At 43.8% G+C, this 60948-nt stretch overlaps 1 protein-coding gene across 1 annotated transcript; it reads right to left on the reverse strand.

The window, feature by feature from the left end:
- Positions 1-31194: 31194 nt before the first annotated feature.
- zgc:77752 (uncharacterized protein LOC393862 homolog) lies at positions 31195-60475 on the reverse strand. The gene is made up of 7 exons (XM_063072215.1): positions 60320-60475; positions 45045-45260; positions 42357-42437; positions 41874-41992; positions 37120-37257; positions 31279-31693; positions 31195-31237 (listed from the first exon to the last, which is right to left on the reverse strand). The coding sequence occupies exons 2-7, from the start codon at positions 45221-45223 to the stop codon at positions 31195-31197; spliced, it is 975 nt and encodes a 324-aa protein (XP_062928285.1). The 5' UTR covers positions 45224-45260; positions 60320-60475.
- Between the last annotated feature and the right edge of the window lie 473 nt (positions 60476-60948).

Genomic DNA, 60948 nt, shown 5'->3' on the forward strand with positions numbered 1-60948 from the left:
TCCTCTGTCCAGAGACATACCAGGCAGGTGAATTGGTCATTGTAAATTGACCCATAATAAGGTTAGGGTTAAATCTGGATTGTGGGGGCTTGCTGGGTGGTGTGGCTCTAGGGGGCAGGAGGGCCTACTCCGCACTGTATCCCCTAAATAAACAAAATAAATAAAAGCTGGCAAACTAAAATAACACACAAAATAAACAGGGATCCATCCTAACTCACACAAAATGCTGGAGGAACTCAGCAGGTCAGGCAGTGAACTGCTGCTGCTAAGTTAACAAATTTCATGACACATGCAGGTGATAATAAACCTGATTCTGATTCAGACTCAGACTGAGACCCTTCTTTAGGGCGGGAAAGGAAGGGCAAAGACACCAGATTAAAAGCGGGGGCCACAACAGCAGCAGGCCACAAACATACATTCAGTGGCTTCTTTATTAGGTACAGGAGCTACCTCATTATGTGGCCACTCAGGGTAGTTTGGGTGCCAGCACTTTGTACTCAGAGGCTATCGGAACAGACAAGTATTGAATATTGAAAGATGTTCTGCCACTGTAACCATGTAATTCTCCAAATTTATCTGACTACAGGTGAGTATTGTAACTGAAGCTGTAGTTATTTGTTTATTGTTGAAAAAGTATAACACATCATGTTAGGAGAGTGAGATTCTCCTAGACACCCTCTACCCCCGGAGGCTGACTGTGTGAATAAAGACTTCCGATTTACAGTGTTCATGTGTCTCCGTTTTAACCACTCACAAATATCCTACTTTTATGACTGCTTATTTTGGTTTTCTCACAAGAGTGAATTTCTCTGTTACTCAATCAAACATTAGAGTGGGGTTCCCACCCTTCTTTATGCCGTGGACCAATACCATGAAGCAAGGGGTCTGTGGACCCGAGGTTAGGAACCCCTGCCTTAGCATAATCTTAAACTTATCCATAATCATAAACCCTTCCTTTCCTACTTTCTAACAATTAATTCTAACATCGTGGAATAATATAATTTAAAATCAATTGCAAAGGATTAAAGTCAGATTTATTAGCCTACACCCATAACAGCTAAAATCAGTTCATTTAGTATCAACTCAGAATAAATAAAAGCAATCTTCTATCATACCCGCTGATTAGAAATGGAGCATACAACAATTAAACTACATTAAACAAGATGAATCCAATTAAATTTATTTCTACTTAAATACTTTACATAAGCAAAGGGATTAGACAATACAAAGCAGTTTTGATTTTTAAAAAACACACAATAACAAGGTTCATGTGTGCATTATTTGTAATTCTTGATTATTTCTTACTGTCCAATGATATTAAAAAGTAACTTTTTAAGAAGTGAGCTTCCCATAAAAGCAAGGCTCACTAGGTGATCTGGACTTTAGAAATTTAGTAAGAATTACAGAAATATTCTGTTCTTGTCCTATTTAGTTTGTTAAGTCAAACACTTTCATTTAATGTCCAGTGCATGACGTTCGATGAAATGAGCCAATAGTATGGAAGTAGGAGGTCACTATTTTTGTAGAATCGGACCCAGCATTCAAAGGTTTTGTCATTTTAACAAAAGGAATAAATCAAGATGATCATCTCACCACCAGAACAATTGCTGAACTTTCTACTCAATGTAATCCCACACCACACCATGCTTTCGGTGAAACTGAATAGTGGAACTGAAAGGTTTCACCAATCAATGTTTAATGCAACACTTAAAAATGACCCACATGACTGTTGGAACAAAGCCAAGTGACGATGAACAATATTTTGTGGCACTTGCAATATTTACACCAACAATAAAGCAGCAGCTTTGACAATTCATCAGTGTTGTCTTCATCACCTCCCCTCTATTAACAACTGTACATTTTTAAAATGGGCATCGTGCTCTATTTTGTTGTAAATTGTGCATTTAGAATGTTCTATCCATTCCCTCTTTCAGCCCTCATCATTCTGCCCCTGTCCTTTCATTGGAAAAGACTTCAATTGTGTTTCAGAACAAAAGTGAACTTCCCTTTACAAAAATGCTGAGCATGTAAATTACAAGGGAGTTGCTCATTAAGCTGGAGAGCACAAATTCCCCCATTTGGCCCATCTCAGTCATGCTGACCCCAAAGCTGATTGATGCTAATGCCATTTGCCTGCATTAGGTCTATGGTTCCTCAACTCCTTTCTTATCCAAGTCAGATTGTTTGCAGAGCAGCAGAGTATTTTGTTTTTTTTAATTATTGTACACAAAGATGAGGTTTATTGATTGAACATAAATCTGAACATAATCCGAACAATTCTTAGCAGTCTGATTCCACAGAGCGGTAACTCAGCCAATCACTGGAAGGAGTGAAGAGATATTTTTATTTATTTATTTTATTTAGCAATACAGTGTGGCACCAGCCCTTCCAGCCCTTCGAGCTGCACCGCCCAGCAGCTCAGTTGTTAACTCCAGCCTCATCACTGGATAATTCACAAGATTCACCTCGACGGTACATCTTTAGACTGTGGGAGGGAACTCACCCCTTCCACAGGGAGAATGTACGAACTCCTCACAGAGGATGCAGGGAACTGAACCGCAGACTCCGAAGCCCTGAGCTGTAATAGCATTGGGATAACTTCTCGGCCACCGCGACAAGTTTCTGATGCAGATGGTGAATAGATACTTCTGTTAAAAGTTGGGTTATGTCATTGTAGAAATGGATACTGGTCTTAAACACAAGAAGGGCAGGCATCTTATGGGATTAACTGATATGATTAATGTCACACAGGCGGTGATGAAGTCCTGAATTCTTAAACAGAGTTTTAATTTATTCAGGAAGGCCAGGATTGCTCACAGTGTAATTTTACAGCTTCATTGTTTATTCAATATAATGATTGACTTTGCAAATACGAGGCTGTGAGGGATTTGGTTGTCAGTGCAGCTTTAGCATAATTTAGAAAACGAATGCAAAGGAATAATGTAAAATATGTAAAATGATATTGAATTCTTTCTTTCAAAAATGCACAAAATAAGCAGTGTAAGCTTGTTTCTGTTACACATATGATGACTTTGCGAACTGCAGGAAAATGAACTGGAGTCTACAATGCTACCTTTGTGTGGCATGGTAGCGTAGCAGCTGGCTCGAGTGACTCTATTTCGGCTCAGAGAGTCCGGGTTCGGAATTCAGTCCCGACGTCCTCTGTAAGGAGTCATTGCACGTCCTCCCCACAGAATGTGTGCGTTTCCCTGGGTGCTCCGGTTTCCTCCCACAGACCAAAGAGGAACCCAGTAGGCTAATTGGACATTGGGAATTGTCCTGTGATTAGTTTCGGGTTGCCAGGAGTTGCTGGGTAGTGTGGCTCAAAGGGCCTGAAGTCCCTATTCCACACAATATCTCCAAATAAATATAAAAAATAAATTCTCACTAATGAGCTCCTTGCAGTATGAGGAGAATAAAAACTGAGGTTAATGTAGGATTCAGTGGCTGGTGCATACTTGATAGCTGGAGGGCCTGTTTCTCTGCGATATCTCCAGCTGGAGCAAAGGTTAAACACAGAACAACTGCTTCAACACTATCCCAATAACTATTGCCAGGATGAGTACAGCACGATTGAAATAGTGTAAATTCCCTCAACACTACCCCAACAACTAACCCCAGGAGTACAACATGATTGTAAATTCCCTCAACACCACCCCAACAAATAATCCAAGGAGTACAATATGATTGTAAATTCCCTCAACACCACCCCAACAACTAACCCCAGGAGTACAACATGATTGTAAATTCCCTTAACACCACCCCAACAACTATCCCCAGGAGTGCAGTATGATTCAAATAGTGTAATTCCCCCAACAACTATCCCCAGGAGTACGGGAGGGAGGGAACATCAACTCAGACGATGAGAGGCCTGTGTCGGACATTTTCATGCCTTACAAGACGCAGATTGGAAGTCTGTGTGGGGCGCCACTCCTCGCACAGACACTAGAGCAATGTGTGGTTAAGTGCCTTGCTCAAGGACACAAACACGCTGCCACAGCTGAGGCTCGAACTAGTGACCTTCAGATTACTAGACGAACGCCTTAACTACTTGGCCACGTGCCCAACACAACTAATCCCAGGAGTACAGTACAATTCAAATGGTGTAAATCCCCTCAACACCACTCCAAGAACTATTCCCAGGATGAGTACAGCACAACTGAAATACAGTGTAAAGCACAAAGTGACAGACGTAATGCATTCCTATGTAATGGTACTCCTTTTTCAAAGCAACCTCAGTCTATGCTATCCTGCTTCATCTCTGGCTGTAACTATCCTTATTCAGTCACCACACCAAGGTGGTGAGGAGTGGACATACTGCAAGATATTGGGGTGAGATATGGCATCATCAATCACCTGACTCTCAGCTTGTAATCCCAGAATTCAGAGCTGGAGAGGTAATCCCAACTCACTTGAGCTACTTGGAAAGGCCTTAAACCCTATACATTCTGATACGGAGGTCCTGCTGCTCCCACTAATCCAAAGGCTCCACACATTGACAAGGATGTTAGCTTAAAGAAATTTAAAACAAAAATGCCAATGTCATTCCTTATCTGTTTCCTTTTGTGAATGGCTTCTACTTGAAGGTGGTACCTGTCCCATTTCGCTGCATTACCGTTACTCAGAACCACCCAGTGCCTTTTCCTCCACCTTGTAGTCTAACGAAGCGCCCAATATTCCTGTTCTATATGGCATCAATTGGAAAGGTTTGTAGAATTTCAGACTCAGATTTTGTTTTCATTTTCTCTTTGCATGTGAAGATATCTTCACCAAAGTTGTTGTTCTCACTACGCCTTTGTTAAAGAGATAATGTGAATGTTTTTCCCTGATGATCATTTTCAGCTTTTGCGACAACGCCGTAAATTCCACCGTGTTCTCTTCTCCACTCTGAAACGATGAAGCAAAGTTAAGAAAGTTTGCCATTTTATTTAATAAACCGTGGTTCACATTGATGGACACCTCATAATGGAGCATATTTTCTCACTATGATGCACCAAGCGAAAGGCCAAAGCGCAAAAATTAAGTATCTCAGGTGAAAGATCAAGGACCACTTGTGAAGGACAGCAGGTACGAATTCAAATGGATTTAGAACAGTGGAGGAAATAGAGCACCAAGAGGAAACCCACATGGTCATGAGGAAAACATACGGACTCCTTACAGATGGTGGTGAGAACCGAACTTGGATCACTGGCGCTGTAAAGCGTTACACTAACCAAATGCATAGAAAGGCAAGAGATAAACCAAATATGCTTCTAATTCACTGGTGCAACCCTAGTTCTCTTCTTGGTTATAGGACATAACTTGGTTAATAGCACCTCTGATTATAGGAAGACAAAGAAATTGCTTTCATCCCCACAACCATCCCACATACAATGACAGAATAACTCATCAGATTGGTCCTTTAGGGAGAGGGCAAAATGTTTTTCTGGAGATTTTACACTCACAGAATACTACAACACAGAAACAGGCTCTTCAGCCCATCTAATCCATGCCAAACCATTAATCTGCCTCGTCCCATCAACCCGCACCTGGACCATAGCCTTCCATACCCCTCCAATCCATGTACCTACCCAAATTTCTCTTTAACGTTGGAATCATACCCAGCACCCGTCAATTCCACAAATTAAACTCTCTGGCTAAAGAAATTCGTAATCTCCATTCTAAAAGGACACCCCTCTATTCTGAGGCTGTGTCCTCTGATCTTGTACTCTCCCACCATAGGAAACACCCTCTCAGCATCCACACCATCAAGGCCTTTCACCATTTGATAGGTTTCAATGAGGTCACCCTCTTCTTCTGAATTCTAGTGAATACAGGCCAGAGCCATCAAAAGCTCTTCTATGACAAGCCATTCAATCCTAGAATCACTTTCGTGAAACTCCTTTGAACTCTCTCCCATCTCATCACATACTTTCTAAGATAAAGGGCCCAAACCTGCTCACACTACTCCAAGTGAGGCCTCACCAGTTCTTCATAAAATCTCAACATTACAGGCTTGCTTTTATATCTTAGACCTCTTGAAATGAATGCTAACATTGCATTGGCCTTCCTCACTGCAGACTCAACCTGAAAACTAATCTATAGGGAGTCCTACATAAGGACTCCCAAGGCCCTTTCAGCCTCAGTTTTTTGTATTTTCTCTTCATTTAGAAAATAGTCAAACTTCTCATTTCTTCTACCAAAGTGCATGACCACACACGTCCCAACACTGTATTCCATCTGCCATTTCTTTCCCCATTCTCCTAATCCAAGTCCTTCTGCAGCCTCTCTACATGGTCAAAACTACCCGCCCCTCCACCGATCTCCATATCGTCTGTTAGCTTGGCAACAAAGGCATCAATTCCATTATCCAAATCATTAACATTTAATGTAGAGGAATCTGTCACAACACTGACCCCCTGTGGGACACTACTAGGCATCAGAAAACAGCAAGAAAAGGCTCCCTTTATTCCCACTCTTTGCCCCCTGCCAATCAGCCACTGCTTTATCCATGCAAGAGTCTTTCCCTTAATATCATGGGCTCGTAGCTCGTTAAGCAACCTCAAGTATGGCACCTTGTCAAAAGCCTTCTGAAAATCAAAGTACACAACATCACCCTATCCCCCTTTGTCCATCCTGCTTGTTATTTCTTCATAGAATTCCAACAGATTTGTCAGGCAAGATTTTCCTTGAGGAAAGTATGCTGACTGCGGCCTATTTATCATGTGCCTCCAAGCACCTTGAGATCTTGTCCTGAACAATCCAACATCTTCCCAACTACTGAGGTCTGACTAACTGGCCTATAGTTTCCTTTCTTCTGCCTCTCCACATACTTCAAGAGTGGAGTGACATTTGCAATTTTCCAGTCTTCTGGAACCATTCCAGAATCTAGTGATTCTTGAAAGATCATTACTAATGCCTCCACGATCTCTTCAGCCCCCTCTTTTAGAACCCTGGGGTGTAGGTGTGGTCCAGGTGACTTATCTACCTTCAGACTTTTCAGTTTCCCAAGAGCCTTCTCTCTAGTTATGGTAACTTCACACACTTAATGCCTCCTGATACCAGGAAATTCCACCATACCGTTAGTGTCTTCCACAGTGAAGATTGATACAAAATACATATTCAGTTTGTCTGCCATGTTATTGTCCCCCATTACTAGCTTTCCAGCATCATTTATCAGCTGTCTGATATCCACTCTCACCTCTCTTTTACACTTCATATATCTGAAGAAACTTTTGGTGTCCTCTTTAATATTATTGGCTAGCTTACTTTCATATTCCATCTTTACCATCTTATTGACCAATTTAGTTGTGCTCTTTTGATATTTAAAAGCTTCCCAATCTTCTAATTTCCCACTAATTTTTGCTCTATTATCTCCCCTCGCCTTGGCTTTTATGCAGGCCTTGACTTCTCTTGTTAGCCACAAATTGTGCCATCTTTCCTTTAGAATACACCTTCCTCTTTGGGATGTACATATCCTGTGCCTTTGTAATTGCTTCCAGAAATTCCAGCCATTGCTGCTTTGCTGTCGTCCCTGCCAGTGTTCTTTTCCAATAAATTCTGGTCATCTCCTCTCTCATGCCTCTGTAATTCCCTTTACTCCACTGTAATACTGATACATCTGACATCAGCTTCTTTTTCTCAAATTTCAGGGTGAATTTAATCATGCTATTATCTTTTTCCTCTGCGGGTTGTTTTAGCTTAAGCTCTCAAATTAATTCTGGTTCATTAAACAACACCAATCCAGAATAGCTGACCCTCCAGTGGCTTCAACCACAGCTGCTCTATATAAAAAAAAAATCTCATAGGCACTCTAGAAATTGTCTGTCCTGTAATCCAGCACCAACCTGACTTTCCCAATCTACCTGCATATTGAAGTACCTGATCACTATTGTAACGTTGTCCTTTTGGCATGAATTTTCTATCTCTGATTGTAATTTGTAGTCCATAACCTTACTATTGTTTGGGAGTCTGTACACAACTCCCTTCAGGGTCTTTTCACCTTGGCAGTTTCTTAGCTCTATCCACAATGATTCAACACTTTCTGACCCTATGTCACGCTCTGTGGACATGAACGGGACACCCGGATGGCATGTTGCCTCCCAGGTGCCAAGGTCAGGGACATCTTGGATCATGTCCACAACATTTTGAAGAGGGAGGGAGAGCAGCCAGATGTCTTGGTACATGTTGTTACTCATGACATAGGAAGGAAAAGCAAAGAGGCCTTGAAAAGAGATTTAGAGAGCTAGGTAGAAAGCTAAGAAGCAGGACCTCCCGGGTAATAATTTCAGGACTGCTGCCTGCACCACGTGCCGGTGAGGATAGAAGCAGGATGATTCAGCAAGTTATTGCGTGGCTGAGAAGCTGGTACAGGGGGCAGAGCTTCAGGTTCTTGGATCACTGGGATCTCTTCTGGGGGAGGTATGTCCTGTACAAGAGTGACGGGTTGCACTTGAACCTGAAGGGGACCAATATTCTCATGGGCAGACACGAGGAAATCTGCAGGTGCTAGAAATTCAAGCAACACACACAAAAAATGCTGGTGGAACGCGGCAGAGCAGGCAGCATCTATAGGAAGAGGTACAGTCGACGTTTCGGGCCGGGACCCTTCAACAGGACTAACTGAAAGAACAGATAGAAAGAGATTTGAAAGTGGGAGGGGGAGATGTGAAATGATAGGAGAAGACAGGAGGGGAGGGGTGGATCTAAGAGCTGGAAAGTTGACTGGCAAAAGGGATACCAGACTAGAGAAGGGAGAGGATCATGGACGGGAAGCCTGGGGAGAGAGAGAAGGGGGGAGGGGAGCCTGGAGGGTGGAGAGCAGGCAGGTTTGTTAGAGCTTTAGGGGAGGGTTTAAACTAATTTTGCAGGGGGGTGGGAACTGGAGTGAAGGAACTCAGGATAGGACAGGAAGCAAAAAAGTAAAGATAGTGTGCAGTCAGACTGTCAGGAAGGGCAGGCGGATGATAGAACATGATTGCAGCCAGCAAGGTGAGTATCAGTGCTTTAAGGATGCAGAATCAAAAAGGGTAGCAAATACAGTACTCAAGGTGTTATATCTAAGCACACGGAGTATAAGATTTAAGGTGGATGATCTTGTTACACTTTTACACATTGTCGGCTATGATGTTGTAGCCATCACCGAATTGTGGCTGAAGGATGGTTGTAGTTGGGAGCTGAATGTCCAAGGTTACACGTTATATTGGAGGGATAGAAAGGTCGGCAGAGGGGGTGGTGTGGCTCTACTGGTAAAGAATGGCATCAGATCAGTAGAAAGATGTGACATAGGATCGGAAGATGTTGAATCCTTGTGGGTTGAGTTAAGAAACTGCCAGGGTAAAATGACATTTATGGCAGTTATATACAGGCCTCTAAACAGTAGCTGGGATGTGGACTGTACATTACAATGGGAAATAGAAAAGGTGTGTCAAAAGGGCAATGTTATGATAGTCATGGGAGATTTCAATATGCTGGTTGATTGGGAAAATCAGGTTGGAAACTGATCAAGAGAGTGAGTTTGTTGAATGCCTGTGATATGGCTTTTTAGAGCAGTTTGTCGTTTAGCCTACTAGGAGATCAGCTATATGGATTGGGTGTTATTTAATGAACCAGGGGTGATTACGGAGCTTAAGGTAGAAGAACCCCTAGGAGGCAGTGATCACAATATGATTGAGTTCAACTTGAAATTTGATAGGGAAAAAGTAAAGTTTGACATAGCAGTATTTCAGTAGAGTAAAGAAAATTACAATGGTATGAGAGAGGAGTTGGGCAAAGTAAGTGGGAAGGAGATGCTGGCAGGGATGTCAGCAGAGCAGCAATGGTGTGAGTTTCTGGGAAAAATGAGGAAGGTGCAGGATCGATGTATTCAAAAAATGAAGAAATACACAGATGGCAAAGTGGTACAACCGTGGCTGACAAGGGAAGCAACACTAATGTAAAAGCTTAAGAGAGGGCATACATCAAAGCAAAACTTCGTGGGAAGACAGAATTGCAAAGCTTTTAAACCCCTATAAAGAGCAACTAAAGGAATCATTAGAAGGGAAGAGATGAAATATGGAAGGATGCTAGCAAACAATATCAATGTGGATAGTAAAAGCTTCATCAAGTATGTAAAAAAAAATAAGAGAGATGAGAGAGGATATAGGGCTGCTAGAAAATGAGGTCAGAGAAATAATAACGGGGGACAAGGAGATGGCAGATGAACTACCTGAGTATTTTGTATCAGTCTTCACTGTGGAAGACACTAGCAGTGTGCCAGATGTCGAAGGGTATGAGGGAAGAGAAGTGAGTGGAGTTACTAAAACAAGGGAGAAGGTGCTTAAAAAGCTGAAAGACCTAAGGGTACATAAGTCACCCGGACCGGATGAACTACACTCTAGGTTTCTCAAAGAGGTAGTGATAGAGATTGTGGAGGCATTAGTAATGATCTTTCAAAAATCATTGGACTCTGGCATGGTGGCCATAGTACAGGAAAATTGCAAATGTCACTCCACTCTTTAAGAAAGGAGGAAACCAGCAGAAAGGAAATTATAGACCAGTTAGCCTGATGTCTGTGATCAGAACATGTTGGAGCCAATTGTTAAGGATGAGATTATGGAGTACTTGGTGACACAGGACAAGATAGTACAAAATCAACATGGCTTCCTTGAGGGAAAATCTTCCCTGATGAAACTTTTGGAATTCTTTGAGGAGATTACAAGTAGGATAGATAAAGGGGATGCAGTCGATGGTGTATATTTGGACTTTCAGGAGGCCTTTGACAAGGTGCCAGACATGAGGCTACTTACCAAGTTAAGAGCCCATGGTATTACAAGAAAGTTACTAACATGGTTAGAGCATTGGCTGATTGGTAGGAGGCAGCATGTGGGAATTAAAGGATCCTCTGCTAGTTGGCTGCCATTGACTGGTGGTATTCCGTAGGGGTCGGTGTTGGGACTACTTCTTTAATGCTGTATATCAATGATGGAGAAATTGATGGCTTTGTTGCCAAATTTGCGGATGATACGAAGATCGGTGAAGGGGCAGATAGCATTGAGGAAACAGGTAGGATGCAGAAGGACTTGGACAGATTAGGAGAATGGGCAAGAAAGTGGCAAATGAAATACAATGTTGGAAAATGCATAGTCATGCACTTTGGTAGAAGCAATAAACGTGCAGGATGTTTTCTAAGTGGGGAGAAAATCCAAAAATCTGAGATGCAAAAGACTTGGGAGTCCTTGTGCAGAATACCCTAAAGGTTAACTTGCAGGTAGAGCCAGTGGTGAGGAAGGCAAATGCAATGTTAGCATTCATTTCAAGAGGTCTAGAATACAAGAGCTGGGATGTGATGCTGAGGCTTTATAGGGCACTGGTAAGGCCTCACCTTGACTATTGTGAACAGTTTTGGGCCCCTATCTTAGAAGAGATGCACTGGCATTGGAGCCGGTTCAGAGGAGGTAAACAAAGATGATTCCAGGAATGAAAGGGTTATCATACGAGGAATGTTAGATGGCTCTGAGTCTGTACTCGTTGTATTTTAGAATGATGAGGGGGATCTCATTGAAATCTTTCGAATGTTGAAGGGCCTAGGCCTAGACAGAATAGATGTGGAAACGATGTTTCCCATAGTGGGGGAGTCTAGGACAAGAGAGTACAGCCTCAGGAGAGAGGGGTATCCATTTAAAACAGTGATGCAAGAAACTTCTTTAGCCAGAGCATTGTGAAGTTGTAGAATTTGTTACCACAGGCAACGGTGGAGGTCAGGTCATTGAGGGTATTTTTGGCAGAACTTGATAGGTTCTTGATTAGATATGGTATCAAAGGTTACAGGGAAAAGGGCAGGGAGTGCGGCTGAAGAGGGGAAAAAGGGATCAGCCATGATTGAATGGCGGAGCAGACTCGATGGGCCATTGGTCTAATTCTGCTCCTTTTTCTGATGGTCTTAACTGCCGACTGCCCCGTTTGCTTCTTTTAACCTCTCCCTTCCTCTTATGCAATCCAATGTCTCCTCAGAACTGCAGTGTGCAAAATATCAGGTAAGATTCTGCAGCTCTTGTGTGAAATATAATTACTGGCTATTTAACACAGACATGAGTGGGCAGGTTAAATCCTCTTCTGAAAGACTGCCCAGCCACGCAGAACAACACGGAAGTGAGTCGATCTAATTTGTGGGCTGAAGCTTTTGAATTTGCATTTGAAACTGTGATGCACTGAGTAAAAGATTGCACCAACAGTGAATTAAATTTCAGACCTTTGACAGTCGTCATTGTAAGAGCAAGCAGGCTCTCAATGCATGGAAACTTGTGTAATTTCCTGTTACCTAAATGGAAATGAAAGACTGCAGAATTGAAACAGGAAGCCCTTATCCCACTGAGCTCTTGCTCCTTATCTGGCTTGGGATGGGGGTTGAAAGTTCCTACCTGAGTCAGTGCTTGGATCAACCTGCGGACTATGGGATCTTCCAATGCAGAGGGCAATCCAGTGAACTTACTGATGCAATCCAAGATGCAATTTATTGTCTCTTCCTGGCACTGAGAGACAAAGGAGTTGGGAAAAAGCATGAATCAGTCTGTGATACAGAACCAATAAGCACCATATTTCCAGATCTAGGCACAAAAAATGGACCAAAAAGAAGCACGGCAGCCAATTCCAACGTGTTATCCAAGCACCTCCCCACAGCCTCCCCACTTTGTCTCCAAGCACCTCCCCACAGCCTCCCCACTTTGTCTCCAAGCACCTCCCCACAGCCTCCCCACTTTGTCTCCAAACACCTCCCCACGGCCTCACAATGGATGCAACTTCACCTTCCCCCTGACCTGCCAATGGGGAGGAGGTCCAATTGGGGGCAAAGACTCCAAGCAGAGACCTAACGTCACTTGGATCATAAAGCAGAGTAAGACTAGAAGGTACCAAACAAGAAGTATACTGGACTTTATTTTTAAGTGTTTCATTAACTCAATCATACAACTTGAGCACGTGAAAAGGAATATCCAAATTCATTCACCATCTCTGACTGCTCTGAGAGAAGTATCAGTGGTGAGCAGCCTTCTTGAACCTCTGCAGAACAGTCATTTATCAGGCGAGGGAGGGTGATGTTTCCACAATGCATCGGAGATTATAAAGCTTCATGGTTTATGCTGAGGGCTTGCAGGGCCACGCACTTTACGGTATTTATGATGTCTCACTATCTCTGTTGGAAAAGACATTGCTAAGGATACCAGACACTGGATGAAGTTTACAAGTAACCCAATGTTTGTCTGATTTATTCAATGTGCTAAATTCAGATTGATTAGTTGCCATCGTAAAATTTTAACCTCTTTGTCTAATCTTAGTGCAGGTCTTTGTCTTACATAGTATAGAAACATAGATGCTTCACAACCATAATTTTCTTCATAGATTCTGCTATTGGAGGAAATCAATTCACATGTACACAGGTAAACCACACACACACACACACACACACACACACACACACACACACACTCACTCTCCAACAGTGAGATCAATCCTGAGGTTTAAATAATCTCAGACAAGTGCACAAAATCAGGGTCACGAGGTGCATCAACCCAACTTTAAGAAGCACCCACCTTTTCCAAACCCCACAGATTATGCTTGTCTGTTGGTTTTGACAACAGTGTCACCACATCGTCTGATCTCAGCACTGGCTCCTGTGAGGGGAATAAAGATTCGTCAGCAGCAAATCAAGAGGCCAGTCCAATCCCATTCATTCTCTCTCTGTCTCCCATCCCTTTCCCCAATTTCCTTTCCTCTTTCCCAGTGAAGCAGGCTCCTCGTGTGGATACAATCCTTGTGCTCTGTACTGGTTCACCCTGTCCATGTGTGTGAATTGACCTGCACAGACTCCCAACCTGAATGGACCAACAAAACAGGCAGATTCCACCAAGCACGGGCAGAAGGGGGATTTATTTGTTGTGTTACTGGGTGGGAAGCACAGAATCATAAACCAGTAAACAGGAGCTCAAATTCCATTAGTACACTTTGACAGCTTGAGTTGAATTAATTTACTGAGATTCTGTGCAGAGTAGCCCCTTCCGGCCCTTTGAACCACACCGCTTAGCAACCCTGGATTTAATGCCAAACTAATCATGGGGCAATTTACAATGACCCATTAACCGTCCAACCGGTCTGTCTTTGGACTGTGAGAGGAAACCAGAGCACCCAGAGGAAACCACGTGGTCACAGGCGGAACATACAAGTTCCTTAAGGCAGCAGTGGTAACTGAACCCAGGTTTCTGGTCCTGGGAAGAGTTGCACTCATCACTACGCTACTGTGCTGCTCCCTGATTTTCAAAACTCAGGAAATAAAAAAGTAGGTAAAGGTTACCAGTAATTTTTTGGATTTTCTTCTGAACCATGAAGGGTAAAATTTGGGGCAAATGCACAAATGTTGCTGTTGGTGTGGCAGACTGTAAGGACCAAAGCAAACCTGGGCTGTCTTTTACTTCAACAGATTACTGACCTTGAGGTGTTCCAGCCAGCACCACATCAGTGCACTGAGAACCCGGGGGTCTTCCTCTGCCCCCAGTCGGCCCCAAGCCCCTTCCTTCTCATTTAGTTGCACCTTGATGAGAAGCAGAAGGAACAGAGAGGCATTACAGTAAATCTGACACCGATGTAGAACAGGATGACTGAGGGGGACAGAGAGGGAGGCAAAGGAGAACTCTGACACTGAGATAATGAAACAAAGAGATGAGGGAAGAAAAGGAGAGTACAAATAGAAAGAGGGACAGGAAAACTGGCAGAATGAGCTTCCCACTCCTGACAAAGGGATTATGACTGGAAATATTAAACCTGTTTCACACTCCCCAGATACAACCTGGCCTGCTCTGTGTTTCAGCTATTTTTATTGTCATTGACAGAATGAGAGGCAGAAAAAAAAAGGATGAAAGGTGGTGGGTGGGGTGGGGGGAGAGAGGGGGGCAGAGGGGTAGGAAGGGGAAGAGGGTGAAGAGAGGGTGGAAAGAGGGTGGAGGGGAGAGGGGGAAAGTGTGTGGTAGAGGTGCAGTAAGAGGGGGAGGTGGAGGGGGAATGCATATTCCCTCAGAAATGCAAATACAAATATCTAGGTGGTGTTACTTAATTCCAGAACATTCTATCAGAGTTTAGAATACTTCAGAGAGCATGCCTCGAAAGGATAACATGCATTATGAAAAGATGTGAGAGGCAGGATTAGCTGCAGATCTTTGCTTCCTGTAGTACAATCTAGGCTATAGAGTGCTGTTTGTTACTAGGGTGGATTGCAGGTTAGAACAAGGTATGAAATCTGGGAGCTATGTTGGCTATGCACAATCTATCTACACCATATATTCTCAACATTATTTTCTTCTGCTTCATTGAGCCCTTAGGAGACATATTAAAATCCCCACATTGCTGTCGGCTGATATTGAACATTTGTAGCTGGCTTATTGCGATCTCTGGTGTGGCCAACAGGGGGAGCTGTGCCCCGGGAGAAGCAATGATTTCAAGTGGAAAGTAGGAAGGGTTCCTGATACAGGTATGGAACACGTTCCTTTCAAACATTAGGCTGTTCAACCGGCTGTCGTTTTGGTCCAACCTCTAATCTGTCCTTACCTATTGTTCCACAGATATACAGGGCATCAGCATCCGTTGCATTGTTGGTTGGATTGCATTAATTAGTATTTAGTGCTGAGATTTCTGGGCCCTCTTCGTCTTCATCCTTAGCTTTAATACCCATGAATACAAGAGCAACCAGGCTTCCTTTTTTGTGCATAATGCTTTACACATCTCTCACTATAAACAATATTGTAGGTGTACTGAATATCGGTCTACAGCAGACCCAGGCAGGCAGAAAAGCTCCAGTGACTGGGAGATTTAGAGTCAAAGTTACTTGATATTGCTGAGCTGCGAAATTTAGAACGCATTATGCTCAAATGACGTTATTTTCCTTTTAAAAATATCAAGTGGAGTGAAAGTAAAGAGGGATTTCAAGCGGATGTGAAAGGAATTCGGCAAGTTGGACCGCAGGCAGACCTGACAGGGTGAAGCCCCAGGAAGGCTGTGCAGTTTACCCTGGTGAATAGAACATCTTCTCAAGAGAGATGGCAACACATGCATTAAAAACCACATCACTACTAGCAATAGGAAGATTTATAATTATACAGGACTATTTACAGCCCAATTCCCACTGCTCTTTCAGGACAGCCCAAAAAAAGACTTTTTAACCAATGAAGTGCACTTGAAGTACAATCATGCTTGAACTGTAGGAAAAGTGCCACCCAGTCTGGGCACAGGAAATGTCCATAATGTTATAATGGCCAGAGAAACTGTTATAGCTACAATACCTGCAAGAATAAAATATCGAATCTGAACTCAAATCAGTGCCCACTAAAAAGGTGAGCTCAAAGAGACACGGAAGGAATGTGGCAAATTGGAGGTGGAAGCATGAGGCAGTATGAAGCCAACGCAGACTGTGTGGGCGAACTAGGAGCCAGAATAGGCAGAGCTAAGAGGTGACTAATGTGCAACTGCAAATGGTCACAGGGTGATGCATGGAGAACAGTGATTCAAAGAAGTTCACCAAATGGGGAGAAGGAAGCCAGCACGGCAAGATTAAGCAGAACAATGGTGAGACATGGGAGCAGACAGTGAAGGGCATCATAGACTTGACGGGTCAAAGAGCCTTTTCTGTGCTGTATGACTCTACAATTCTTTAACAATTCCAGAAAGGTCGCAGCAGCAAAGAGTCTAATAGGAGCTAAAAATAATACAGCAGGTTGTATTTCAACCGAATCTGAAAGGGTATAGAAGGTATATAGATCAACTGGATCTTACAGGATATAGAGGGTATATAGATCAACTGGATCTTACAGGATATAGAGGGTATATAGATCAACTGGATCTGAAAGGGTATAGAGGGTATATAGATCAAGCAGACCTGAAAGGAATATAGCAAGCTGTGATCAAGCGGATCTGAAAATGTGAAGGGAGCAATGACTTCAAGCAGAGATTGATTCTGTACATCATCTGATGGTTCTTTACATTATGACTAGAAATCCTTCATCAGCCTGCCATTTTACCATGGGCATCTTAACATTCTTTTACTAGAAAAGGAAAGACTTGCATTTACATGATGCCTTTAACAGCTCCTTCAGGGCAGCCAAAATGAATTAAATGCTTTTGAAATAGTCATTGTTGAAATGTAGGAAATATGCCAGGCAGTTTGCACATCAGAACCTTCCAAAATGTGGTCAACACACACAAAATGCTGGAGGAACACAGCAGGCCAGGCAGTGCCAATGGAAAATTTTCCATCGATGCTGCTTGGCCTGCTGAATTCCTCCAGCATTTTGTGTGTGTTGCTCGGATTTCCAGCATCTGTAGATTTTCCCTTGTCCACCATGTGGTAATGGCCAGATAAGCCATTTTAGAATTAATAGCCTTAACACGTGGCAGAACTCCTCTGCTGTTCAAAATAGTGCCCGGGAGTCTTTACCTGCATGAGAGAGAGCAAGCAAGCTTTTATTTTGATACATCTGTGTGTGACAAAACTCAGAATGCAACACACCCTTCGAACATTGACTGCATCAGCCAGCATCCTCTCCTCATCCACTCTATCAAGGCCTTCCAGCATTCGATAGGTGTCAATCAGGTCACCCCTCATTCTTCTGAATTCCAGTGAATACAGGTCCAGAGCTATCGAACACTCTTCATATGACGAGCCATTCAATCCTGGAACCATTTCAATGAACCTCCTTTGAATCCTCTCCAGTTTCAACACATTCTTTCTCAGATATGGGGCCCAGAATTGCTCACAATACTCTAAGTGAGGCTTCACCAGTGCTTTATGGAGTCTCAACATTACATCCTTGATTTTATATTCTAGTCTTCTTGAAGCAGTGCTAACATTGCATTTGCCTTCCTCACCACAGACTCAACGTGCAAATTAAACTTTAGGGAACCCTGAACAAGGACTCCCAAGTCCCTTTGCTCCTCAGTTTTTTGTATTTTCTCTCCAATAGTCAACCCTTCCATTTCTTCTACCAAAGTGCATGAAAGTACATTCTCTGTCCATTCTCTAATCTGTGCAAGTCCTTCTGTAGCCTCTTTCCTTCCACAAAACTACCTGCCCTTTTACCTATCTTCATATCATCTGCAAACTTTGCTACAAAGCCATCAATCCCATCATCCAAATCATTGACGTATAATATAAAAAGAATCGGTCCCAACACAGACCCCCGTGGAATACCACTAGTGACTGGCAGCCATCCAGAAAAGCCTCCCTTTATTCCCATTTTTTGCCTCCTGCCAATCAGCCACTGCTTTATCCATGCTAGAAACTTTTCTGTAATACTATGGGCTCATAGCTTGTTAAGCAGCCTCATGTGTGGCACCTTGTCAAAGTCCTTCTGAAAATCCAAGTACACACCATCAACCGATTCTCCTTTTTCTATCCTGCTTGTTATTTCTTCAAAGAATTCCAACAGATTTTCCCTGGAGGAAACCATGCTGACTTTGGCCTATTTTATCATGTGCCTCCAAGTACCCTAAGACCTCATCCTTTATAATCAACTCCAATACTTTCCCAATCACCGAGGTCAGACTAACTGGCCCATAATTTCCTTTCTTCTGCCTCTCTCCCTTCTTGAAGAGTTGATTTTTTTTTTGCAATTTTCCAGTCTTCTGGAACCATTGCAGAATCCAGTGATTCTTGAAAGATCATTTACTAATGCCTCCACAGTCACTTCAGCCACATCTTTCAGAACCGTAGGGTGTACACCATCTGGTCCAGGAGACTTATCTACCCTCAGACCTTTCAGTTTCCCAAGAATCTTCTCTCTAGTTATGGTAACTTCACACACTTCATGCCCCCTGACACCTGGAACATCCACCATACTGCTAGTGTCTTCCACAGTGAAGACTGCTGCAAAATACTTCTTCAGTTTGTCCACCATTTTATTATCCCCCATCACTGCCTCTCCAGCATCATTTTCCAGTGGTCCGACGTCCACTCCACCTCTCTTTTACACTTTATGTATCTGAAGAAACTTTTGGTATCCACTTTAATATTATTGGCTAGCTTACTTTTGTTTTCCATCTTTACCTTCTTAATGCTTTTTTTTAAGTTACTTTCTGTTGGCTCTTAAAAGCTTCCCAAGTCCTCTAACTTCCCATTAATTTTTGCTCTATTATATGCTTTTATGTTGGTTTTGACTTCTCTTGTTAGCCACGAATTAAACTATCAGAATGGGAATGGGAAGTGGAATTAAAATGGGTGGCCACTGGGTGATCCCATCTTTTGCGGCAGACAAAGCGAAGGTTCTCGGTGAAGTGGCCTCCCAATCTGCATCGGGTCTCACCGATATACAGGAGACCACACCAGGAGTACCGGATACAGTAGATGACCCCAATAGACTAGCCCGTGAAGTGTCACTTCACCTGGAAAAATTGTTTGGGGTCCTGAAAAATATCCCGGCAGCCACCCATTTCAATTCTACTTCCCATCCCATGGCTTCCTCTACAGAAAAATGAGGCCACACTCAGGTTGGAGGAGCAACACCTTACATTCCAAATGGGTAGCATCCAACCTGATGGCATGAACATCGATTTATTGAACTTACAGTAATTGTGTCCTCCCTCTCGTTCACCATTCCCCATTCCTCTTTCCCTCCCTCACCTTGTCTCCTTACCTGCCCATCACCTCCCTCTGGAGCTTCTCCCCCTTCCCTTTCTTCCATGGTCCTCTATCCTCTCCTGTCAGATTCCTCCATCTCCAGCCCTGTATCTCTTTCACCAATCAACTTCCCAGCTCTTTACTTCGCCATGCCCCCTGTCCTGGTTTCACCTGCCACCTTCCTTCCCCCTCCCCCTCATCTTCTTAATTTGACTTCTCCCCTTCCTTTCCAGTCCAGATAAAAGGCCTCGGCCCAAAACCTCAACCGTTCCTTCTTTTCCATAGATGCTGCATGGCCTGCTGAGTTCCTCCAGGACTGCGACAGGTGGCTGCTCGAGCGAACTGGAGGGATTTCCAGCAAACCTGGAAGAGTAATGTCCCAGTGGATGGTGTGTGTGGGATTCGGTGCACAAGGTAGAGGGAAGAATGACCAGGCTGTGAGGGCACAGCAAAACAACCACCAAATGCAGGGGCACTGAGGCAGCAGCATTGAAAAGCACAGAGCAAGCAGGGCGATCTGAAATGGGAAGAGCGGGGAGCACAGGGGATGAAGCAGGTACAAGGCTGATAAATAGGATTAGCGTACATAGCACAAAGACAGCACGGGCGAATGACCTGTTTCCATGTCTCAATATGTTGATGAGAAGAGATCATCCAGTGTTCATTACCTGCCAGAGACGGACTTTAGTCGACAAGTCATTGTCTAGTTCTGGTCCCTCTGACATTGCTCTGGCAACCATTTCCAGGACAGAGCCATAGCCATCTGTTTTCCTGACATGTTCTTTCACTGAGAGGCTCCCATAGACTTTACCCTAAAGAGTAAAGATAGAACAATAGGCATTAAGTGTTGTGAGTGGTTTGTGAACAGTCTTGTAGGCCGCACCTCACATCTGTCGCAAAAACTCAGCTAGAGCTCATGGACCGGTACTCTCTTACGCCTTTACCCAGTGAGCTCTCAATGTGACACACTGCCACTACTTCTCACAGATAGCTGGAGCATAGATTGAGACAAATATGTGCTCCATTCAAACCTTGAGCCTCAATGAAAGGAAGTAGCCCAAAAGACCATGGCCAGGAAGTAGTTGAGCTCTTTGGACACATCTTTTGGAAAATACCAGCGAGAGGTTCAGAAATTTATTTGCACATATGGGTAGGAAAACAAGGCATAGCACTGGATTGTCACTCATTGACTGAGCAGATGTGCCTCAGAGCAAGTCTCTCATCTTGAAGTTAGGTGACCGATTCAAATGCCATTGGAGAATTGCATATACACAATCTAGTCTACATTCCTGATCAGGCCTGTCTCCTCTCAGGTGAATATAAGCTATCCCTTGCATTAATTTGAAGAAGAGCAGTATATTCTCCCCAACTTCCTGCCAAAATTTACACTTAACATTCCTAAAAGAGTTAAAATCATTTATTTTATTAATGTTCATGAGATTAGGCTGTGAGCAAATTGATGCTTTGTTTGCAATGTTTCACAGTAAACCATCGGTTGATCGAGGAGAATTCCACATTTTTATTAAAGGGAAGTCTTTTCCTTCCCTTCAGATATTTGTCTCGTGTTCCTGCTGCAAGTAAGTGTTTCACTGCATCTGAACTTGGACATTGACCATAAACTTGACTTTAACATTTAATCAGAGATGAATGAAAAGTTGAACCACACTAGATTTAATATATATGCATCCACTGATTGTCTAGGGAATGGGTTGATCTCTGCTCTGTGCTATGTTAGCTGAAAACGAATGGCGAAGGTTCAAGGCAAACTGGAATTCCTGGTGGGGAGGGGAGATATTATCCACTGACCCCTGCTACAAGGACACACCTTATACAGCCATAATGCAAAGACAGGATTGGGAGTGACTGTGGTTCCACTTGCAGACATTTTGTTTTATCCTAGTATATGCTCAAGCCAATGATGTACTTTCTTACCAGCAGCACCCCAACAATAGCAATTTGAGAAAAGAACAGATAATTTATATGTAATTATATTAGTTGGGGCAACAGTGTTGAAGAGAACATTTTTAAAAATAAGTCCATGGAGCCTTTCCCCATTCACCTGAGAGGGCTTAGCCACCTCTGGCAGAAGGTTAGTCACCCTGAGTGAGTAACTAACCTCGGCTAGGAGACGTTGAATCAACTAGCAAGCATTCAATCTTTCAAAAAGACATTTGAAGTGGATTACAGGATTCAGGAGAAAAGGCGGCAGGGTGGGAGTGATTATACCTTGCTGCCAGTCCGTATCTTCTGAGGCGTGGGCATGAGGCTGCTGGTGCTCAGTTGGGAGTTGGCTCGTCCAGGGAGGATGCGTTGAGATGTTTGGTCAGTTTGTGCCTGGCTCCCATCACCTGCAAATTTGCTCCTCCCCTCACAGCTGAAGGAGTACTTCAGTGGATTGATTGGCCCACCAAAGGCACGTTCCAAAGCTTCGGTTTGACTTTGACCCACTGACAAAGGCCATTGACCAATGATATCCTTAAAGCAGAATTTATACCATATTAGTCTTTCAACATGATGGAGTGGGTGATGCTGGGACCATTAACTAATCTTCACTTTTCACCTCACCACCACTCTGCACCAGTGTCAAACTGATCGCCACTCTTCCATCTGTTGGAGCTGACCATTGCAAACCATGACCAAACTTACTCAGAAAATCTCTGTACAATGCTGGTCACCACACTAGAGGAAGAATATAATAGGTCTAGAGCAGGGTTTCCCAACCTGGGGTCCATGGGCTCTTTGCTTAATGGTATTGGTCCACGCATTAAAAAGGCTGGGAACTCCTGGTCTAGAGAGAGTGCAGAGGAGAATTACAGTTGTGAAGAGTGTCCCTGGTCTAGAGAGAGTGCAAATAGAATTATGGTTGTGAGGAGAGTGCCTAGTCTAGAGAGAGTGCAGATAGAATTATGGTTGCAGAGGAGAATTATGGTTGTGAAGGGAACCCCTGGTCTAGAGAGAGTGCAGAGGAGAATTATGGTTGTGAAGAGAGTCCCTGGTCTAGAGAGAGTGCAGATAGAATTATGGTTGCAGAGGAGAATTGTGGTTGTGAGGGGAACCCCTGGTCTAGAGAGGATGCAGAGGAGAATCTTCTTTCAGCCTTTATTCAGTGATATCTACAACATCATACATGCCAATCTGTAACAGTGCTACAAGTTCATCTACCTTATTCCATATACTGCGCACATTCAAATATAACACCTTCTGTCTCGTATTCACCGTTTCGATTTTGTCTACCTTTTACATTGCAACTCATCTTGTAGACGGCAATTTTGCCCCATCATCAGCCTCTCCTTGTTAGGAGTCTCACTACAGATTGTTTGTGAACCAACACCTCAGCACTATCCCCCTTGCCAAATTAGTTTAAACCCTCCCGAACACTCCAGCAAACCTGCCCACAAGGATATAGGACTCCCTCGGGCTTAGGTGCAATGCGTCCCTTATGTACAAGTTGAGAAGAGATCCCAAGATCCATAAATCTGAACCTCTGCCCCCTGCACCATTTCCTCAGCCACGCATTCACCTGCCAAAACATCCTATTCTTACCCTCACTGGCACATGGCACAGGCAGCAAACCAGAGATTACTACTCTGTAGGTCCTGTTTCTCGGCTTTCTACCTAGTTCCTTAAGATCTCTCTTCAGGACCTCTTCACCTTGTCTACCTATGTCACGAGTGCCAATATGCACCAACTTGCCCTTGAGAATGCATTGGACATGAGCAGAAACATATAACAATTACAGCACGGAAACAGGCCATCTTGGCCCTTCTAGTCCGTGCCGAACGCTTACTCTCACCTAGTCCCACCGACCTGCACTCAGCCCATAACCCTCCATTCCTTTCCTGTCCATATAGCTATCCAATTTTACTTTAAGTGACAATATCGAACCTGCTGGAAGCTTGTTCCACACAGCTACCGCTCTCTGAGTAAAGAAGTTCCCCCTCACGTTACCCCTAACCCTAGTACCAGAGAGGCAACATATCATCTGTATGTCTCTATTGTGCCCACAAATCTTGTCTCTGTTCCACTAACTATGGAGTTCTTATCAACACTGTATTCCTCTTCACCTCTCTGCTCATCTGACAGTTTCAGACTCCGTGTCGGAGACCTGGTCATAAGAGATAGGAGCAGAATTAGGCCATTCAGTCCATCAAGTCTGCTCCACCATTCCATCATGGCTGATCCCGGATTCCACTCAACTCCATACACCTGTCTTCTTGTCATATCCTTTGATACCCCAACCAATCAGGAAACTATCAACTTCTGCCTTTAATATACGCACAGACCTGGCCTCCACCGCAGTCTGTGGCAGAGCATTCCACAGATTCACTACTCTCTGGCTAAAAAAAATTATCCCTACCTCTGTTCGAAACGGTCACCCCTCAATTTTGAGTCTGTGCCTTTTAATTCTGGATACCCCCACCATAGGAAACATCCTCTCCACATCTGCCCTATCAATTTTCTATAGGTTTCAGTGAGGTCTCCCCCGCATTCTTCTAAATCCTAGTGAGTACAGGCTCAAAGCTGCCAAATGCTCCTCATATGTTAACCCCTTCATTCCCGGAATCATCCTCGTGAACCTCCTCTGGACTCTTCCCCAATGACAACACATGCTTTCTGAGATATGTGGCCCAAAACTGTTAACAAAATTCCAAATGCAGCCTGACTAGTTTCTTTAAAGGCTCAGCATTATCTCCTTGCTTTCATATTCTATTCCCCTTGAAATAAATGCCAACATTGCATTTGCCTTCTTTACCACTGGCTTAACCTGTAAATTAACCATCAGGCAGTCTTACACGAGGACTCCCAAGTCCCTCTGCACCTCTTATGTTTGAATCTTCTCCCCATTTCGATAATATTCCACCCTAGATTTCCCAATACTGTGTTCAATCTGCCACTTTTTTGCCCATTCTTCCAATGGAATGGAGGTGCTTGACAAAGCAATCCCCCAATTTACGTCAGGTCTCATCAATGTAGAGAAGGCCACATTGGGAGCACTGGATACTATAGACGAACCCAACAGGTTCACAGGTGAAATGTTACCTTGCATGGAATGGCTATTTGGGGTCCTGAACGGAGATAAGGAAGGTGTGTGAGAGTAGGTGTAGTATTTTTGTCGTTGACGGGGATATGTTCCACGAAGAAGATTAGTGCGGAGAGACAAATGGACAGGGGAATAGTGGATAGAGTGATCGCAGTGGAGAGTGGGGGGGGTGTGGGCAAGTGGGTAGCGATGGTTAGTGGTAAGATCCTGTTGAAGATTGCAGAAATCGTGCAGCATGACATGTTGGATGTGGAGTCTCGTGGAGTAGTAGGTGGGGACAAAAGGAACTATCACTGTTAAGGCAGTGTGAAGATAAGGTGAGCACAGATATCCAGGAAATGGTGATGATGTGGGTGAGGACAGCATCCACCATTGATGAAGGAAAACCCTGTTCTTTGAATGAGGGGCTCACTGATGTGCTGGATAGGAAAGCATTAGTGCTCCCTCAGCACTACCTACCCCTTCACCTATCTTTGTATCATTGGCAAACTTTGCCACAAAGCCATCAATTCCATTATCCAAATCATTGACAATAGACAATAGACAATAGGTGCAGAAGTAGACCATTCGGCCCTTCGAGCCTGCACCGCCATTCTGAGATCATGGCAGATCATCTACTATCAATACACGGTTCCTGCCTTGTCCCCATAACCCTTGATTCCCCTATCCATAAGATATCTATCTAGCTCCTTTTTGAAAGCATCCAGAGAACTGGCCTCCACTGCCTTCTGAGGCAGCGCGTTCCACACCTCCACAACTCTCTGGGAGAAGAAGTTTCTCCTCAACTCTGTCCTAAATGACCTACCACTTATTCTTAAACCATGCCCTCTGGTACTGGACTCTCCCAGCATCTGGAACATATTTCCTGCCTCTATCTTGTCCAATCCCTTAATAATCTTATATGTCTCAATCAGATCCCCCCTCAATCTCCTTAATTCCAGTGTGTACAAGCCCAGTCTCTCTAACCTCTCTGCGTGAGACAGTCCGGACGTCCCAGGAATTAACCTAGTGAACCTACGCTGCACCTCCTCCACAGCCAGGATGTCCTTCCTTAACCTTGGAGACCAAAACTGCACACAATACTCCAGGTGTGGTCTCACCAGGGCCCTGTACGAATGCAAAAGGATTTCCTTGCTCTTGTACTCAATTCCCTTTGTAATAAAGGCCAACATTCCATTAGCCTTCTTCACTGCCTGCTGCACTTGCTCATTCACCTTCAGAGACTGATGAACAAGTACTCCTAGATCTCTTTGTGTTTCACCCTTACCTAACTCCACACCGTTCAGATAATAATCTGCCTTCCTGTTCTTGCTCTCAGTGAATAACCTCACACTTATTCACATTAAATGCCATCTGCCAAGTTTCTGCCCACTCACCCAGCCTATCCAAGTCACTTTGAATTCTCCTAACATCCTCATCACGTCACACTGCCACCCAGTTTAGTATCATCAGCAAACTTGCTGATGTTGTTCACAATGCCTTCCTCTAAATCATTGACGTAAATCGTAAACAGCTGTGGTCCCAATACCGAGCCCTGTGGCACCCCACTAGTCACCACCTGCCATTCCGAGAAACACCCATTCACTGCTACCCTTTGCTTTCTGTCTGCCAACCAGTTTTCTATCCATGTCAATATCCTCCCCCCAATGCCATGAGCTCTGATTTTACCCACCAATCTCCTATGTGGTACCTTATCAAATGCCTTCTGAAAGTCAAGGTACACCACATCCACTGGATCTCCCGCGTCTATCTTCCTGGTTACATCCTTGAAAAACTCCAATAGGTTAGTCAAGCATGATTTGCCCTTGGTAAATCCATGCTGGCTCGGCCCAATCCTATCACTGCTATCAAGATATGCCACTATTTCATCTTTAATAATGGACTCTAGCATCTTCCCCACTACTGATGTTAGGCTAACAGGGCGATAGTTCTCTGATTTCTCCCTCCCCCCTTTCTTAAAAAGTGGGATAACATTAGCCATTTGCCAATCCTCAGGAACTGATCCTGAATCTAAGGAACATTGGAAAATGATCACCAATGCAATTGGTGACAAACAATGTGAAAAGCAGCAGTCCCAATACTGACCCCTGAGGAACAGCACTAATCACTGGCAGCAAACTAGGAAAGGCCCCTTCTATTCCTGCTTGTTGCCTCCTGCCTGTCAGCCATTCTGCTATCCATGCCAGTATCTTTCCTGTAATGCCATGGGATTTTATCTTGTTAAGCAGCCTCATGTGTGGCACCTTCTGAAAATCCAAGTAATTCACATCCACTGCCTCTCCTTTGTCCACCTTTCTTATTACATCCTTGAAGAACTCTAACAGATTTGTCAGGCAAGATTTCCCTTCACAGAAACCATGCTGACTTTGACTTATTTTATCATTAGTCTCCAAGTACCTGAAACCTCATCCTTAATAATAGACTCCAAAACTTTCCCAAACACTGAAGTTAGGCTAATTGGCCTATAATTTCCTTTCTTTTGTTTTCCTCCTTCCTTAAAGAGTGGAGTGACATTTACAATCTTCCAGTCCTCCAGGACCATGCCAGAATCAAGTGAGTCTTGAAAGATCATGACGAATCATTTGTTATCTCTTCAGCAACCTCTCTCAGGACTCTGGGATGTAGTCCATCTGGCCCAGGTGGCTTATCCACCTTAAGACCTTTGAGTGTGCCTAGAACTTTTTCCTTTTTAATAGCAATGGCATTCACTCCTGCTCCCAGACACTCACGGACCTCTGGCACACTGCCAGCATCTTCCACCGTGAAGACAGATGCAAAAGAACCCATTAAATTCATCTGCAATTTCTTTGTCCCCCATTACTACCTCACCAGCATCATTTTCCAGTGGTCCAATATGACTGCGTTCCTGTACATGGTTCTAACTCCATAATCAAGTTCACAGACAACACCACAGTGGTTGGCCTGATCAGAGGGGATGACGAGACGGCCTACAAGGACGAGGTCCAGCACCTGGCTGCATGGTGTGCTGACAACAACCTGGCCCTTAACACTCAGAAGACCAAGGAGATCATTGTGGACTTCAGGCATGCCAGGAGTCACACTCACGTCCCCATCTACATCAACGGAACTGTAGTGGAGCATGTATCAAGCTTCAAATTCCTTGGTGTCTACATTTCCGAGGATCTCACCTGGTCCCAGAACTCCTCCATCCTGATCAAAAAGGCGCAACAGTGCCTTTATTTCCTGCAGAGCATCAAGAAAGCTCACCTCTGTCCCAGGATACTGACGGACTTTTACCACTGTACCATTGAGAGCATACTCACCAACTGCACCTCAGTGTGGTATGGCAATTGTCCCATATCGAACCGCAAAGCACTCCAGCATGGTGAAAACTTCCCAGCGGATTATCGGCACCCAATTGCCCACTATTGAGAACATCTACCATAAACGCTGCCTGGGCAGGGCGAAAAGCATTATCAAGGATGCATCTCACCCTAACCGTGGACGTTTTACTCTCCTCCCATCTGGTAAGCGCTACAGGAGCCTCCGGCCCCGCACCAGCAGGCACAGGAAGAGCTTCTTCCCTGAGGCTGTGACCCTGCTGAATCTCACATCACAGCACTAAGCAATATTGCACCCATATTGTACTGTCTCAGTACTTTTATATTTGTGTGCTGTAGCACTTACTTTTTATTCACTTTTAAATAACTCTATTCTTTGCATTTCTGGCCAGATGCTAATTGCATTTCATTAGCTTTGTATCTGTACTGGGCACAATGACAAAAGTTGAATCTAATCAACTGTCACCTCCCTTTTACTCTTTATATAACTGAAAAAACTTCTGGTATCCTGCTTTATATTATTGGCTAGTCCACCCTCATATTTTGCCTTTTGCTTTCCTATAGCTTTTTTAGTTGCCTTTTGTAGATTTTAAAAGCTTCCTAATCATCCAACTCACCACTCTCTTTGCTACCTTGTATGCCCTCTCCTTGGCTTCTATGCAGTCCTTAACTTCCTTTGTCAGCCATGGTTGGCTACCCCTGCCATTTGAGAACTTCTTCCTCTGTGGCACATATCTAATCTGCACCTTGTGAACTATTATTCTGAGAAAGTGGGAAGTGTTGCACTTTGGAACATCAGATGAAAGGGGAAACTATACAGTTAATGATAGACTCACTAATATGTACAGTTAATGGTAGAGTCACATTGACGTATAGAGACCCAACTCCACAGTTCACTGAAAGTGGCTGCACAAGTGGATGAGTTGGTAAAGGTGAATGGTATGCTTGTTTTCATTACTGAGTATAGAAGTAAGGCAGTCATGCTGCAGGTGTACAAGTCTTCAGTAAAACTGCACTTGGACAATTGTGTGGAGATTGTGCAAAACAGGTTTACCAGGATACCGCCTGGTTTCCAGCATATCAGCTGTAAGGAAAGGTTGGACAAATTCGGTTTCTTCTCCCGAGATCGTTGGAGACTGAAGGGAGACCTGATGCAGGTCTTAAAAATTATAAGAGACATGGGTAGGATAGAGAGTCAAATCAATCTATTTGTTTATTTACAGATACGGTGCAGAGGCCAAGTCATTGGGTGTATTTAAGGCAGAGATTGATGGGTATCTGAGTAGCCAGAACATCAAAGGTTATGGTGAGAAGGCGGGGGAGTGGGACTAAATCGGAGAATGGATCTTTAAGGGATCCGTTTGTCTTGCGAGACCATGGATCTGCGCCTGGAAAGTCTTCACTCTCCAGGGCGCAGGCCTGGGCAAGGTTGTATGGAAGACTGGCAGTTGCCCATGCTGCAAGTCTCCCCTCTCCATGACACCAATGTTGTCCAAGGGAAGGGCATTATGACCCATACAGCTTGGCACCAGTGCCGTCGCAGAGCAATGTGTGATTATGTGCCTTGCTCAAGGACACAACATGTTCTCTTGGCTGGGGCTCGAACTCACAACCTTCAGGTCGCTAGTCCAATGCCTTAACCACTTGGCCACATGCCCAGTGGATCAGCTCATGATAAAATGGTGGAGCAGACTCGATGGGCCAAATGGCCAACTTCTGCTCCTTTGTCTTATGGTCAGAATTGGCCCTTCCAGTCCTTTGAGTCACATCCCCCAGCCACCACAATTTAACCCTGTCCTAATCACAGGACAATTTACAATGACCAATTCACCCACCCTCTATGTCTTTGGACTGTGGGAAGAAACTGGACGATCCGAGGAAAACCCATACATTCCACTGGGAAGATGTACAGACTCCTTAAAGAGGGTGCCGGGACTGAACTCTGACACCGCGAACTATAATGGTGTCACGCTAAGTACACAGCGAAGGAATAGCAAACACCAGAGGACATGCGTTTAATGTCAGAGGGGGAAATTTAAAGGTGACATGAGGAGCAAGTTTACTTATGTAGAGAGTGGTAGGTGCCAGGCATCGGTTAGCCAGGGCAACAGTGAAAGTGGGTTGCTTGTGGGTTAATGAGGATTTCAGGTAGACACTGGAATACGGAGGGATTTGGACAATAACCAGGAGTAGTGTAAATTGGCATCGAGATCGGTACAACATTACAGTTTGAATGGCCTCTCCTGTGTTGCTCTGTGTTTTATGTTTAGGAAAAACAAAATGCAAAAGATGCTGGAAATGTAAATAAAAGCAGAAAATACTGAAAATACTCAGCAGGTCAGACAGCATCTGTTGTGAGAGAAGGTCTCTTGAAAAAGCTGTTAACCCTGGTCCTCTGTCCACAGGCATTGTCCCATCTGTTGAGTAGTTTAACAATTTTGTGACTTTAGCCCAGAACCTCAGTGTCCTTTCAGACTTTATCCAGAACTGTATCTTCCTGTTGATCTGTTTGCACAGACTGCCTGCATACATGTAACCTGATCACACAAGCATTATATTTTCATTCAAAGCTCATATACACACACACAGTTTCAATCCAATACTCACTCAATTAATCTCCTATTTTACCTTGGGTACCCTAACTGGACTATAGTCAGCGATCCCTTCAATCCGATCCCAGCTTGGAATTGTTCCCAATATGAACGAACTTAGGAACATGGTACAGCATAATACAGGACCTTCAGCCCATCATGTTGTGCTGACCCCTTAACCAACTCCAAGATCAATCTGAGTCTTCCCTCCCATGTAGACCTCCAGTTTACTTTCATCCATGTGCTTATCCAAGAGTCTCTTAAATGTCCGTAATGTATCTGCCTTTCCCACCATCCCTGCTGTGCATTCTACACTTTGTAAAAATCCTCCCTCCAATTTCCACTACACTTTCTTCCCAACCTGCCCCTTTGTAGTAGCCACGTATGAAATTTTAGCGCTCTATCAAATGTTTGCACACATCTGAACCCAGGAAGCAAGTCCCAGCTTATAAAATACTGTCTCGCTTGCTCCCTGATATTTTCTTTGCTGCTCAGCATGGGTCCCGGCTCCTAACACTGACCCACCTCTGACACGTCCCCGTTACCTGTGCTTGATATTTGCGTGTGGATCTGTAGAGACTGGAGTCACTGAGGGATCGTGACAACCTGCCCGAATAGACCCCCGTGCATCCCCCTGAGGAAATGCCCAGTTTAAGGAAGCCGTTCATGTCCATGGGAGGTCTCAGCACATTGTCTGGGTCCACGGGATCCTTGTTTGTCTGGCAAGACTCTAACAAGGGGATGAAGGAAGCGATGGTCTCCCTGATGCGCAGGGTCATGAAACGGTCACTCATCTCTCTTTGCTTCTCCACCTGCACTGCGACACAGTCCGCTCTGTCGAATGCCAGCTGCAGGAGCCTCTTGCAGGCATAGTCAACCATTTTGGGCACGTACTTGAGACGCCGTGCTTCGTAGCCATGCAGGAGATATTGCTGGCGATAAAGGTGCTGCTGTAGGGTGACGGGGTGGGCGTGCGGGTTTACACCGGTGAACACCGTTCTCTGAGAGTCCACAAACTGGGCAAAGTCAAAGACCAAGTCAATCTGGGTGCGTGTCTGGATAGAGAAGGGGCGCTTGATCCGGACATACTGGACAGCTTCGCAGGGGCTCACCCGGGTGGCATAGACCAGGTAACAGGCAATCAGCACCCCTGCCAGAGAACAAGGAAACGCATAGTGAGCTTCACTTGTTTGTGGGAAAGTATCAATTACAGTGCTTCACAACTTCCCATGTTTAGTGCTGCTAGAACTTCAGAATCAGGTTTAATTTCATTGGCATATAGCATGAAATTTGTTGCTTTATGGCTGCAGTACACTGCAAGACATAATAATAAAACATCTACAAATCACAGTAAGAAATATATAACTAAGTACGTAGTGCAAAAAGAGGCAAAAATAGTGAGATAGTGTCCCTGGGTTCATGTGATGGCGGAGAGGAAGAAGTTATTCCTGAAGTATTGAGTGCATGTCTTCAGGCTCCTGTACCTGTTCCTTGATCGTAGCATTGAGACGAGGAAACATCCTGGATGGAGAGGTCCTTAATGATGCATGCCACCTTCTTGAGACATGACCTTTTAAAGGTGTCCTGGCCTGGATGCTGTGGAGGCCAGAGCCTATGATGCAGCTGACTGAGTAACATTTGTCTAGAGCCTTTTACTGAACAAAATGATCACACCATTTCCAAGGAGATCTATTCAAGGAATATCAAGACCAAGCCACCGATAAAGGTGGTTGGTCTGAGGTTTGAGATGGGATAAGTAAAAGAGAGTACCACCACCAGTTAGTTTTAGGGAAGAAGTCCTCCAAAAGCTATGCCTTTAATTTCTATGTCTTGGCAACCTGCAGTGGTGAAATAATAATTAGGCATGAAGAGTGGAACCTGCGGGAAAGATGTTCTTCACAACTGGTAAAATGCCACAAAACATTCCTGTAAATTACCTCCACAAATTTATTTTTATCTTAATTTAGAGATCTAGCATGCCAATAGGCCTACTCTGTCCAATTGCACCTGTGTGTTCAACTAACCTACCAACTGGTATGTCTGGGGTGTGGGGGGAATCACAGGGAGAACGTACAAACTCCCTACAGTGGGAGATCACAGGGAGAACGTACAAAGTCCCTACAGTGGGAAGATCACAGGGAGAACATACAAACTCCCTACAGTGGGAGATCACAGGGAGAATGTACGAACTCCCTATAGTGGGAGATCACAGGGAGAACGTACAAACTCCCTACAGTGACAAGACTGAACTTGGCTTGCTGGTGCTGCAATAACGTTACACTTTACTTTACTGTCACCAAACAATTGATACTAGAGCGTACAATCATCACAGCGATATTTGACACTAACCACTAAGGTACTGTGCCAGCTCGAAATAATGGAAACGTGTAACCTGCAGGATTCAGACCTGTGGAAAACCCAATGGATTTCATGTCCATTCCCTTAACCACTTGACTGCACTCTGCACCAGTGCTGGGTTAAAAGCTCTCTTTGTGCACGGGGAGAGTTTTGGGTGGAAACTGCTCTGAAGGTAAGGTCATCTGATAATTATCCAGTTGCTCATATTTCAAAAGAGATAAACACAAACTCGTGTTTTACAAACCTGTTTGGCTGACCTCAGTAATGTTACTCTGAATTCTGATTGAATGCTGAATCAATATGAAACCTCAGGGGAATCAGAGTAGGACGAAGCACAGTGTGGTTTTGGTTTCTGGACTACAGGAGAGGTGATTAACATTAAACCGCAGGTAAATCAGTGTAGGAAGGATCACAGTGTAGTTTTGGTGCCTGGACCATAGGAGGAATGTTAAGGCAAAGGGGAGCATGCTGACACACAGAACCTCAGAATCAGAGTTATCATCACCAGCATGGGTTAACAAATTTCATGACACATGCTGGTTAACAAATTTCACAACATGGCAGGAAGAGCAAAAGAAATGGTTTAAAGGATTGGAGATGTTTCTGTTAAGATGGCCACGTTGTGGGGGGGGGGGGGAAGCAATTATTCAAATGAAGAATGAAGAAAAATAGGGTATTAATTGCAGGATGAAAATCAGGAGAATTGTTTTCATTTTAAACAGAGATTTGCGAGGCTGTGAAGTTAGTAACTGCGAAGTCCTGGCAGGGTACTCCCAGGTACTGATGATTTCCATCTGAGCTTGATGCCTTCTATGCTCGCTGTGACCACTTGAACAGGGAGGAACCATCGTACCCCCCATATCTCTTGGTGATCCTTTGGTCTCACTATCTGAAGATGACATGTGGGATGCCTTCAAGAGAGTGAATCCAAGGAAATCAGCTGGTCCTGGCTGAATACTGAAGACCTGTGCTGACCAGCCGGCTGGTGTGTTCACAGATATCTTCAATCTCTCACTCCAGCAGTGTGTGGTACCCACCTGCTTCAACCAAGCTTCAATCACACCGATGCCCAAGAACAGGACGGTTCCTGTCTGAATGACCATCACCCGGTGACACTTACATCCACAGTGATGAAGCGTTTTGAGATGCTGGTGTTGAAGCATCTGCTTGAACGGTGACTTAGATCTGCTCTAATTCACCTACTGAAGCAACAGGTCCACAGCAGATGCAATCTCATTTCACACAACCCTGGAACATCTGGACAGCAAAGATGAAGACATCAGGATGCTCTTTATCAATCATAGCTCACCACTTAATACCATCATCCCCTCAAAACTAATCAGTAAACTCCAAGACCTGGGTCTCAATACCCCCTTGTGCAATTGGATCCTGGATTTCCTTACTTGTAGACCCCAGTCAGTTCAGACTGGCAAAAACATCTCCTCCACAATCTCCATCCACACAGGAGCACTGCAGGGATGTGTGCTTAGCCCCCCGCTCTACTCATTTACACCCATGACTGTGTGGCTAATTACAGCTCCAACACCATATACAAGTTTGCTGATGACACCACTGTTGTGGGCTGAATCAAAGTGAGTGATGAACCAGCATTCAGGAGGGAGATTGAAAACTTGGCTGAGTGGTGTAATAACAACAACCTCTCACTCCTTGTCAATAACTTCAGGAGAGGGAAATCAGAGGTCCATGAGCCAGTAATCATTGAAGGATTAGAGGTAGAGAGTGTTAGTAACTTTGAATTCCTGGATGTCACTATCTCAGAGGACCTCTGCTGGACCCATCATATAAATATAATTGTGCAGAAAGCACGACAACACCACTACTTCCTCAGGAATTTGCAAATATTTGGCATGTCATCGAAAACCTTGACAAGCTTCAATAGATGAGTGGTGGAAAGTGTGCTGACGGGCTGCATTAAGGTATGGTATGGGAACACCAACGTCTTTGAACGGAAGATCCTACAAATGTAGTTGACTCAGTCCAGCACATCATGGGTCTTTTGTTATTTCATGCTCAGTATTTATTATTATCTGCATTAGCACGGTTTCTTTACAGTTTACAGAACTTGTTTGCAGTTACTGTTCTAAAGATTTGTCAAGTATGGCCACAGAAAAAGCATCTGATAATGTACGGTGATAGTAAATTTTACTTTGACCTTTGATCTCTGAGCTGGTGCTGGAGTGGGGAGTGGGGAGTGGGATGGGGGCGGTGTGTGGAATCGAGAAGTCGGATACAAGCAGATGTGCCTGTTAACACATGGCAGCAGTGGATAGAGCAGGGAGCTTGCATCACAAACTGTAGTGCTGACCTGCAGCAAAATGTTTGATCAACTCGTATTTTCAGTAACCACAGAAGTGACATGAGTAACCCTGCTGTCTCTGTCTTACGAAGCACGTGAAGCTGTAACGTCTGCTAACAGCACCAATCAGAACTGGCCGGCTTGATTAGCTGTGAACATTTCTGCTTGACTGTTACATCCTGAGTGTCCCAAAGCAGCACTTCTTTTGAGGTTTGCCAGTTTGAGTACAACACGGTTGAGCAGAGGATATCCATATCAGCCACGCATGTAATGTTAAAGAACAAACACTGACTGCGACTTTCTGGATAATTCTTGAATAGGTAGCCAGCACTGGGGGCAATAGCAACACACATCAAAGTTGCTGGTGAACGCAGCAGGCCAGGCAGCATCTGTAGGAAGAGGTGCAGTCGACGTTTCAGGCCGAGACCCTTCGTCAGGACTAACTGAAGGAAGAGTGAGTAAGAGATTTGAAAGTGGGAGGGGGAGGGGGGGATCCAAAATGATAGGAGAAGACAGGAGGGGGAGGGATGGAGGCAAGAGCTGGACAGGTGATTGGCAAAAGGGATACGAGAGGATCATGGGACTGGAGGTCCGGGGAGAAAGAAAAAGGTGGGGGGGGGGTGAGCCCAGAGGATGGGCAAGGGGTATAGTGAGAGGGACAGAGGGAGAAAAAGGAGAGAGAGAAAAAGAATGTGTATATAAATGAATAAATAACGGATGGGGTACGAGGGGGAGGTGGGGCATTAGCAGAAGTTAGAGAAGTCAGCGTTCATGCCATCAAGTTGGAGGCTACCCAGACGGAATATAAGGTGATGTTCCTTCAACCCGAGTATGGCTTTATCTTGACAGTAGAGGAGGCAATGGATAGACTTATCAGAATGGGAATGGGACGTGGAATTAAAATGTGCGGCCTGCTGCATTCACCAGCAACTTTTGAAATTCCAGCATCTGCAGATTTCCTCGTGACTGGGGACAATAGGCCTGAGTTCAGTCTCTTCCACCTCCAACAGTTTTGCACTCCCGTGTACTGCAGTGGAGCAGTGTCCTAGATTCAACAGTCTCAGTGAAAGTACTTTTAACTCTCACATGAGAATGTTAACTACCAAACTAGGATTGATACAGGTCACAGATACACGGGAGACAGCCATTCAGCCTTTGAATCAATTATCAATTCCCCAGTTGTATCATAAATCATTCCAGCCACCCTTGCTGCACATCTCACTATAATCCTACTCTGTAGGAATCTACTTGCTCAATTAGCCATCACCCATGTCCCACGTCCAACACACACAGAATTTTGAAATGAAAAGCTTAAGGAGCTGATTAAACAGCTCTATGTCTGCCATGGTCTTGCTTAATTACTTCAGCTCATTGCCACTACTGGGGCATTGACTACCAACAGACCTCCGTCCAGGGTCTGTCTTTCCCCTCCCAGGGATGAGATCTTTGGAGTGTTTGTGGCTCTGGGTTTTTATAGGGAAGGGTTGTTATCCCCATGCCCAACCTATCTCTTTTCACAGCAGTCCATGGCTGAGTTAATAGAATGATTTTTCTGCTGACAGAAAAATTTCACCATCAAGGCCAAGCCATCTTCTCCAGCTACCATCGAGCAGGAGATACGGAAGCCCGAAGTCCCACACACCAGGTTCAAAACAGTGACTTCAGTTTTTGAATTAACTGGCACATCCCTACTCAGTACCTCAGTTTAGCAACATTTTGCACTAAACTGGCTACTGTTTCTCTTCATTGTAAATGTGTTCCTTCTAGTAAAATTTATATTTAATTGATGTTTTTCTTGTGAATGCTGCCAATGTGATGCTCCCTGTCTGTGATGCTGCCGCGAGTAAGTTGTCACTGAACCTGTGCAGGTGACAATAAACCAGACGTCAACTTTGACAGACCTGTCCTTCCGAGCCCTGCGTGGCAATGCACCGCCACGTTTCCCTCCTGCACGGCAAAAGATGTCACCTTCACCGCATCCAGTATACGCACCAGCGAAGAGACCCCAAAATCTGTCATTCCAAAGTTAAAAAAGTAAACTGCAAAGGAGAAAAGGAGGAGAGAAATTAAACGCCAGGGAAAGGATGTTCCTCTTGATGACAAAATTAACACGCTTGGGTCCTAATACCGTAACTGGTACTCTTGCTGCAGTCAGTTAATGATGTGGGGTTTGTCAGAAGCATAGAGACAGAGTAGCTGCTTAAAATGCAGTAACCCAGCTCGCTGCCCCTCAGCCACCATAAAAAAATGCAGCCTGGCATTCTGTGGTAACACACAGAAGATGCTGCAGGAACTCAGCAGGTCAGGCAGCATCTCTGCAGAGGAATAAACAGTCAACATTTCGGGACAAGATCCTCCTTCCGGTCTGACCGCACAGGTGTTCAGAGTAGCAGACTCCAGCATCAGCCAAAATCACTCAGGAGCCAATCTGATAGACAGACACCCGGCCAACACTTAACAGACAGGCAAACTAAGTATTTCAGTTGCCTTATACCGTGTCACATTTTGGTGTTAATATGTTCACAAACACATATTCACACCCAAAACTAATATCACTAAATGTTAATGAACTGATCACTTATTTGATTAATCTAGAATTAATATAAACACAACCGGACCTGCAGACACTGGAATTTCCCTATCCCCAATCTTTTCCAGTCCTGAAGAAGGGTCTCGAGTGAAACATTGACTGTTCATTATTTCCACAAATGCTGCAGGACCTGTAGAGTTCCTCTTTGTGTATTGCTGAAGAAATAATAGAAATGGAATTATGATGGTTGGCAGACACAGTAGACTGAAGGGAGATTTTTTTCCAAAATACAGTAATCAACCACTGTTCATCTCATTTCACTGCTTGTGATGATTTGCAGTGCATCACATCTATATAATATAAATATAATTTCTAATATTTTAAGGATTTCTTACAGATTTGATAGGATCCCAAATAATGCACTCTCCATTACTTTCACCTTTCGTTTGCTTGTCCTTTTTCCTTCTCTACTACTCTCTCATCTCAAACGCAACTGGAATGTCTGTAAACTCTCCATCTTAAACTGAACTGGACAGACTGTAAACTTTCAAATCTCACACTGAACTGGACATAATGAAAACTCTCCAACTCAAACTGAACTGGACAGATGGTAAAATCTCCATCTGAAACTGAACTGGACAGACCGTAAACTCTCACATCTCAGACTGAACTGAACAGACTGTAAACTCTCACACTGAACTGAACAGACTGTAAACTCTCACAGTGAACTGGACAGATTGTAAACTTTCCATCTCAAACTGAACCGAACAGACTGTAAACTCTCACATCACAAACTGAACTGGACAGACTGAAAACTCTCACACTGAACTGAATAGACTGTGAACTCTCACATCTCAGACTGAACCGGACAGACTGTAAACTCTCATATCTCAAATTGAACCAGACAGACTGTAAATTCTCACATCTCACACTGAACTGGACAGACTGTAAACTCACATTTCATACTGAACTGGACAGATGATAAAATCTCCATCTGAAACTGAACTGGACAGACTGTAAACTCTCACATCTCAAATGGAACTGGACAGACTGTAATCTCTCCACCTCAAACTGAAATTTACAGATTGTAAATTCTCACATCTCAATCTGAACTGGACAGACGGTAAAATCTCCATTTTATACTGATCTGGACAGACTGTAAACTCTCACATCACATACTGAACTGGACAGACTGAAAACTATCCAATTCAAACTGGACTGGACAGACTGTAACCTCTCCATCTCAAACTGGACTGGACAGACTGTAATCTCTCCATCTCAAACTGGACTGGACAGACTGTAATCTCTCCATCACAAACTGGACTGGACAGACTGTAATCTCTCCATCACAAACTGGACTGGACAGACTGTAATCTCTCCATCTCAAACTGGACTGGACAGACTGTAATCTCTCCATCTCAAACTGGACTGGACAGACTGTAATCTCTCCATCTCAAACTGAACTGGACAGACTGTAAACTCACACATCTCACACTGAACTGGACAGACTGTAAACTCACATCTCACATTGAACTGGACAGACTGTAAACTCTCACATCTCAGACTGAACTGGACAGAATGGAAACTGTAGAGCAGCAATAAAGAAGCAAATTCAATGTAATTTAATCCAGGAGGCCACCTCTGTTAAATTTCTGGTTTGTCATGTTATTTTATACAGGCCTCAAAATAATCATTCATAAAGCATGAGTTTTACGGTTCTCGTAATTAGTGTCAGCAAGAGTCCCCAGACACTAGTCTCACCTCAGTCCCAAATCCCAGACGTGGCGAAGTGATTGCCAGCTTTGTGTATTCAACTCAGAGCCATTCTGCTGAGCCCAGTGGAAATAGAAACAGGGATTTTTATTAACAGGCAGGGAGACTGCACAGTGTCAGCCATTCCCTGTAGCCGTGGAACCTATTTACATGTGAAGATGAGCATGGAAAGGCTACACTCAGCAAGTTAAACACTTCCCATTCCAGGCATCCAGCTCCCGAGGTGACCAGCCCTACGTTGGTGCATTGACATAAACTGGGGGTTCACTTGTTTGAACACCTCCACTCCATCTGCCAAACCGTAGTTTCCTGGTGGCCAACTATTGCAATTTCTATCCTCATTTCCATTCCGACATGTTGATCTATGGTCTCCTGTTTTGCCACGATGAGGCCACTCTCAGGGTGGAGGAGCAACGCCTCATATTCCATCTAAGTAGCCTCCAAGCTGATAGCATGAACATTGATTTCTCCTTCCTTTTAATTTTTTCCCTCCCCTTCCCTCTTCTTCTATTCCCCACTTGGGCCTCTCTACCTCTTCCCTCTTCTCCTCAATTGCCTACTACTTCTCCTTGATCATCCTCCTCCTCTCTCTCCTATCGTCCATTCTCCTCTCCCAACAGATTTCTTCCTCTCCAAGCCTTGACCATTCACACCCACCTGACTTCACCTGTCACCTTCTAGCTTGTCATCCTTCCCCTCCCCTCCCTCACCTTTTATTCTGGTGTTTTCCCCCTTCCTTTCCAGTTCCGAGAAGGGCCTCAGCCTGAAGCATCGACTCTCTATTCCCATAGATGCTGCCTGACCTGCTGAGTTCCTCCAGCATTTTGTGTGTGTTTCACCCAGGACAGTTACTGCATAGGTTGGTAACAATGGTCAGGAAATTCAACAACATCGTCCCAGTTTTACTGGGACCTCGATATGACTTTGAACTGGGAGTGTGACGTTGCCATTTTAGATTTGTCATCAAAGAGGTGTCCAAAGTCCATACCTAAACGGGGTATTAAATGTTGTTTCTTGTACAGTAAATACAGAGCCCAAGGCCAGTTTGATTTTCCCTTTACCACAATAGGTTCCCTCCAGGCAGCCAGTACAAGACTTGGCACATTCCAGAAACCCCGTCAATTCATGGACTATATGAAGAGCAAGGCTTGAAGTGACCCCACTAACTGGACAATGTCAGAGACTGATATCTGTACACAGTATGTGCTTTTGTGCAAATTTCCAGGCCATTTAATAATAATCCTCTCTTCATGCTAAACTGAACCAGTTTAATAGATAAAAATCAAACGGTTGTAGATACTGTTAATCTGAAATAAAAACAGAAAATGCTGCTAAAAGCTCAGCCAGCCAGGCGGCATCATGGATTCCATTTCGATATACTATGTCTCTGTTAGTGTTCAACAACTAAACTGCAGGATGTTGATAATTTAGCACTGATAATAATTAACAGTATATGGTGGCTTCTACCTCCTCAGGACACTGATTCAGAGCCAGTTACTGGTGCCTGCCAGTCACTGTTATCATTTGGAAATTATTGTAACCAATTGGTTGCAAAGTGCGAGTTGGATGACCATTCAATTTGTTGCAGTTACACCTGCTGAAGGTCCATACTGGTCTGAACCCAAGGCAGAGGTTGGATATCTGCTGAGGGTTCATACTGGTCTGAGCCTAAGGCAGAAGTTTGACTAATACGGTAGATAATAATCTATAGTCTCCATTGTTATACTTGTCCCAATCTGCAAGGTGGAAACATTTTTCCAGGTTCAAAGTATTGAGATCTCTCTGATAAAGTTGTGAGACTAGTCACCATCAAGGTCTCATCACCAAGACAGCAAGCTGTTCACTGTTGACCTGCGCTGCACACATGTATTTTGAATTATATTTTATTATGTTATTTACGGTGATATTTTGGTTTATGTGCTGTGTGTGATATTTGTTGTGTGGGTGCACTATGGTCCAGAGGAACGTTGCTTCATTTGGTTGTAGATATGTACAATCAGATGATAACAAACCTGAACTTCGGAAACATTTATTACTCTTCAACCATCAGGCTCTTGAACCTGAGCGGATAATGTCATTCAACTTCACTTACCCCACCACTGAACTGTTCCCACAAACTGTGGACTCACATTCAAGGACTCTTCATCTCATGTTCTCAATATTTATTGTTTATTTATCTATTATTATTATGTTTGTATTGGCACACCGGTTGTTTGTCCATTTTATTGTGTGATGGGCTTTCATTGATTCTATGATGTCTCTTTGTATTTACTGTGAATGCCCGCAAGAAAATTAATCTCAGGGTTGTATATGTACTTCGATAATAAATTTACTTTGAACTTGAAAACTTACTATCATTCTCCATGAAGATTTCAGGTAAATATGAAAACCCACTCTTTAACTCCAGGGGGTCTCCACAATGACAATGCTCACCAGGTACCTGCAGATTTATTACAGATTTGATATTCAACCTGTGGGAAGAAAGGAAAAAAAATGGAAGTTAACCTGAATTCGATCTCTGTGACAGAGGGGCCACAATTCACCCCAGACCCTTTAAATTAGGAAGAAGGTAATCCAGTAATCTCAGTACCAACAACAAGAACTAGAAGAGTTATTCACAGCCCCAAGGACTGGAACACTATATTATGTTATGAAGAATGTCAAGAATGGGAGTCAATTAAAGAGAAGGTATTATCAGAATTTTGAGGAGGGTAATTCAATGGGTAAACTGAAGAGGAGAAGGAAACTGGGGAAGGAATAACTGTCAGAGGGTGAAGAGAATTAACAGGCACTCTGGTGACAAGATGCCATCTCCCTCTACCTATCAACACCTACCCTTTGAACTGTTTGATGATGCTGAACTTCTTAATAAGTTGTGTGGATGGTCTTGCCATGGCCAGGATGTTGTCAGTAACCCTGGAGAGTGAGAGGGACACATATCAAGTTAGGTTGGAAGATTAGGGTTCAGTTCTCGCTACTGTCTTTAAGGAGTTTATACATTCTTCTGTGACCTCGTGGGTTTCCTCTACACACTCTAGTTTCCTCTCTCATTCCAAAAGACATACAGATTCGGTTTTGTAAATTGTGGGCATGCTACGTTGGTGCAGAAATTATGGCAACACTTGAGTCCCTAGCTCATCCCTGGGCTGTGTTGTTGATGCAAATGAGGGATTTCACTGTATGTTTCAATGCTTTGATGTACAGGTGACAAATAAAGCTAATATTTCTTTTATTATCATCCATTCTCAAAATGTGACTGATGAAAAAAGCATTAATTGCCATTGAGAAAGTGATAATAAGCCACCTACTCCCACTGTCCTATTCAACAGGGTGTTCCAGGATTTGAGTTCTTCGTAGTGAACAATATATCCATGTGTGCAATTTAAATCTGGTCTATTTGTTATTGTCCTTCTGGGTGGTAGTGCTGTTGGACTGAAGCAGCCTTGGAGATTTCCTGCATTTTATCATATCAATTACTGCAAAACAAACTAGAAAAAGAACAGGTGTTCTCTTTACTCCACAAACAAATTAAGAACTCATAAAAGTAAGAGCTTGAAAGACCTTTATAAAACATGGTTAGGCTCCCACTGAGTAACTGTGGTTAAGTTGGGACCATAGAATTAAATGATGATGACAAGGCATTGATATGGAATTGAATGAGTCCGGGGGAGATTCACGGGAATGGTTCGATCCATGGGGACAAATTATATTGCCATACTGGATAAGCTAGGGATATTCTCCTTAACGCAGGTATAATAGATGAATGATTTTGATAAAGGACAGCCTACTTCCACAGGTAGGAGGGTCAGGACTGAGGACATAGACTTAAATTTATTGGCACAAAAACCAAAGGTGATCTAAGGAAACAGCTTGTTGGAATCTGGAATGTATTCTTTGACTGAAGCAGATTCAGAGCAACTTTCAGAATGGAATTGGATGCTTGAATTCAATTATTTGTGGGGCTACAAGGAAAGTGTAATTGGATGGTTTTTCAAAGAGCTGGAAGGGCCACAGCATGCAAAATGTTTTCTTCTTCTCGTAGATCATTCAATAACTCTGTGAGCATATTGGCAAGGAACCCATCTCTGTAATAGAGTCATACAACAGTACAGAAACGGGCCATTCAGCCCATCTTGCCCATGCTGAACCATTAAACTGTCTAGTTCCAACAACCTGCACTCAGACCATAGCCTTCTATACTGTCCCATATACCCATGCAGATCTCTCTTCAATGTGGAAACTGACTCCATATCCACCACTTGCACTTATAGCTTTTTCCCACACTCACACCACCCTCTGAGTGAAGAGGTTTCCCCTCATGTTCCCCTTAAATATTTCACCTTTCATCCTTAACCCATGACCTCTAGTTGTGGTCTCTCCCAACCTCAGTGGAAAAAGCCTGCTTGCATTTACCCCTCACACTTTTGTACATCTCTATAAAACCTCCCCCAAATCTTCTACATTCCAGGGAATAAAGTCCAAACCTACTCAACCTCTCCCTATAACTCAGGTCCTCAAGTCCCAGCAATATCCTTGTACATTTTCCTCTGTGCTTTTTCCAATCTTATTTGCACCTTTCCTGTAGGTAGACGACCAAAATTGCACACAGTACTTCAAATTAGGCCTCAGCATGTTTGCTGTTGTGTGCTGGGGCAGCAGGCTGAGGGTAGCAGACACCAACAGAATCAACAAACTCATTTGTAAGGCCAGTGATGTTGTGGGGATGGAACTGGACTCTCTGACGGTGGTGTCTGAAAAGAGGATGCTGTCCAAGTTGCATGCCATCTTGGTCAATATCTCCCATCCACTACATAATGGACTGGGTGGGCACAGGACTACATTCAGCCAGAGACTCATTCCACTGAGATGCAACACAGAGCATCATAGGAAGTCATTCCTGCCTGTGGCCATCAAACTTTACAACTCCTCCCTTGGAGGGTCAGACACCCTGAGCCAATAGGCTGGTCCTGGACTTATTTCCTAGCATAATTTACATATTACTATTTAAGTATTTATGGTTTTATTACTATTTATTATTTATGGTGCAACTGTAATTTCCCCCGGGATCAATAAAGTATGACTATGACTAGCAATGTTTTAAGCAATCTCAACATAACATGCCAACTCTGGTAGTCAGTACATTGACCTATGAAGGCCAATGTGCCGAAAGCTTCCTTTCGGATCCTGTCTACCTATGACACCACTTTCAGGGAATTATAGATGTGTATTTCCAGATCCTTTTGTCTTACTGCACTCCTCAGAACCCTACCATTCACCTCGTATGACCGACCCTGGCTGGTCCTCCCAAAGTGCAACCTTTCTTTGTTTCTTCTTCCTCCGCTCCCACACACTGATCATTTTCAGCACTTACCAATTACCTTCACATTCTAAGAGGTCATTTTCAACACATATTTATGCTTGGAATCTTTCTCTGGGAAGCTAATGCCAAACGGGGATGCCTTTGGCCACTTCCTACTTTCAGCTGCCTTGCAAACCAACCAATGCTTGCAAGGGTCAACCTACCATGCTGAGAACACGCCCCGGATCGCTTGCTGCTGCAGGGTCCAATCATCGGGTCCCTCGTAGCGACACTGCTTCCCTCCGCACACCAGAGAGCAGATCAGGTGGGGTGGTACTGCCTTGATGAGGTTCTCTCGAGCTGTGGAGTAAGTGGGACGTGGCATGGGGATCTGCAGGGTCATGCCCGGCTGAGAGTGACAAGTTCTGAACAACTCCCAACTAGAATGAGCAGAAGAAGGAAAAGGTTCAGAATAAGAAATGCACAGGTGGACGATGGGATACCAAGTGATGTCTGGCAACAGCTTGAAACCCAAAAAGTGTAAGTAGACAAGATTTACTTCCAACAACCCAAGTCTGAACATGGAGAAGACTAAGGAAATGATTGTGGACTTTAGGAAGGTGGAGATGAGCAATCTCCTTCTGTGCAATCGTGGTTCCTCCGTAGAGACAGTTAGGGGGGAGTTCACATCACAGATGACCTCACCTGGTCTTTCAATACCTCCTCCCTGAATGAGAAGCCACAGCATCTTCCACTTCCAGAGGAGACTGAGGCGTGAGGCTTCCTGCACCTCCCCATTTTAACTGAATTTTATAGGACCACCCTTGGAGGCATCCTGACAAGCTGGTACGGGAGCAGCAGAGCATCAGAATGGAAGTTCTGACAGAGTACCGTGAGAACAGCTGGGAGGATCATGGGAACCTCCTTACCATCCATCAGGGACATTTATCAGGAGCACTACATATGCAGGGCCCTTCACATTATCGTGGATCCCACCCATCCATCCAGCATCCTCTTTAACTTTCCACCATCAGGCAGGAGACTCCAACGAGTAAAAACTAGGAAGGTCAGGATGGGAAACAGTTTCTACCCTCAGGCCTTTCGGCTCCTGAATTCCCTGTCGCATCACATTCAAAGTGTCACCAAATATTGTACTGTACTCCACAATATTTAATTTAGGCACTTTATTCATCTATGTGTAATCTATTTGTCGATTTAATTCTTACTTTCCTAAGTTATTGTGTTTCTGGGTGCAGCTGTGCTTTACACCCTGGTCTGGAGAAACGTGGCTTCATTTGACAGTATACATATGTACAGTTAAACTACAATAAACATGACTTGACTGAGGTGTACAAGATGATAAGAGGCACAGATTGAGTGGACAGCCAAAATCACTTTTCCCCAGGGCGGAAATGGCTGATACCAGGCAGCATAATTTTCAGGTGATTAGAGGAAAGCATGGGATCATGCCGGAGGTAAGGTTATTAAAAAGACAGCGGTAGGTGCTCAGAGCCCATCACTCCAGCCAGGCGGTGGTGATTGAGCAGATGTATTAGGGATATTTTTAAAACTCTTAGATAGAAACAAAGAAACATAGAAAATAGGTGCAGGAGTAGGCCATTCGGCCCTTCAAGCCTGCACTGCCATTCAGTATGATCATGGCTGATCATCCAACTCAGAACCCTGTACCTGCCTTCCCTCCATACCCCCTGATCCCTTTAGCCACAAGGGCCATATCTAACTCCCTCTTAAATATAGCCAATGAACTGGCCTCAACTGTTTCCTGTGGCAGAGAATTCCACAGATTCACCTCTCCCTGTGTAAAGAAGTTTTTCCTCATCTTGGTCCTAAAAGGCTTCCCCTTTATCCTTAAACTGTGACCTCTGGTTCTGGACTTCCCCAACATCGGGAACAATCTTCCTGCATCTAGCCTGTCCAATCCCTTTAGAATTTTATACGTTTCAATAAGATTCCCCCCCCCCCCACCGAATCTTCTAAATTCCAGACAGTATAAGCCTTGTCAATCCATTCTTTCATCATTTGAAAGTCCTGCCATCCCAGGAATCAATCTGGTGAACCTTCTTTGTACTCCCTCTATGGCAAGAATGTCTTTCCTCAGATTAGGGGACCAAAACTGCACACAATACTCCAGGTGTGGTGGAATCCTCTTGCTATGAATGCCAGCTTACCATTTGCCTTTTTCACCGCCTGCTGTACCTGCATGCCCACTTTCAATGACTGGTGTACAATGACACCCAGGTCTCATTGCACCTCCTCTTTTCCTAATTGGCCACCATTCAGATAATAATCTGTTTTCCTGTTTTTGCCACCAAAGTGGATAACCTCACATTTATCCACATTAAATTGCATCTGCCATGGATGAAAGAAAAATTAAAGGCTATGAAGAAAGAAAAGGTTAAATTGATCTTAGAGTAGGTTTATAAGGTTGGCACAATATTGTGGTCAAAGGGTCTGAACTGAGCTGTAATATTCTATGAGCTACACTCCATGGGTTTGCAATCTAAAATTAGCCATGGGAAAAGAGAGGAGATGATAAGCCTCAAGGAAGGGTAGAAAAAATAGGGGAGGAAAGGCAGAGAGAAGCACAAAAGTAGAATGAGTCAAGATCCATATTTTACACTGTTATCTTTGTTACTGTACAAAATATCTGCTTGATTACTGTCAAATAATAGCAGAAGCTGATTAGTCAGGTGGAGCACTGATTGTGGCAAAAAGCCCATCAGTCAGGATTAGTTGGTTGAAATAATCCACAAGACTATAAGATATGGGAGCAGAAATAGGCCATTTGGCCCATCAAGTATACTTCGCATTTCAATCATGGGCTGATCCAATTCTTCCAGTCAGCCCCACTCCCTTGCCTTCTCCCCATACCCTTTGATGCTCTGGCTAATCAAGAACCTATCTCTATCTGCCTTAAATGCACCCAATGACTTGGCCTCCACAGCTGCTCGTGGCAACAAATTCCACAGATTTACCACCCTCTGACTAAAGTCATTTCTCCGCATCTCAGTTCTAAATGGATGTCCTTCAATCCTGAAGTCATGCCCTCGTCTTAGAATCCCCTACCATGGGAAATAACTTTGCCATATCAAATCTGTTCAGGCCTTTTAACATTCTGAATGTTTCTGTGAGATCCCCTCTCATTTTCCTGTTCTTATATTCTATACCTCTAGAAATGGATGCCAACATTGCATTCCCCTTCTTCACCACCAACTCAACCTGGAGGTCAACCTTTAGGGTATCCTGCACAAGGACTCCCAAGTCCCTTTGCATCTCTGCATTTTGAATTCTCTCCCCATCTAAATAATAGTCTGCCCATTTATTTCTTCCAACAAAGTGCATGATCATACAATTTCCAACATTGTATTTCATTTGCCACTTCTTTGTCCATTCACCTAAACTCTCTCTGCAGGCTGTTTGTTTCCTCAACACTACCCACTCCTCCACCTATCTTTGTATCATAGAAACATAGAAAATAGGTGCAGGAGTAGGCCATTCGGCCCTTCAAGCCTGCACCGCCATTCAGTACGATCATGGCTGATCATCCAACTCAGAACCCTGTACCTGCCTTCTCTCCATACCCCCGATCCCTTTAGCCACAAGGGCCTTATCTAACTCCCTCTTAAATATAGCCAATGAACTGGCCTCAACTGTTTCCTGTGGCAGAGAATTCCACAGATTCGCCACTCTCTGTGTGAAGAAGTTTTTCCTCATCTCAGTCCCAAAAGGCTTCCCCTTTATCCTCAAACTGTGACCCCTCGTTCTGGACTTCCCCAACATCGGGAACAATCTTCCTGCATCTAGCCCGTCCAATCCCTTTAGAATTTTATACGTTTCAATCAGATCCCCCCTCAATCTTCAAAATTCCAGAGAGTATAAGCCTAGTCGATCCAGAATTTCATCATATGAAAGTCCTGCCATCCCAGGAATCAATCAACGGCAAATTTAGCCGCAAATCCATTAATACATTCTTTCTCTCACTCTCCTTTTTCTCCCTCTGTCCCTCTGACTATACCCCTTGCCCATCCTCTGGGTTCCCCCCCCCCGCTTGTCTTTCTCCCTGGGCCTCCTGTACCATGATCCTCTCATATCCCCTTTGCCAATCACCTGTCCAGCTCTTGGCTCCATCCCTCCCCCTCCTGTCTTCTCCTATCATTTTGGATCTCCCCCTCCCCCTTTCAAATCTCTTACTAGCTCTTCCTTCAGTTAGTCCTGACGAAGGGCTCGGCCAGAAACGTCGACTGTACCTCTTCCTAGAGATGCTGCCTGGCCTGCTGTGTTCACCAGCAACTTTGATGTGTGTTGCTTGATCATACTGTGATCCTTCAAGAAATTCAGTATTCAAGTGATAGTTAACAAAAATCTTGCCCAAATACTAATTCAAATTGATGTTGAAAGATGCTGGTTCAATGCCAAACACATCTGGGCTCACACTTTGGTAGGATGATAAAACACATCCATTTCATTGCAGCATACATCAAAGTTGCTGGTGAACGCAGCAGGCCAAGCAGCATTGAATTTCCAGCATCTGCAGAATTCCTGTTGTTTGCATTTCATTGCAAAGTAGTTGTGTGGCTATTGGGACATCGCCAACAGGTTTCCACATCACTCTGTACTTGTGTCCTTGGAGACTATATATCAAGTGCTCTCACACAAACTTGAACGTATCTGGAGCCCACAATATAGAAAATAGAAAATAGGTGCAGGAGTAGGCCATTCAGCCCTTCAAGCCTGCACTGCCATTCAGTATGATCATGGCTGATCATTCAACTCAGAACCCTGTACCTGCCTTCCCTCCATACCCCCTGATCCCTTTAGCCACAAGGGCCATATCTAACTCCCTCTTAAATATAGCCAATGAACTGGCCTCAACTGTTTCCTGTGGCAGAGAATTCCACAGATTCACCACTGTGTGAAGAAGTTTTTCCTCATCTTGGTCCTAAAAGGCCTCCCCTTTATCCTCAAACTGTGACCCCTCGTTCTGGACTTCCCCAACATCGGGAACAATCTTTCTGCATCTAGCCTGTCCAATCCCTTTAGAATTTTATACGTTTCAATAAGATCCTCCCTCAATCTTCTAAATTCCAACGAGTATAAGCCTAGTTCATCCAGTCTTTCATCATATGAAAGTCCTGCCATCCCAGGAATCAATCTGGTGAACCTTCTTTGTACTCCCTCTATGGCAAGGATGTCTTTCCTCAGATTAGGGGACCAAAACTGCACACAATACCCCAGGTGTGGTCTCACTAAGGCCTTGTACAATTGCAGTAGTACCTCCCTGCTCCTGTACTCAAATCCTCTTGCTATGAATGCCAGCATACCATTCGCCTTTTTCACCGCCTGCTGTACCTGCGTGCCCACTTTCAATGACTGGTGTATAATGACGCGCAGGTCTCGTTGCACCTCCCCTTTTCCTAATCGGCCACCATTCAGATAATAATCTGTTCTCCTGTTCTTGCCACCAAAGTGGATAATCTCACATTTATCCACATTAAATTGCATCTGCCATGAATTTGCCCACTCACCTAACCTATCCAAGTCACCCTGCATCCTCTTAGCATCCTCCTCACAGCTAACACTGCCGCCCAGCTTCGTGTCATCTGCAAACTTGGAGATGCTGCATTTAATTCCCTCATCCAAGTCATTAATATATATTGTAAACAACTGGGGTCCCAGCACTGAGCCTTGCAGTACCCCACTAGTCACTGCCTGCCATTCTGAAAAGGTCCCGTTTATTCCCACTCTTTGCTTCCTGTCTGCCAACCAATTCTCTATCCACATCAATACCTTACCCCCAATACCGTGTGCTTTAAGTTTGCACACTAATCTCCTGTGTGGGACCTTGTCAAAAGCCTTCTGAAAATCCAAATATACCACATCCACTGGTTCTCCCCTATCCACTCTACTAGTTACATCCTCAAAAAATTCTATGAGATTCGTCAGACATGATTTTCCTTTCACAAATCCATGCTGACTTTGTCCGATGATTTCAGTACTTTCTAAATGTGCTGTTATCACGTCTTTGATAACTGACTCTAGCAGTTTCCCCACCACCGATGTCAGGCTAACCGGTCTATAATTCCCCAGTTTCTCTCTCCCTCCTTTTTTAAAAAGTGGGGTTACATTAGCCACCCTCCAATCCTCAGGAACTAGTCCAGAATCTAAAGAGTTTTGAAAAATTATCACTAATGCATCCACTATTTCTTGGGCTACTTCCTTAAGCACTCTGGGATGCAGACCATCTGGCCCTGGGGATTTATCTGCCTTTAATCTCTTCAATTTACCTAACACCACTTCCCTACTAACATGTATTTCCCTCAGTTCCTCCATCTCACTGGACCCTCTGTCCCCTACTATTTCCGGAAGATTATTTATGTCCTCCTTAGTGAAGACAGAACCAAAGAAATTATTCAATTGGTCTGCCATGTCCTTGCTCCCCATAATCAATTCACCTGTTTCTGTCTGTAGGGGACCTACATTTGTCTTAACCAATCATTTTCTTTTCACATATCTATAAACGCTTTTACAGTCAGTTTTTATGTTCCCTGCCAGTTTTCTCTCATAATCTTTTTTCCCCTTCCTTATTAAGCCCTTTGTCCTTCTCTGCTGAACTCTGAATTCCTCCCAGTCCTCAGGTGAACCACTTTTTCTGGCTAATTTGTATGCTTCTTCTTTGGAATTGATACTATCCCTAATTTCCCTTGTCAGCCACAGGTGCACTACCTTCCTTGATTTATTCTTTTGCCAAACTGGGATGAACAATTGTTGTAGTTCATCCATGCAACCTTTAAATGCTTGTCATTGCATATCCACCGTCAACCCTTTAAGTGTCATTTGCCAGTCTATCTTAGCTAATTCACGTCTCACATCTTCAAAGTTACCCCTCTTTAAGTTCAGAACCTTTGTTTCTGAATTGACTATGTCACTCTCCATCTTAATGAAGAATTCCACCATATTATGGTCACTATTACCCAAGGGGCCTCTCACGACAAGATTGCTAATTAATCCTTCCTCATTGCTCAATACCCAGTCTAGAATAGCCTGCTCTCTAGTTGGTTCCCCGACATGTTGGTTCAAAAAAACATCCCGCATACATTCCAAGAAATCCTCTTCCTCAGCACCCTTACCAATTTGGTTCACCCAGTCTACATGTAGATTGAAGTCACCCATTATAACTGCTGTTCCTTTATTGCACATATTGGAAAGACAGGGTTGCATTTCCAAAATAGCTTTCTCAGCTGCAGAAAATCCTAAAATGTTTTATGGGCGATGCAACACTTTGAAAGGAGCACCATCAAGCGTGTTATTCTGACTGCATAATTTTGTGTCATGGAAGGTGCAAAGCATCAGATTGCAAGACCCCAGAGAGGATAGTAAAGACTGCCGAGGATACCACTGAAGTCTCCCTCCCCTCTATTTGTGACATTTACTGGGAGCATTGTATACAAAGGGCTCAAAGCATTGTTGAGGATGCCTACCAGCCATCCCACAATCTCTTTGACCCACTACTATCAGAAAGGAGGTACAGGAGCGTCATGACTAGGACTGCCAGACTGGGGAACAGCTTCTTCCCTCAGGCTGTGAGACTAATGAATACCCTTCCACCACTACATGCATTATGAATGATAAATTATTAACTTATTTATGGTAATTTTGGTTTATGTGCCGGGTGCACTATATATTTTGTGGGTGCACCATGGTCCAGAGTAATGTTGTTTCATTTTGTTATACATATGTACAGTCAGGCGACAATAAACTTGAACACGTATTTACTGTTGAAACACAGAAAATGTAACCAGCACAGCAAGATCCTATAAACAGCAATATGCTAATGACCAATTTGTTTTGGTTTCAATAATGTTTATAGAATGAAGATATCGCCAGGGAATGAAGGATTAATCTTATGATCTTGTTTGTAATAGTGTTGTAGGATCTTCTATGTCCACCGAAGGGGTCAGATATTTGATATAGATTAGTTATTCAAAAGACACTACCTCCAGTTATTACATCAGCTTTGTCAAACCAAGATTCCACCTTTAATCATTGCCACTGATTCGGGGAACATTCATGTTCCCATCACTTTAAGCAGATAATCTATTCGTTATCACATCTGTCAGTGGAACCCCGCTGCATTTAAGCCGGCTTTCAGCTTTCCTAAAATAACGTTTACTACTCTTCTCTGCTTGTAAATTGCTTCAGGACATGATGAAGGGTGAAAGGTGTTAAACAATATCCAAATTGTTAGTGTAGGTTATTGCTGAACTCTTCTTCATAATCGGTCATATTGATGAGTTTCCTTTCACTGAAAGACAGTTTAACAAAAAGAGGGAAAACGCCACATTTGTGAGTTTCGTAGAGGTTGTTGGGAGCTGGATGGAGACGGTCTGTGTCTTTTGTCTCTACTAGTGACAAGAAACCCAGTGAGTAGTAGTTCTTAGAGGTAACACATAACAATTCAGTGTGATTGGACATCAAGCAGTCTGACAAAGAGCCACATGGAACAGAGATGTTCCTGGTTCAATTCCATCTTAGTACTCAACTAATTGCTTGATTCCTTCCTTCAGTTAGTCATGACGAAGGGTCTCGGCCTGAAACGTCGACTGCGCCTCTTCCTATAGATGCTGCTTGGCCTGCTGCGTTCACCAGCAACATTGATGTGTGTTGCTTGAATTTCCAGCATCTGCAGAATTCCTGTTGTTTGCTTGATTGCTTTCCTGTATTTGGGCTGAGGCAGAAAAAGAATCTGGTTGGAGTTCTAGGACCAGCCTGAGCATGGTTTAAAATGTGATCAGGATTTATGTGAGGCCGAAGCATTGATCCTTCAGAAGGTAGCTCTTGGATACTTTTCACATATTCACATGCACCCTTCTCTCAACCTCCGTATGGATGCAAGATACCCATTCAAACTTGGGTAGGGGATCAGTTGAGTATTTTGGCCAATATTTAGCCTTTTATCACCATCAAAAGCCTACCAAAAAAAGTGATGTATTCAGCACATTCCAACACAGGCAAAGTCCATCCCATCACTGAGCTCATCTACCAAGCAGTGCTGGATTAAGAAGGCAGAATACATCATCAGGGACCCCCAGCATCCTGGCCATGCTCTCTTCTCACTGCTGCCATCAGGAAGGATGTACAGGAGCCCAAGGTCCCACACCACCAGATTCAGGAGCAGTTACTACCCTACAAACATCAGGCTCTTGAACCAGAGTGGATAACATAGAATAGTACAGCACAGTACAGGCCCTTCAGCCCACAATGTCATGCCGACCCTCAAACCCTGCCTCCCATATAAGCCCCCACCTTAAATTCCTCCATATACCTGTCTAGTAGTCTCTTAAACTTCACTAGTGTATCTGCCTCCACCACTGACTCAGGCAGTGCATTCCACGCACCAACCACTCTCTGAGTAAAAAATCTTCCTCTAATACCCCCCTTGAACTCCCCCCACCCCCTTACCTTAAAGCCATGTCCTCTTGTATTGAGCAGTGGTGCCCTGGGAAAGAGACGCTGGCTATCCACTCTATCTATTCCTCTTAATATCTTGTACACCTCTATCATGTCTCCTCTCATCCTCCTTCTCTCCAGAGAGTAAAGCCCTAGCTCCCTTAATCTCTGATCATAATGCATACTCTCTAAACCAGGCAGCATCCTGGTAAATCTCCTCTGTACCCTTTCCAATGCTTCCACATCCTTCCTATAGTGAGGTGACCAGAACTGGACACAGTACTCCAAGTGTAACTTCACCAATCTCAACACTGAACTGATTTCACAACCTATGGACCTTTCAACTAATGTCCTCAATAAAACTCATTACATTTATTCATTATTATAATAATTATTTGTTTATATACACAGTTTGTCATCTTTTGCACATTGGATGTTTGTCCGTGTTTGTGTGTAGCCTTTCACTGATTCTATTGTGTGTGTTTGTATCAAGTGTGATATACCCGCAAGAAAATGAATCTCAGGGCTGCATATGGCGACATTAACATACTTTGTTAATAAATTTACTTTAAACTTTGAAGAACAGCTATGGTGAGGAAGAATGGGCATCTGAGATGGAACAGGGGCTCGTGAGAGTTACAACAAGTTTGTAAGAGATGTTACATGCACGTGCATGGGTTAGAACTGTTATGTACGGTACAGCAGGAGTAGTGATTGATCAGGTGTGTGGGAGACAAATAGAAAAGTTGGATATGAGATAGAAGAGTCACATGGGAGAGGTGGACCAGTACGTGAAGAGATAGAACAGATGCAGCAGAGATGGAGCTGGTGCGGTGAAAGACTCAGGTGTCTAGGAAACCGAACAAGAGAGGGGAAGATAGAATAGGCTTGTGGGAATATGTATTAATTGGTAGAAGAGTTTGAGCAGCTGTGGGTGAGGGTGAGGGTGAGGGGACAGGTTTGAGGAGGCAAGGTCAAAGAGATGTGCGTGAGAGATGGAAAGTTCAGAGAGATGAAAAAACACTTTGCAGAATGTTTATGTGACAGTTGTACCCTCAGTCTGATAGAGGTGAAACCTTTGTGGGAGAGGCAGACATTGTGTATGGCAGTAGGGATGCTGATGAAGAGAGATGCAGAGGTGTTGGAGAAAGATGGAATGTGGATGAGAAATGGAGCATGTATCCTTGAGAGATGGATCTGGTGTTTTGATGGTAAAAATGACACATTGCCATTAGGTTTCAGAAGTGAGTAGCCATATTTTAATAGTGTTGGAGTTAGGCTGAGATCTTTCTCTGGTGTTTCATTCCTAGGCTTGTGAATCCAGAACTCATATACTTATTAATTTATTGAGATATAGCACAGATTAGACTCTTCCAGCCCCTCGAGTTGCAACACCCAGCAACCCCCCCCCCACCCCCAATCTAACCCTAGCCTAATTGCGGGACAATTTACAATGACCAATAATTTACTGTGTCTTTAGACACTAGGAGAAAACACATGCTTTTCACGGGGAGGATATACAGGCTCCTTACAGATGACGTCAGAATTGAAGTCGGATGGGTCAGACTGTAAAAACATCATGCTAACCACTACACTGTCGCCCACTGGAATACTTATTCATATTTATTGCATCTAAACCCAATGCTGAGTTCTTCTAAAGGAATGCATGGGCTGGTCATTACTTAAAGTAAATGGGCAACAAATTCAAACCAGCTCAAGATTGTTCAAGGCGTTAATCATGAGCCAACTGTGACAAATTGCAATTCCAATTAGTGAATTCAAAAAGATACAGACTAGACTGTAGGCCCCACAATCTCAAAGCTCTTTTACTTCAACAGAGATGTATGCTAATATGCATTTGTTAGCATAATGATAAGATCAAACATTTTTTGTTTGTTTATCATATGGGTTATTTCCTTAGTTACTGAATTTTGATTACCTTAATGTACACATGGAGTGAGAGCAAATAACACACATCAAAGTTGCTGTTGGACACAGCAGGCCAGGCAGCATCTCTAGGAAGAGGTACAGTTGACGTTTCAGGCCAAGACCCTTCGTCAGGACTAACTGAAGGAAGAGTTAGTAAGAGATTTTAAAGTGGGAGGGGGAGGGGGAGATCCAAAATGATAGGAGAAGACAGGAGGGGGAGGGATGGAGCCAAGAGCTGGACAGTTGACTGTCAAAGGGGATATGAGAGGATCATGGGACAGAAGGCCTAGGGAGAAGGAAAAGGGGGAGGGGGGAACCCAGAGGTTGGGCAAGGGGTATAGTGAGGGGGACAGAGGGATAAAAGGGAGAGTGAGAGAGAAAGAATGTGTGTATATAAATAACAGATGGAGTACAAGGGGGAGGTAGGGCATTAGCAGAAGTTGGAGAAGTCAATGTTCATGCCATCAGGTTGGAGGCTACCCAGACGGAATATAAGGTGTTGTTCCTCCAACCCGAGTGTAGCTTCATCTTTACAGTAGAGGAGGCCATGGATAGACATGTCAGAATGGGAATGGGATGTGGAATTAAAATGTGTGGCCATTTCTATTTCCGACACCTCCCTCCCCTTTCTAGATCTTTCTGTCTCTATCTCCGGAGACAGCTTATCCACTGATGTCTACTATAAGCCTACTGACTCTCACAGCTATCTGGGCTATTCCTCTTCTCACCCTGACTCTTGCAAAAATGCCATCCCCTTCTCGCAATTCCTCTGTCTCCGCCGCATCTGCTCTCAGGATGAGGCTTTTCATTCCAGGACAAGGGAGATGTCCTCCTTTTTTAAAGAAAGGGGCTTCCCTTCCTCCACCATCAACTCTGCACTCAAACGCATCTCCCCCATTTCACGTACATCTGCTCTCACTCCATCCTCCCGCCACCCCACTAGGAATAGGGTTCCCCTTGTCCTCACCTACCACCCCACCAGCCTCCAGATCCAACATATAATTCTCCATAACTTCCGCCACCTCCAACAGGATCTCACCCCTAAGCACATCTTTCCCTACCCCCCCGCTTTCCGCAGGGATCGCTCCCTACGCGACTCCCTTGTCCATTCGTCCCCCCAATCCCTCCCCACCAATCTCCCACCTGGCACTTATCCTTGTAAGCGGAACAAGTGCTACACATGCCCTTACACTTCCTCCCTCACCACCATTCAGGGCCCCAAACAGTCCTTCCAAGTGAGGCGACACTTCACCTGTGAGTCAGCTGGGGTGATACACTGCGTCCGGTGCTCCCGATGTGGCCTTCTATTTATTGGCGAGATCCGACGCAGACTGGGAGATGGTTTTGCTGAACACCTACGCTCTGTCCGCTAGAGAAAGCAGGATCTCCCAGTGGCCACACATTTTAATTCCACATCCCATTCCCATTCTGATATGTCTGTCCACGGCCTCCTCTACTGTAAAGATGAAGCCACACTCAGGTTGGAGGAACAACACCTTATATTCCGTCTGGGTAGCCTCCAACCTGATGGCATGAACATCGACTTCTCTAACTTCCGCTAATGCCCCACCTCCCCCTCGTACCCCATCCGTAATTTATATACACACATTCTTTCTCTCACTCTTCTTTTTCCTCCCTCTGTCCCTCTGACTATACCCCTTGCCCATCATCTGGGTTCCCCCCCCTCCCCCTTTTCCTTCTCGCTGGGCCTCCTGTCCCATGATCCTCTCATATCCCTTTTGCCTATCACCTGTCCAGCTCTTGGCTCCATCCCTTCCCCTCCTGTCTTCTCCTATCATTTTGGATCTCCCCCTCCCACTTCCAAATCTCTTACTAACTCTTCTTTCAGTTAGTCCTGACGAAGGGTCTTGGCCCGAAACGTCGACTGTACCTCTTCCTAGAGATGCTGCCTGGCCTGCTGCGTTCACCAGCAACTTTGATGTGTGTTGCTTGAATTTCCAGCATCTGCAGAATTCCTCGTGTTTGAGTGAGAGCAATTGTTAGCTATTAATAGCGACACACACACAAAATGCTGGGGGAATTCAGCAGGCCAGGCAGCATCTGTGGAAAAGAGTAAACAGTCGATATTTCTGGCCCCTTCATCAGGTTAGCTATTAATGTAGTCATTGAGCAAGGAAAGAGACAAAAGTAAGCTTATTCCCTTGAAGCAATACAAGAGCTAAGGAGCTCACCATAGGATGAAAGGAATTGTAAATAAAACCAAAGCAAAATTCATATTAAATGACCGGTACACGACCAGTAGTAAATCATGCAGAATAAATGAAGGGGAACGAAAGAGTGATGAGGGAAGTCGGGAGTGATGAGATAAAAAGCAAATAACGAGTGCTTTTCAGACATACAAATGGTAAAATGAGAGCTGAAGGATGTGCTGTCGAGGGACCAAGTGGAAGAAGAAAGCCCTTGGGAGCCAAAGGGCATGGTTAGCTTGAATGTTTTTTGTCTGGCTTTGCTAGAGATGAGGATACCGCCAAATTACCCAGAAAGTAGGAGATAGTACAAATGCTAGATTAAATAAACTGGGACTCAAAGATTATCAAGTTTTAAAGACATCAGATGTCAAAGATTGTAAACTCCAAAGCTGCAAGCCAACTTTTCTCCTTCCTTTTAGAAGTCAATGTTTATAAACTTGTTTTTGAGTAAAGACAATTAGTCTGGATCAGATATATCGTAACCTTTGGACGGAGAAGGTAGCTGGAATCAGCAATGCATTGACTGAGAGGGTGGTGGGGTCGGGTACTTCCTCAGCGAATAGGTATTCGGACAAGTGCTTGAATCTCCAAGGCAAAGAAAGCCATGGACTAAGTGCTGGTAGACGCCACAGTCTGGGTAGATGCTCAGTTGTGGTGGCACCTATGTGACTCTATGGCTGTAAATTGCTGAGGGAAGAAAGCATGGAAATTCTGGAGCCTCTGGTCAAAATATTTCAAAATCAGAATCAGGTTTAATATCTTCAGCATATGTCATGAAATTTGTTAACTTTATGGCATGATAATAGAGAAATTTTTTTTCTTCCCAGAAGATAGGAGAGATACTGAAGAAAGATGTCCACTAACAGCAAAGGGATAAATCTGCTTATTGAGACATTTAACTTAATATTAGTGATTCAGATACAGGGACAATACTAATTCTCATTTGGGGAACACAGGTCCATAAATAAGAGCCTACAAATATCTGTCAATGACAAATCCAGTCTGACTGACTTTGCTGAAGTATTGAATGGTAATGAAGCTGCATTGTGTGCTTTCAAACAAGTTTATGAAATATAATTTAAAAGACAATAAAAGGTATGGCTGTCAGGTTTAGTGAGTGCAGTATAGATAGGAAAATAAATTGTGTGTGAGTAAGAAAGCCAATAAAAGATATAGGTGGATTAAGTGAGTGTGCAAAGATCTGACAAATGGAGTATTATGTGGAAAGCATGTAAAATTCTCCACTTTAACAGGAAAAATAAAGCCGGTTCTTACAGAACTTGCAATATTGAATAACCTGGGTGCACAAGTGTATGATTTGCAAAAAGCTAACATGCAGGTTGAGCTAGTAGCAGGAAAAGCTAATAGCCAGGTTATCAATACAAAAGTGGGAAGATTATGCTTCAGTTGTAGAAGGTGAGATCAGATCTAGGATTCTGCACAGGATATTCATTGCATTATTTAAGGGAGGATGAGAATATATTGAAAGCAGTTTGGAGGTTTATGAGTCTACACTTTGAAATGGGAGGATTGTCTAATGAGAAAAGTTTGCACAGGTTAGGTTCAGATCCACTGCAACTTAGAAGAGTGTGTACAAATTCCTGAAGGGTTTTAGAAGGTTGTAAGCCTTGGAATTTGTTCCTCCAAGTGCAACAAAAGCAAAGGATTGAAATGTATTTAAGGCAGAGGTAGATACTGACTTTAATTTCGCTACTAAATTAAACCTGTTTATCAATACTTCGAAGAAAAAGAAAATATTCTTAACAAAATGATATGAAATTGAGGTCAGTTGTTTTAAAACAGAAGAATAAAATCAGACCACATTAAAGTTTAACAGCAGATACCAAGCTCTCCTTAGGCAGTGGCTAGTACTTAGAGAAAGTCAGACTTACCCGTTGTAACAGCACGCTCCTCTGGGAGCGAATTCCTAGATTCCTGACCTTTCAAGATGCTCCCATCAGTATAATTGTACTTCTGGTCTGAAGCAGCTGTGCAGTCTTTCTGCTTGAAGGTTTAACAGTGAGAGCATGACCACACCACCCTTCACAACTCGCACAGGGAACAGATCTGTTAACACACTGGCATCAGGTAACTACGTATCTTTGGTTTATTAGGTACTTGCACCTGATTCATTTATAAGGGCATTATGTCCGCAGGGTCCTAGTGCACATCCTGTTCAACTTTCATTTCCATTCCACTTCAAAAGATTTACTGGGATGGGTGAGAGTTGCATTAGGCTAGCACTCAATGTATAAATCTTGCTATCATCCAACTTGTGTAAGGGAGCTTCAACTACGCAGACCATCTCCAACCCACTACTGTCTCTATCGCTCTTAAATCCTGCAAAAGATTTCCCAGAGTTCAGATTGCTGAGAGTGTGGGATATGAGATCCAATAAATAGAATGGGGAAAAGAGTGAGGAGGCAAAGGTAGGATAGTAGAGGAGGAAGAATAAGGGGAATGAAGTTAATGGGGGGAGGTTAGAGCAAAAGATGAGGAAATCAGAAGTAAGGGACAGATA

Source organism: Mobula hypostoma, chromosome 20 (assembly GCF_963921235.1).
Source record: "Mobula hypostoma chromosome 20, sMobHyp1.1, whole genome shotgun sequence".
In the NCBI taxonomy this organism is placed as follows: domain Eukaryota; kingdom Metazoa; phylum Chordata; class Chondrichthyes; order Myliobatiformes; family Myliobatidae; genus Mobula; species Mobula hypostoma.

What these genes read in the sequence shown, in the direction of transcription:
- zgc:77752 (XM_063072215.1), bottom strand. Translation starts at nt 45,223, where the DNA reads ATGACCCTGCAGATCCCCATGCCACGTCCCACTTACTCCACAGCTCGA. An exon ending in CGGGGCGTGTTCTCAGCATG is followed by an intron (nt 42,438 to 45,044) that starts GTAGGTTGACCC and finishes CTCACTCTCCAG; the next exon opens with GGTTACTGACAACATCCTGG. An exon ending in CGCAGGGCTCGGAAGGACAG is followed by an intron (nt 31,694 to 37,119) that starts GTCTGTCAAAGT and finishes GTTCTCTGGCAG; the next exon opens with GGGTGCTGATTGCCTGTTAC.